The 60088-nt window shown below is 38.1% G+C and overlaps 1 protein-coding gene across 1 annotated transcript; it reads left to right on the top strand.

Moving 5' to 3' along the window:
* The first annotated feature begins 5992 nt into the window (after nucleotides 1–5992).
* Nucleotides 5993–12975, top strand: LOC141397041 (uncharacterized). Its single transcript, XM_073972858.1, has 4 exons — nucleotides 5993–6131; nucleotides 6200–6375; nucleotides 11809–12763; nucleotides 12837–12975. Exons 1-4 carry the CDS (start codon nucleotides 6085–6087, stop codon nucleotides 12916–12918), a joined length of 1260 nt encoding a protein of 419 aa, XP_073828959.1. The 5' UTR covers nucleotides 5993–6084; the 3' UTR covers nucleotides 12919–12975.
* Nucleotides 12976–60088: the final 47113 nt, after the last annotated feature.

Below are 60088 nucleotides of genomic sequence, written 5' to 3'. Positions count from 1 at the left end.
TCCTATGGAGGCCGTAAGTTAATTTCCGGCTTGGCTTTAATGTTTGACTTGTAAACGGCTCCCAAGCCGATGTGTTTCATTAGATCGGTCTTGGTAGCGTTGGATAAAACAGACAATACACTACTTTTTAGGCAAAAAACATAGGAGGAGGAAATTGGTAAGTCAGAAGAGTCCATAAAACAGAAAAAAACATCAAAGCAATGGACAAGAATTTGAACTGCCATCACTACCTAAATAAGGAACCAAAAAACCATCCGCGAAACGGAATTTCAGTTGATAAGAACGCACCTCAGGTTTTGTGAATAAGTTTGGAAGGAACTATCTCCTAACAAAGCTAACAGGAAACTTCCTATCAGCGAAGAGTTGGACGGTATTGAGACCTCTAGAGACTCCACTCACTACAAAAGATAAATCCTCGTCCAAGTAAAAGTCCTCCAGGAATATCGAACTCTGTTAATCCGAAACCAAAACCAGAGGTTAAGGTCGTCTGAGGAGCAGCAGCATGCTGTGAAGAAGTCGACGAATTTTAGTGAGAAGATTACTACTGAAGGGACCAAAACTCTTTCAAATCCCACGGGGATCAAGACACAGAATTGACCTGAAACCATCCTCATATTTTTGTTGAGGGCGACATATTCTCCCCTGGATTTTAAACAAACCCCCTGACACAAAAATGAATGAGTAACAATAGGTCTGAGGAGAGATAGTTTTCAATTGGGCGCCACTTCCGATAATTTGTTACAGTTTTGTAAACATGGCGAGATAGTTTCTAAAAACTTTGGAGTTAAGATTCTGAATTCTTTGGCTGGTACCACATGTGTCAGAGATAAAGAGTTATCCTCACAACTTACAAAACTGTTAAATATCTCCATTTTGATTAAATCCCCCACCATCTGTAGCACCTAGATGGAACATCTCTTCATAACCATCTTCAGAGTTAAAAAATCCCATGTTGTATAAGGGGGTAGGTTGACACAAACATGAATGAGTAGCAATAGGTCTCAGGATGGATTGTTTTCAATTGGGCGCCACTTCCGAAAATTTGTTAGAGTTTTGTAAACATGGCGAGATGTTTCTTAAAACTTTGGAGTTAAGATTATGATTCCTCTGGATGGTACCACGTGCGGCAAAGATAAAGAGTTACCTTCAAATATCTCAATTTTCCTTAAAACCCCATCATCTGTAGCATCTAGATGGCACATCTCTTCCTAATCATCTTAAGAGTTAAAAAATCCCATGTTGTAGAAGGGCGTAGGTTGGGCGCCACTTTTGTTAACTTGTTCTTGTTTTGTAAAAGTAACGAAATAGCAATAGTGAACATTGATAATGGAAATAGAGTTTTGTAACATCTATCTGACAGCAACTGGGGTAAGATATCTTCAAAACATATAGGACCATTGAACTCTCTCTCTTTATATTTTATGCTGTCACAATATGTTGTGATTTCAATTCCCGTCGTTCTTAGATTAAATAAGCAAACCATTACACTTACGATTTTCCTTACGTCACGATTAGATTGGCCACTATTTGTCGCTTCATGCTCTTCATATGAAATAAATATTTGTTCCTCATCTTTGGGATTTAGATGCTCTGAAAATTGTGCATATTCATCTTTATAAAATTGACTTCGCACTTTGATTATTCTGCTACTGCGTAGCGCTAACATTTGCATGCCTCTCTGGCGCATTTATATATTACCGCAGACCGGCCTATCGTTTTGTAAGAGATCAACAAGTTGTTTTTGTCAGCACTCCAAGTTGTTGTTGCTGTGGCAGCATAAAAACTCACGTAGAAGCGTAGGTTTGATACTACTTGAGGACATTGTTTCTACTTCTGATCTTGTCGCAAATAGCTATGGCTTGCGCGGACGACTATAGAGCGTTACACCCAACATCTTGTAGGTAGTTAGTGGTCGGAACTGGACACCATCGACCAATATGTTCAGGGGCAGCCCTCCCCTCGATATCGACCCCTCCGCTCGATATCGACCCCTCCCCTCGATATCGACCCTAGCTACGACCAATGAACCTCTAGAACCTCATGAATCCCTGGGTGGGGACGTGACCCCGACGACCTTGACGATGGACCAAGTCATTCAAGACATTTTAAACCAAAGCAGGGAATTGCTTGATCTCCTAGAGCAGAGAGACTTGCAGACCGAGTCAGGAGCATTTGCCTCGTCGGTGACTCCCCCCACATCTGCCGGGGTAAATAGAAGCAGCGACCTCTTGGGAACCTCGACGATGCAGAGGCCTGGTAAACAGGCAACTGAGGCGTCGAGTGATCCCAAGAAGCCCTGCTCCTTAAGAGATGGAGGAGTGAGGAGCGCCGGTGACGCGAAAGGTCGGATGGCTGGGGTGATAGATGGTCCCTCAACCTCTAGGCAGGCCAGTGGTAGACCAAAGACCTCTCCGCAGCAGTCATGAGTAAAGCGGGTCAGGTCTTCGGAGGATCCACAGCCAACAGCCAAGAGGATGTTGGACCGACATCAGAGCATCCATCCTCCCACATTCGCTAAGGTGGCCGCTCAGCAGACGGCTACTGGGGTTGAACAGGAGAAGACCTGCAAAGGTAGCTCCAGTTCGGCGCCCCAGCAGTCATCTGCCGGGGGGGACATCGAAACTAGCGAGGATCCCGAAAAAGCTGGCCTCAGTGGATCTTCAAGTAGCAATCATTGATAGGGCCGATCCTGAAGGTAGGATCAGTGAGGATCAATGGTTGCTGGTTGAACGTCTACTGAGGAAGGCCATAATCTCTGACGAGGCAGACGCCAGTATGACTGGCTTTAGCAAGGCAACTTTTATCAGAGGAGTTAAAACCATCAGCTGTCAAGATGAGAAATCGAAAGATTATCTCATCCGAACGGTTGATGGCTCGGGCGCACTCTGGGAAGGTTGCAAGCTAGCCGCGGTGCCTACTAGCGAAATACCACGCAGAGCCAGCCACAGCTTGGGTGCCACCTCCGGATCAAGAGGTGGCGGATGTGCTGAAGATGATCCAGAGGCAGAACAGAGGTCTCTCTACTGCCAGCTGGAGACTTATTAACTCCGTGAAAGAAGGAGGAGGTGCGGTGATGAAATTCACCATGGATAATGAAAGTGAGTGAGGTTGCCAAGGAAAAACTTCTCATTGAACTTTTTTCTTTGCTTACCTTTATACTTCGTGCTGACGATTGATGTTTGGGTATAACAAGTTTTTTGTTGAAGAAGTTATTGAAAAATAACTTCGGTGGAGAATATCCACAAACAAACTGAACTGATGAGATTCTGTGGCGAGAAATCTGAAGAAAATCCTTGGGAAATTCGGATAGGAAATTTCTTTCCGACATTCGTTGCGACGAAATCGGTACAAAATCTGAACTATTTCCTATCCGAAAAATCGTTTAGAAATCGGAACGAAATCTGAACGACTTTGCTTCCGAAATTGTTCAGACGTGTCGGACATCAGACATTTGGCTTGCTGGGAATATAAGTCTTAAGCGCCCCATACACTATCAAATTTTGATGTCAACATTTGTAGTAGCCCCCCATACCAAGTGCGGATATTATTCGAATGTCCGGCACAACTTTCGAAAACGATATCACTGACGAAGGATTGGCAAATGTTTTTCGGGTGTACACAAGCACGTTGTTCTTTTGTTCGTCAAAAGTTTAAAAACGATATCATTTTCGAACATTTTGCGAATGTTTTTTCTTCACAAGAAAAATTGTTTCGAGAAACATTTTTTACTTCGGAAATTTCTTACGTTTTAAAAAATAATTTTATGTAGTTCGTGAAAAATTCCCATTTGCTTTTTTCAAATATTTTCGATATAAATGCTACTTATAATATTAACAAGAAGTGATGATAAACACAACATAAAGATTGGATACAAATACAAGACAACAATGTTTATAAACTGTTACACGCATTGAATCGCAAACATTACAAAGAAGAAAAGGTACATAACAGAAAAATCAAGAGACGTCAGATAAAGTTAAACATGTCATAAAATCGAAACTCCGCCAAAAATGCTTTTTCGGCACTTTCGTAAAAACTATCATCTTTCATTCGCTAATAATATTATTAACGACATTCGAATTCGAAGGTTTTCCTGCCACAAACTGAGTGACGAATGAATCGTTTTTAATTCGTTCTCGAGTGTCGTTTTCGAACAAAATATCCGCAAAACTATCGAAAAACATTCGAAAACGGATCGTTTGCGATAGCAATGGTATGGGGGGAGTATGTGTACATTATTCAAAATATGAAAATGTGTGTGTATTTTATGGATTGAGGAAAATCAAAATAGTTTTGATTTTCAAAATGAAACCCAATCAATCCAATGAATAGGGTTTATTTTCAAAATTGTCAAAAATAAATTTAGAAAAAAAGAAAACATTGTGTTTGGAAAGGAATAAAAAAAATTAAGTCCATTCATTTTTTAGAGGACAATTTGAAGATTTCGGTTGCAGATTGAAGGCTGATTGAATGCTTTGCTACACACTTATCAAACAAACACGTACAGAAGGAGTTCATCGGATGGACAAGCCAATTTGATAGTCTATGGCCCGCTTTATGCCAGACTATGAAAATTTTCATTGAAAACTCTTTGTCATTTTCTTCTAAAATTTCATTGACATTCACACACGTATATGAAATCAAATGAAAATTTTGATATTTCCATTGCTTTAAGGCCCCCACTCATTTATCAGTCTGTGCCGTCAGTCCGATGAACCCTTTCTGTATGTGTGACTGACAAGTGTGTAGTACCAACCATCAGTCAAGTCTAAAAATCTTGAATTTCTCCTCCACAAATGAATGATTTCTACGTTTTTTGTGTTCCTACACGAACATTATTTTCTGTTTTTCAAAATTGTTTATTGACAATTTGAAAATAAACAAAATTCACCCAGACTGATGGGGGTTCATTTTGAAATCAAAACTATTTTGATTTTCATCAGTCTTGGAAAACTCACACATATGCTATGTTCCAGAACCTGCAAGAAGCTGCTATTTTTTACTACGATAACATTTTTTCCTTTATGTTATCGGAAAAAATAGTAAAATTTAGTAGATTCTTGCAGTACTGGAACAGACCATTTCATTCTCAAAATTTCAAAAATTTACACATACTACCATAAATGCTGGCAGTCAGACTGACTACCCCCCATACCATTGCTATCGCAAACGATTCGTTTTCGAATGTTTTTCGATAGTTTTGCGGATATTTTGTTCGAAAACGACACACGAGAACGAATTAAAAACGATTCATTCGTCGCTCAGTTTGTGGCAGGAAAACCTTCGAATTCGAATATCGTTAATAATATTATTAGCGAATGAAAGATGATAGTTTTTACGACAGTGGCGAAAAACATTTTTGTTGAAGTTTCTTGATGTTTCTGTTATGTACCTCTTCCGTTTTTATTTCTTTATGTTTGCGACTCGATATGTAACTGTTGTTGTTTATAAACATTGTTGTCTTGTGTTTGGCAACCTACCCATATGTTGTCTTTATCAACACTTATTGCCTATATTATACGTAGCATTTATATCGAAATTATTTGAAAAAAGCAAATGAGAATTTTTTACAAACAATATAATTTTTTTTTGAAACAAAAAAAATTTCAAAGTAAAAAATGTTTCTCGAAACAATTTTTCTTGTGAAGAAAAAACATTCGCCAAATGTTCGAAAACGATATCGTTTTTAAACTTTTGACGAACAAAAGAACAACGTGCTTGTGTGCACCCGAAAAACATTTGCCAATTCTTCGAATGTGATATCGTTTTCGAAAGTTGTGCGGAACATTCGAATAATATCCGCACTTGGTATGGGGGGTAATGAGTGGGGGCCTTTACATTGGTTTGAGAGTTACGAATTTAAACACAAAGAATAATTTCCGATTACAGAACCTTGTGTACAGAGTTTCACCCCCTTCACACTCATTTTCACGCACATAAAAAATTTCATAGTCTGGCATAAGACTTATGTACTCGGCTGAATTTGAAACAATTTGACAAATTTCTTTTTTCGTATTTTAAGGAAATGTTCTTTAAAAACTTTGGTCTTACAAATTTTTAATAAAGGAGAACGCGTTTTTTGAAATGGTAGTTCGCTGTAACGGTGGTACTACTACAACTACCTCATCAAGGTATGATTATTTAAAATGGGCGCAGGTTCACAAGCATACTAAAAATCCTTTTTTTTTTCATGATTTAGCTCTACAAATTGTCGAAGATATTTGAATCAAAAGTGTCAAAGGTGTTCGGTTTTGAAACGAATCTGTAAAAATATAGTCAAAGATTATTGTCGGAAACTGTGCCGCGAGAAGTACTCGGTATTTGAAGGTGGCAATAGCATTAATATAAGAATTCATAGATCAACGAAGAGGGAAGGTAAGATATAAGGAAGGGCAGAGTATTTGGATGACAAATAATTTCATAAACCACTTACTAGAAATGACGCAAGCAAAGCGAACAAAGCAAATGACGATCTGATTGAGTTTTGCCCTTCAGTTATGCACCAGTAAAATCTTTGTCTCCTCATGAAGATGTTTCACTGTTGTAGTCCTCAGGGCGGCATTCTGGCAAGTTTGAATATTCTTCCAGTGCGTAGCGCTAACAATTGCATACCACACTGGCGCTGCATAGCTTATCACAGACCGGTTTATTGCTTTATAAGATGTAAAAGATGTTTCTTTGTCTGCACCCCAAGTGCTGCCGTCCAGCCGTCTTGAGGACCTTGTTTTTAACTCTGATCTTGTCGCAAATAGCTGTGGTTTGCACGGTCGACTTCATGCTATCGAACGTTACAGCTAATATTATGGGGTAGTTAGTAATCGGAATCAGGATGCCATCGACCAATATGTTGTGGGAAAGCCTCATTTCAGCCGACCAGGTGGCACAGTGCGGCAGTGTATTTAGTGGCGGATATTTTCATATTCCTCAGATGAAAGAACTGCACTAAGTCAGCTTTGCAGATATTTAACCTTTGGTTGATTTCGCGTTTCGGCTAACATCTGCAATATCGTTCATTGTAAATTGTGGTGGTATATTCTCGGCTGAGGGGGTTCTTATACAGCGTAACACACTTCTCTTCGTCCTATTACTCACGGGGTGTTCTATAAATTGCCGCTTAAAATTGCACGCGCACCCCTTCGGATCTGTCACTATTGCGCCGTTGAAAGCCTTATTTCCCAGATTTGACATTGATTTAATCATTACCCACAATTTACTTAATCCTGTACTAATGTTGCATGGCTTCAGGTAGTCTAGCCACTTTTTCCGCATATGCTCGTCTACTAGCCTTATGACTTTGGAAGATGGTCTGAGTCAAGAGAAATGACGGGTTGCATTTCATTTATCAGACGTGTGCCACAATGGTGATGTCTGGTTAGCTGTGGTAATCTCCCCTTATTCTCCTAGGAGTGTCTTCGTTCCCCGTTAAAAATGTCGAGCTAACAAATTTGCTCGGCCAGCGCTCTACTTCTCTGGTTATTGCCCAGGACGGAATGCCAAAACTCATGATGGGCATTCAAGTCTCCATAGCACCAGATGGTTAAGACCTCAGCACATAAGAAGCCTCGCTGTCTGCCTTTCTTGCTCCGCTTCAAGCCAAGAAAGAAATGCAGTTGGCTAGTCTTCTTATGTTCCAAGGCCTATACACACTCTAACTCGGTAGTCCCACACTTTACTGCTACCCCCATATATTCCATGTATGGGTCACTAGACACCTATGGGTACTGCACAGTGTAGTATATAGATTCTATGGATGGGTCACTAGATACCTATGGGTACTGCACAGTCTGGTATATAAGGAAGGCAAGTCCTCCTACTACACTTCTTGTTCGAGCTGACTTTGATGCGGAGACCATTGCAATTGAATTTCAGGAACGATGCATTTTTCGAGGTGTTGAACTACTGTTATTGTTATTGGAGAGACTACGGAGGTGTCTCGTATTCCGACGACGATGAATCCGACGAAGAAGTTATAGTTGGGAGATGCTCCGACGCATCAAGCAGCAAAATAACTCCTATCACAGCAGTCAGGGAGGCGGCTGAGACCAGTGCAGCCTCGGAAATGCACATAAACCTAACATCCACTACATCTCACCGATTTTGACATGTGGTGGATGCGGATCTGACAAACAGAACTGATCCATGGCCCGGCGTTATTCTCTATACCGGCACGGACCAAAGATGCTCGGAGCGGAAATTGTGGAATATATTGCCGCTGCGATGTCGAAAAATATACGAACACAAACTCATAATTGTTGGGGTGGCGGTCACCTGGTCGAAGATTTCTCCGAGTCAATCCGACGCATAGAACTGGGCGCCGTGGGATCGGGAGTCGGTGATGATTTCGGCACCCTCTTGGGTATTGCTCGGTGGTTTAACTACCAGGCTTATTTCTAGGACATCATCCTCCTCTCCGATCCTTACCCATCCAATTTTGAAGCTGACTGCTTTGGAGATGTAGTACGTCATGCTCTTTGTTTTTGTGAGACTGGCCAGTGAGAGATCATCAAGTCACACCGCAAGGAGAGTGCCGTCATCCTTTTCTTTCCTGTGAAAGACTTCCCAATTCAGTTCAGTCAGTTGAGAAATTTCGTCCTTCCTCTCCAGCTTCAATTTGCCACATTTCTAGGGAGTTGCTACGATGCTGACTACCACCCCGAGAGCTGCGGTGTTCTCGTGTGGGTCCAATTGCTACACTTGTAGGTCCCCTTTGAGCTCGCTGCTGGATATTTTTTATTGGTTCACGCCCTTGAAGTATGTGGTCGAATAATTTGTGGTTCACCATATTTTCGATGGCTTCCTGGTGATTTCGGGTAGTCTACCAGACCTTATACTACCGTCGATTACCCCATAACATGGCTCGTGCTTGTAATGCTGTTCGAGGTCTTTTGGCATAAGAAGATGTCGGCTCCGTTACTGTCTCCACGACCATCCTTCTCTCCTGGAAAGTCCGGGATTTCTTTCCGGAGTCTCCAGTAGTTTCAGAAGATTCTGTTGTCGAGCTCTTTCCCTTCATGTCCGAGTTTACTTTAGCGCCCTCTGTCAAAGTATCTCCTTTGCCTGGAAAATTGTTCCAGGGGCAAGTCCATACTTCTTGAGAAAACAGCCCGAAAGTTGTAAAATAGCCCTAAGGCACCATATGTAATGGCTGGAGAGTACGATGTCAATTAAATGGTATGCACGATATCTCTTGAACGGGGCAACCAATTTAGTCCAATATTGTGTCCAAATTTAGTTTAACTTCTAAAATGGCCCATATTGGTCACCTCTTTAGGGTGCCTCTCCACAAAGGTTCAATATTCTTGTCTAAGTGCAGTTTAGGGTCTGTTCGAAGATCCTTTGGAAATACTGGTCCAAAAAATATACGATGACTCACTGAAATGATCTGTGAAAGACCTCCCATTTCTTCGCTACCAAAGGCTGGTGATTTCGTGTAGCATACCAGACCCTATACTGCCGTCGATTACCCCACAACACGGCTCGTTCTTGTAATGCTTTTCGGGGTCTTTTGGCATAAGAAGATGGCGGCTCCGTTAATGTCGCCACGGCTATCCTTCTCTTCTGGAAAGTCCGAAATTTTTTTCCGGAGTCTCCAGTAGTTTCAGAAGATTTTGTGGTCGAGCTCTCCCCCTTCATGTCCGAGCTTAATTTGGCGCCCTATGTCAAAGTATCCTTTGCCTGGGACATCTTTGTGGGGTTTGCTAAGGACATTTGAAGGTAGGAAGCTATTTTTCTTCTTAAAAGTTCTTCAGCAGATCTTATCCTAACTTTGTCGGTTTCTCTCAAATGATACTACAAACAGTAGGTCCAAAATTTGGCTTTCGTAATATTTTGTCCAAACTTAGTTTATGTTCGAAGATGGGGCCATATCCGCCCACTACTTCCGGAACATCCCCACAAAAGTTCAAAAATGTTGGGAACATTTTTGCACACGATAACACTTGAAGGGAGTAAGCGAATTGGTCGATACTTTGCACATCGTGAACTTTCAACCAGCCTTAGATGAGGTTCCAATATCGACTCAATCGGTCGACTCTTTCGGATACCTCCTACACAAAATTTCGGAAAAGTTCAGCTAAGCACCTGCTCTCGCAACGCTTTGATTTTTGTTGTAACAACTTGTATTTACTGCCCCCCACGGTGCACGTTTCATCAGGGGCAAGTCCATACTTCCTGAGAAAATAGCCTGAAAGGTGCAAAAAAGACCCCTATGATACCGTGTGTAGTGGTTAGAGCGCAAGGTAACTCTAGAACGGATCTGCCGATTCGGTCCAAAATTTCCCCTTCGTAATATTTTGTTCAAACTTAGTTGAAGTTCGAAGATATGTGGGAAGGTACCTGAAGGAGTGGACTTCAGGTACCTTCCCACAAAAGTTCGAAAATTTTCGGAAAAATTGAGCGCACGATAACTCTTGAAAGGACTGAACGATTTGGTCCATACTTTACACATCCTACCAGGTATAGATCAGGTTCGAATATGGACTATATTTGTCCACTCCTTTGGGTACCTCCCACACAAAATTTCGTATATGTTCACTTAAAGACCTGCGAATTACTTGGATTTTTGTAGAAGTAACTTGCATTCGCTGCCTCAATTACGACGATAAATGTTGTTCCAAGGGCAAGTCCGTACTTCTTGCGAAAACGGCCCGAAAGTTGTAAAAAAGCCCTAAGGCACCATATGTAATGGCTGGAGAGTACGATAGCTCTCGAACTGACCAACACATTTGGTCCAAAGTTTTGCCTTCGTCATAGTTTGCCCAAACATAGTTTCAGTTCGAAGATGGGCAATACCGGTCCACAACTTTCGGCATTAAAATATGTCAATTGAATGGTATGCAAGATATCTCTTGAACCGGGCAACCAATTTGGTCTAATATTGGGTCCAAATTTAGTTTAACTTCTAAAATGGCCCATATTGGTCACCTCTTTAGGGTGCCTCCCCCACAAAGGTTCAATATTTTTGTCTAAGTGCCGTTTAGGGTCTGTTCGAAGATCCTTTGGAAATACTGGTCTAAAAGTTATACGATGACCCACTGAAATAGCTTGTGAGCGCGATATCTATCGGAAAGATATGACTCCCAAAATAAGATCAACGTCCATAATGGACAATGTAGGTCCATTCCTTCCAGTACCTCCTCCGCAACACTTTAGAACTTTAACCCTAATCCACATTTTTGTCGACAAGTTCAAATGGCCAAAAAGGACCACAAAATTCTGAAAAGGCCCTAAATACATTCGATCTGTCCGTAGATGAAAGTTTCAATTCACATAGGCTGAAGGTATATCTCTGTCGGCAAATCCGACTGATCCTTTATTGCTTGTTTCTTAAAAGTTTTACCCTTGACAGTCTCCTTTGCGTGGGACTTCTTTGTGGTGGGAAGCACTTTTAGTTCTTTAAAGTTTTAGCAGTGCTCTGTTCTTCTGGATATCTTGTCGTCACTTTGTCGGCTTCTCCCAAATGAGGAAATGCTTCAGGTGATTTTATCCTCTTCACTGCTTCTGAAGAAGTAGATGGAGTATTATTGATCACGCTGTTCTTTATTTAGTAGCGCCTGGTTGGTTCTTCTTCCGTCGCTGAGCCCCTGACCACTGCACAATTTTCGTTGTTAGTATTGCGATACCCTCGCTACCATCTTGTGGACATCCTCTTTATTGGGGGTTTCCACAACGATAGTGCCACCAGTCTCTGATGGTTGTATAAAGTTTAATCTCTCCCTAAGATAAAACCATTATTACGATAATAGGCCCGAGTCTAAACGCACTGTTATGTCCAGAAATATTACCTATTCTCTAATCTGTAATTTTCAGATTCTCAAGAAGTTCCGGATAAAAATCCATGTGCTATAGTTTTAGATCCCTGTAAAAATAGATGCTGTGTTAGTGGCCAAAGAATAGTAAAGAATAACGGGACCAATATGGTTAGTGATAATATTTGTCAACCAACAAGGAAATCGGCTGCAACAGAGCCAAGAAGCAACAAATGTTCAAATTCTGATCAGAATTCTAATTCTCAAGTCACAAAGCCAAGTAAAGTTACCAAAAAAGATAAAGGAAATCAAACTCAACTGGGGTCCAATGATTTTAGAGGCAGAAATTTGGACGATAGTGCAGATGTGAAGAACAAGAAACAAAAAAGGAAAAGTAAAGAATCAGCATCTACAGATCATAACATAACGGCAAAGGAAAAGTCAGATGTAATGCAACAAGAAGGGGAAAGTTCAAAGGATAAGAAAAAGAAAAACAAGAAAGACAAAGTTGTCAATGATATTGTGGATGATCTTCAGGACTTGGAGAACAAGAACGAGAGATCATCATTATCAAAGAAATCGAAGAAAAAGTCCAAGGAAAATGACGATGATTTATCAAAGAAAGATCTAACGAACAAAGAAAATGGATCTAAAACTAAAAATATCAAATCCAAAGATAAGAAGAGTAATCAACAAGAAGATCCACCGAATCTCCATAGTAAAATGGCGGCAAATAAGTCCCCAAAAGGGAGAACCGACGCCAAACCTCCTTCTGAAAATAAGAAAAAGTTACAAAAACTACCCAAGAAAATCATGGTTAGCAATCTTATCAAAGATTTACGTTGGAAGGTTCGCAATGGCTTTGACATTAGAGCCCAGCGAGGATCCGAACCTTATATGAAACAAAAATCTCATAAGAAAAGAAAATCATTCCAAGCTGAAAAGGATAAGGGTTCACGTTTCGATGAGAAACCTTGGGATATTTTAAGGGCTGCCATGGAACAACGCGAACAAATGTAAGTTGGTTCTCTTTTTTTTCAGGAGAACAAGTTTTGTTTTGTCTAATTTGTAGATGTTTTTGTATTCCAGAGATTCAATATCTAAATTTTCAACAATATGTTCGTGTCCTTGTAGTTCTTTGGATTGTCAGCAATATGGATTTGTCCAATAGGAAATTGAAATTGATGAAAATGAATATTTTTTCGCAATAAATTATTTTTGGAAGTTATGCCAGGTTTTTATGGGCTTCTATAAAAGATAAATTGGATGACGTTGGGGATGAAAGATACCAATCAACGGTCCTGACTGGCTTTAACATGGCAAAGCCCAGGACAGATCTTGGTCCATCCTTTATCTCAAGTGTGCAATGACCAACTGACCTCAAATGTCAAACTACGGGTAGTTCCCTCAAACAATGTACCGTTATATAGGGGCTGTAGCAAAGAACTGACCTATGTTGACAGTTTTCTGTTGAGAACTCTCGTAGCCACTGAGAAGATGAAAGGCCAAATTACAGCTAGTTCGATTAAAAATTGTAGATAACATCCTTAAAATACCGAAAATTGGGAAGTATCGTTATATGGCGGCTATATCAAAACATGGAGCTATGTTGACGATTTTAGGTGGAGAACTTTTGTGACCACTGAGAACATCAAATGTCAAATTACAGGTAGTTCGGTTAAAATTTGTTGCTAAAATTTTCAAAATACCGAAAATCGGGAGTTACCGTTATATAGGGGGTTATACCAAAACATGGACCTATGTTTATATATATTTTTATATTTTATTTTTAGTAGAGACGTTTCATGACCACTGAGAACCTCAAATGTCAAATTACAGCTAGTTCGGTTAAAAGTTGTAGCTTAAATCCTCAAAATACCGAAAATCGGGAAGTACTGTTATATGGGAGTTATGCCAAAACATGGACCTGTATTGACGATATTTGGTGGAGAAGTTTCATGACCACTGAGAACATCAAATGTAAAATTACAGCTAGTAAGGTTAAAAAATTGTAGATAAAATCCTCAAAATACCGAAAATAGGGAGGTACCGTTCTGTGGGGGCTATACCTAAACATGGGCCTACGTTGAAAGTTTTTGGTGGAGAATTTTCGTGACCACGGAGTACATCAAATGTCAAATTACAGCTAGTATGGTTAAAAATTGTAGATAAAATCCTCAAAACACCGAAAATCGGAGGTACCGCCGTATGGGGGCCAACGAAAACATGGACCTGTGTGGACGATTTTTGGTGGAGAACTTTCGTGACCATTGAATACCTCAAGTGTCAAATTACAGCTAATAAGGTTAAAAACTGTAGCTAAAATCCTCAAAATACCGAAAATCGGGAGGTACCGTTATGTGAGGGCTATACCTAAACATGGACCTATGTTGACAGTTTTTGGTGGAGAACATTCGTGACCACGGAGAACATCAAATGTCAAAGTAAGGTTAAAAACTTTAGCTAAAACCCCCAAAATACCGAAAATCAGGAGAATTCGATATGTGGCTGCTATAGCTAGTGTTGTGTCCCCTAAGAAGCTTAAATGTCGATTTGCAGCTGTATTGGTTAAAAATTATAGCTAAAGTCCTCAAAATACAGAAAATCGGAGGGTACCATTATATGGGGACTATACCTAAACATGGATCTATGTTAACAGTTTCTGGTTGGGAGTGTTGTTACCCACTAAGAACCTCAAATGTCAAATTACAGCTAGTTTGGTTAAACATTGCAGCTAAAACCATCAAAATTCCGAAAATCGAGAGGAACCGTTATATGGGGGGCTATACCTTAACATGGACAGTTTTCTGTGGAGAACTTTCGTGACCACTGAATTAAAAATTGTAGCAAAAACCCCCAAAATACCGAAAATGGGGAGGTATCGTTATATGAGGGCTATAGCTAAACATGGTACTTTGTTGAAAGTTTTTGGTGGAGTAGTGTTGTGAACTTTAAGAACCTGAAATGTCAAATTACAGCTAGTTCGGATAAAAATTGTAGCTAAACCCTCAAAATGCCGAAAATCGGCAGGTATGGTTATAAGGGGGCTATACCAAAATAGGAGCCGTTATAGTCCAACTTGACCTGTCTATGGAAAAAGATACTCGGGTGCAAGAAATCTAGCACTGAAGCTCAATTTTTGCCGACGCTAGAGTGATTACAACAGATGGACAGGACTAGATCGACTCAGAATTTTGATCTTTTTTGATTTTTGATTTATACAAACGGAAAAACAAACTAAATATACCCTTCATACTATGGTAGAGGACATAAAAAGCCTCTAAAGTTGACGAACCCGCAAACGTTATAAGAACCATGATCTGCGAATCTGCACCTGGAATGCTGACACTCTTTATAGAGAAGTGGCAGTTTACAGGAAATATGTTGGATTGGGAAAGGAGTCACAACAACACCTAAAGGTGATGTACTGTATTATAGCTGCCATGACACAAATCATGAGTTTGGTTGCGGATTTGCAGTTCGTAGGAGGTTAAAACGTCTGGTCTTTAGTTTCACCACGGTTACTGCAAGACTCTCTGCAGTTCGTATAAAAGCTAAAATGTTCATAATCAGTCTTATTTGCGTCCATGGCCCCACTGAAGATAAGGACGAATAGACCAAAGATATATTTTACGAACGCTTAGAAGAAACATCCTGGCCATGGCACTAAAATTCTATTCTAGGCGATTTTAATGCCAAAAGTGGAAAGGAGAATACACAATTGCCTCCGTTTGCTCAGAAATTTATTTGATTCAGTGACTTGAGTAAAGGAAAACGCACTATGTTTGGGGATCTGTTTCTGTTTATTGGTTTAAGAACGATCGTAAATATAAACGACAGAGTTATCTTATTCTGTGGGAAATCCGGCGCAAACGGTAGGAGACCTTGCACGGAACTCCTTTGTCCCGACGACGGAAGCGGCGTAGACAACACGCTTCAAGTCGTGTCTAGGCTGCTCCACGGGTGCTGTCTGGGCTCTGTTCAGGCGTCCTAACCGGCCCGATCTGCTCTCGTCCTTCGGCCGACGATGAGCGGCGTAAGATATACGCTAGTAGGGATGTAGATTCGAACGACGTCCTTGGTGGCGTGCGAGGAATATCTGTCCAGGCTGTTGTCACAGGTAAGCGGCGTACCAAAACACGCTGAGAACGGAGGTACCCACAAGGAATGGTGCTAGGGGAGTTCGAAACGCGCCTATCAGACTTGAGATTACCGGGTCTACTCGCTTATCTGGGTCAAAACCCTGTGAACTGAGATAACGGCCTACGAAACGCGTTTATCCGGGGTGAAAACGCGAAGGCTACGATAAGCGGCAAACGAAACACGCTTATCCGGGGTGAAGACGCAAAGACTGCGATAAGCGGTAAACGAAACACGCTTATCCTGGGTGAAAACACGAAGGCTACGATAAGCGGCGAACGAAACACGCTTATCAGGGGTGAAAACGCAAGGACTGCGATAAGCGGCTAACGAAACACGCTTATCCTGGGCGAAAGCACGAAGACTGGGATAAGCGGCAAACGAAACACGCTTATCCGGGGCGACAACGCGAAGGCTGCGATAAGCGGCGAACGAAACACGCTTATCAGGGGTGAAAACGCAAGGACTGCGATAAGCGGCTAACGAAACACGCTTATCCTGGGCAAAAGCACGAAGACTGGGATAAGCGGCAAACAAAACACGCTTATCCGGGGCGAAAACGCGAAGGCTGCGATAAGCGGCGAACGAAACACGCTTATCAGGGGTGAAAACGCAAGGACTGCGATAAGCGGCTAACGAAACACGCTTATCCTGGGCGAGAGCACGAAGACTGGGATAAGCGGCAAACGAAACACGCTTATCCGGGGCGAAAACGCGAAGGCTGCGATAAGCGGCGAACGAAACACGCTTATCAGGGGTGAGGACGCAAGGACTGCGATAAGCGGCTAACGAAACACGCTTAACCTGGGCGAAAGCACGAAGACTGGGATAAGCGGCAAGCGAAACACGCTTATCCGGGGCGAAAACGCGAAGGCTGCGATAAGCGGCAAACGAAACACGCTTATCCGGGGTGAAAACGCAAGGACTGCGATAAGCGGCTAACGAAACACGCTTATCCTGGGTGACAGCACGAAAACTATGAGAAGCGGCAAACGAAACACGCTTATATGCACTTAGTCGCGAGGTCGTCCCTTTAGCACAATCGGATGGTCAGCGGCACTCGCGGATTCACCACTTTTATTCTCGATAGTCACTAATTCACTCTACTCACCAACTGCTTCAAGTTGTCCAGGGGTAAATTCACAATATATGCGTCCGGGTCGTGCTTTCCACTTTCACTGACTGTCCCCTTTCAGCGTCATCAACTCCCTTTTATAGTGTCGTTAATAACATCACTCTTCTATAACTAGCAACAACACCATTATGTTGCCCGTTCTTAGGTATTCTCATTCTATGCATTAGATTCCCTAACGCATGGTCGTTGTTGCTAGTTGTTTACCTACTAGTTGCCCATCAATGCCCTTACGCATGTATGTTGTTGCTTGTTGTTTTCGTCCATCACCAGCATCGATGCCTTCACCCATGCGCGTTGTTGCTACTTGTTTTCGTCCATCACCAGCATCGATCCCTTTATGTTGTTGCTACTTGTTTTGATGGTTTTGGCGATCGCACTGTGGCCTAACGGCATGTTGTTTTGATGCATTTTTGGAGTAAACAACAATGAGGGCCACTCGGTCAGGCAGGGAATATCGTGACGAGGGTGGTTTACTCAGAACGGGAAACAGGTTATGAATAAAAAAAAGATGTTATGTTCGTAATTCATTTTTATAGTTGAAATTCATAAAAAATATATGTAACAAAAAAAAAAGAATAATAATGGTAAGGGAAAACAATATTAATAATAAAAAGAAATATAATAAAAGAGAAACCACTGGTTAGTGTGGTGGAAACGAGCCGGCGACTTCCACCTTCACAATGCTCGCCTGCATCAATGTGAATGATATGCAAGCCTGCCTGATAGGCTCGCTAGTCTAGAACTTCTCATTTATACCTTTGGACCTCTGTCTGTGTAGATCATGAAAATCTCTCCTGACGTAGCCTGTCCATTATATCGTGACAGGGATGCTTGCTCACTACTATATTGATGCACTGGTAAAGCATTCATCTCCTCTCATGAAGGAGGTCCACTGGTGTCAAGAGGAGGCACCCTGTAGTAGGCAGGCAGGTTTTATGAATATTCTTCCACTGCGTAGCTCTAACATTTACATACAACGCTAGCACCGCATAGCTTATCACAGTCCGGCCTATTGCTTTGTAACAAGGTTTCATTGTCAGCACTCCAAGTGTTGCCGGCCAGCGACATGAGGGTCTTGGTTCTATTTCTGATCCTATCACAAATAGCTATGGCTTGCGCGGATGACTTAAACATGCAATCGGACTTTACCCTCAATATTTTAGAAGCATTGTGGCGTTTTTTTATTGGGATAGCGTTTGCAATTTTGTTTTTTCAAAATAGTCTGGCTTAATCCCATTGTTGTTGTTTTAATATTTTAAAACAACTATTTTATTAGTGGAAAAGATTTGGCATTGCTCGCCAAGGGGTAAGGCAGGGAATACTATAGTTTCGATCCACGCCACTGGATCTCATCAGTTCCCTTGTTTCTTGTTTGTGGATATTCTCCACCGAAGTTATTTTTCAATAACTTCTTCAACAAGAAGCTTTTTATACCCAAACATCAATCGTCAGCTCGAAGTATAAAGGTAAGCAAAGAAAAAAGTTCAATGAGAAGTTTTTCCTTGGCAACCTCATACAACTCCGACGAAAGTGTCTGCGAAAACAATTCAATTTTAGGGTATTTAGTGGTCGGAATCAGTACACCATAGACCAATATGTTCAGTGGGAGACTCATTTCAGTCGTCCAAGTGGTGACAGTCGTTCCAACACGGCGGATATTTTCGTATTGCTCAGATAGATGAACTGCACCAAGGCAGCTATATAGACATTCTACCTATCACATTTGGCATCGACAACAGGAGGTCAAGTCAAGATCGTACAATCATCTGTTTACATTACGATATCTATGCCGGATTTCTTTGTCTGGAGGGAATATCTGGAATTTCAAAGCGTAGAGGTTAAACAGTTCCGGAGATATCGGTCAGCGGATTTTGGTCTTTTTATACCCTCAGCCTTTAGGCTAAAGAGGGTATTTACACTTTGATACGACCAAAAATGTGCCTCATCGAAATAATGGTATGTATGTTTGTACGATATCCGTTTCAGACATTTTTGAGTAGATCTAGCAATGTCCGTCCGTCTGTCTGTCTGTCTGTCTGTCCGTCTGTCTGTCTGTCTGGTTGGCTGGTGCGCACGATAACTCTCGAACGGATCAATCGATTCGGTTCAAATTTTGGGTATCGAAATATTTTGTCCAGATTCGATTTAAGTTCGAAGATGGGCCATATAGGTCCACTCCTTCAGGTACCTCCCCCACAAATTTTCAAAAATTGTCGCAAAATTTGTGCGCACGATAACTCTTGTAGGGAATAACCGATTTGGTCCTTACTTTGCGCATCGTTTAATTTTTACCAAACTTAGATGAGGTTCCAATATGGACTCAATTGGTCCACTCCTTCGGGTACCTCCCACACAAAATTTCGGAAAAGTTTAGTTTAGGACCTGGTCTCGAATCGCTTTGATTTTTGTTTACACAAGTTGTATCCGCTGTCCTCTATACGACGCTGTAAGTTTCATTAGGGGCAAGTCCATACTTCCTGAGAAAATATCCTGAAAGTTACAAAAAACCCTATGACACCGTGTGTAGTGGTTGGAGCGCAAGATAACTCTCGAACGGATCTGCCGATTCGGTCCAAAATTTGGCTTTTGTAATATTTTGTCCAAACTTAATTCAAGTTCAAAGATGGATTATATCGGTCCACTCCTTCCGGTACCTCCCCCACAAAAGGTGGAAAATGTTCGGAAAATTTGTGCGTACGATAACTCTTGAAGGGAGTAACCGATTTGGTCCATACTTTGCACATTATGAAATTTCTACCAGACTTAGATGAGGCTCCAATATGGACTCAATCGGCAAACTCCTTCGAGTACCTCCCACACAAAATTTCGGAAAAGTTCAGTTTAGGACTTGCTCTCGAATCGCCTTGGTTTTTGTTGTAACATCTTGTATTCACTGTCCCCTATACGAAGGTACAAGTTTCCTCAGGGGCAAGTCCATACTTCCTGAAAAAATAGCCTGAAAGTTGGAAACAAACCCTATGACACCATGTTTATGGGTGGAAGCGCAAGATAATTCTCGAACGGAAATGCCGATTCCGGCCAAAATTTGGCATTCGTAATATTGTTTCCAAACTTAGTTAAAGTTCGTAGATAAGCCAAATCGGTCCACTCCTTCAGGTACCTACCCCACAAAAGTTCAAAAATATTCGGAAAAATTGTGCGCACGATAACTCTTGATGGGAGTGACCGCTTTGGTCCATACTTTACACATTCTCATAATATCTACCAGATATAGATCAGGTTCGAATATGGACTATATTTGTCCACTCCATCCCGTACCTCCCACACAAAATTTTGGATAAGTTCACTTTAAGACCTGCTATTGAATCACTTTGATTTTTGTTGAAGCAACTTACATTCGTTGCCGCAATTACGACGGTAAAATTTGTTTCAGGGGCAAATTCATACTTCTTGAGAAAACAGCCCGAAGGGTGTAAAAACCCCCTATGGCACCCCCATGGTCTATGTCGGTCCATTCCTTTAAGTACCTTTTCCGCAAAATTTTTGAACTTTAATCCTAATCAACATTTTTGTCGGTTCCTACGACCAAAATTTTGAAACCCCCTAAATACATAAGTTTTTGTGAAAAAAAAATTTTTCAATTTACACAGGCTGAGGGTATATCTCTGTCGGCAAAGCCGACTGATACTTTTTTACTTGTTGTTTCTGAATTCCACAAACGACTGGCGTCCCCACATATAGTTGATAATCCTCGAACAGCTTGGCATGGTAGACGTTATCGAAGGCCTTCGATAGGTCAAGAGCCACCATGCATTCGGTCGCACGGCCTGCTCTGGTTCAGTCCTCTACTGATATGTGTGGATATAGCGTGTAATGCTGCTGTAGTTCTATTAATTTTTCGGAATCCATGTTGATGTTGGGTAACTGGAAAACAGCTTCTCAGCTTCTCGTAGGAAGGGGTAGTGCCTCTAGAATCTTTGCTACTGGCGACAGGAGGGAAATCGACCTGTACGATTCACCCCTGCTAGCATTCGTGTCAGACTTCGATAGCGGGACCACCCTGCCAACATTCCAACCTTCTGGTACAAAATGGTTGGCTCAACTCCGGGTTCATCCAGTTGCTTAAGCGTTACCATCGATATTCGGTGTGGGCCCAACGCTTTGGATGATTTCGCGTTTCGGATAACGTCGGCAACATGGCTCATCGTAAATTGTGGTGATCCCTCCTCAGCAAGATAACTATCACAGTATCCTTGGGTGCGACTAAGTCCAGAGTACCCTCGAAACTGCACCCATGCCCTACATCTCACCGGTGTTGACATGTGGTGGATGCAGATCTTGTAAACGGAACAGATCCATACTCTCCCGGGGTCCATCTCCATTCCAGCAAGGACCAAAAGAGCTCAGAGCAGGCAATCTAGGGTAAATTGCCGCTCCCAAGGTAAAATATTACACGAACTCAGACAAATAATTGTTGATTTAACGGTCCCTGGTCGAAGATTCCTCCGAGTCAGTCCGGTGCATAGAACCGGCCGCCGTGCGATTGGGAAGACATTCATCGAGCATGTTGGCTTTACGATCGTTCCGAGGAGCAAACATAAACTCGGACCATCACCGTGTTGCAGCAAAGGTTCGTCGTACCCGATTAAACGATGCAAATAGAGTACGAATAGGCACAACACGGAAGTTGGACATCGGTAGGCTGCAATCACAACAGATAGCCACAAAAGCCATACTTGGATACCAGAGACCTCCACCAGGGAACCCATATTATGACCATGAGTGCCGAAGAGAAAAATGTGGCATGCAGGGCTACTCTACAATTGTAGCCCAGAATGGCGCACGAAAGAGGTATCTGGTCAAAAGGAGAGAGGAAAAACGTCTTTTCCACAGGGAGAAAATAGAAATGGAAACGCAGGAGTGTGAAAAATCAATCATTAGCAACGCGAGAAGTATGGAATGCTCCCAGATAAAAATTTTCAAAAAATCGCAAGGCCAGGAGATCTGTTATGAGAAGTAAATTTTCTTAAGGCCTGCCTTGCTTTCCTACTTCATTTCTGACATAACATAAAATAAAAGAAAAAAGAAGCCCAAGCCAATTTCGAGAAAGGTTTCCCTTTTCTTCTTTATTGTTTTATTTTTTATGTCAGAAATGAAGCAGGAAAGCAAGGCAACCAGGCGAGGCAGCTTATGTACCCAGGCCTTTATAAATTAAAAGTTTGTCTCAATAGCCGGTCTGACAGGGAATTAAAGACTTGCACGGTTAAGTGAATGAAGGAGACAGGAGCCAGAATGAAGTCACTCCAAAGAATGAAACTGATGGCTATGGTAGAGGCACATTCTCCGATAGAGACCAGCAAGACAAATTTGCAGCTGATACAGATAGCGTTCTAAGGATATGGAAAGAGCGTTGTTCTAAACTGTTGGTATCCAATAGTACCGAAGACGTCGAAGATAACACAGATCCAATACCAGAATATAGTATTGAATGTATACCGCCCGGCCCAGAAGAGGAGGTAAATACAGCTAAAGAATAACAAGTAAAAAGTCGTTAAGTTCGGCCGGGCCGAACTTTTTATACCCTCCACCATAAAAAAAGTCTTAATTAAAATGGAATTATTAGGGTCCTTTTACAATTTAAGGTGTTACAACTTTTCGACAATGGTGAGTATATTAAAAACCCCGAAGGACAGATGCGCCGTGAGTCGAACTTCCGCGTTATGGCGTGATGAAGTTTTTGCAAGAGACCCTGTAAGCCATCAACAGTGAACAAAGATATAACGCTAATTCCTGATGGCCCACAGGGTCTCTAACAAAAATTTCATCACGCCATAACGCGGAAGTTCGACTCACGGTGGATCTGTCCTTCGGGGTTCATAATATACTCACCAAGGCCTTTCTTCCACAAGCGGAATTTTCGGTGCCCCAGACTTTCACCTCCATTTTGTTGCACAGTGTTATCTAATCTAATTTAAAAAATGTGTTCAGCTAGGTGAAAGACACCACCTACGGGGCTATATCAAAGAGTCAACCTATCTTTAAATTTTTTGGCGGAAAAGTTTTATAGCTGCAGGGAACTTCAAGAGTCAAATTGAGGGTAGTTTCATCAAAACAATGTAGACCCTCAAAAATGGGCCCATGTTGACGAACTTTAGTGAAGAAATTTCGTGACCACTGAAAATTCCCGAAAATCGGGAGGTAAAGTTATATGGGGGGGATATACCAAAACATGGACCTATATTGACGATTATTTTTAAATAGACAAAATTGTAGCTAAAGTTCTCAAAATATCGATCATTACAGCTAGTTCGGCTAAAAATTGCAGCTAAAATTCTCAAAATACCGAAAATCGGGAGGTACCGTTACATGGGAACTATACCAAAACATGGACCTATGTTGACGATGTTTGGTGGAGATATTTCATGACCACTGAGAACCTCAAATGGCAAATTACAGCTGGTTCGGTTAAAAATTGTGGCTAAAATTCTCAAAATACCGAAAATCGGGAGGTACCGTTATATGGGGACTATACCAAAACGTGGACCTATGCCCATATCCTTTGGGATATAAGTTTGTTGATCACTAGGAACCCTAAGTGTCATATTATAGCTAATGCGGTCTGCAAATGTGGCGAAGAACGTCAAAATACCTCAAATCCGGAGGTACCGTTATATGGGGGCTATACCAAAGAGTGGACCGATATAGCCCATCTTCGAACTTGACCTGCCTATTGAAAAAAGACCCTCGGGTGCAAAATTTCAGCACTCTATCTCAATGATTCCGGACGCTAGAGTGATTACAACAGACGGACAGACGGACGGACAGACGGACATGGCTAGATCGTCTTAGAATTTTATCCTGATCAAGAATATATATATACTAGCAAAGTGCCCGCTACTTCGTATGCGTTAAATATACAAAACAAATAAATAATATATAATATAGAATGGTGAACATGGAAACATTTTGTGTACTAATACGTACCACTTTAGTTAGATTTTAGTCACGCCTACACATCAAGATAAATCCACATTTTTTGAGATATTTTAATTGAGGTTCTCAGCGCAAATATGGCCTAACCCAACAACCGCCATCCTCATTTCCAGCTCTATCTGTTCCCCCAAAACCAATTATAGAACTATTTAGTACTTTCATGTAAATACATAAATACGAACCTCCTTCTATTATTTCAAAATTCCCTTTACACAATAACAAATTGTACCAAATCCTGTGCCATTTAGAACTTTTCGTATATTTATGGCTCATATTTCTTAAATCTCACGTTATAAGCAAATGATAACAGTAATCTTAATTCCAAATCTCACGAATCCAGATCTATCCGTTCATCCAATACAAAATTGTACCATACATGGAACCATTTCGTACCTCTTCTTCTTCTTTATTTGCTAATTCGTTACAAATATTGTTTTTTTCTTATTAATTTAGTACCGTTTAGTACTTTTCGTACATATAAGTACGAATTTCCAAAACTTCCTCAATCCTACACCCCAACAGTAATCTTAATTCCAAACTTCAAGATTCCAGCTCTAGCCGTTCGCTCAAATCCAAATTGTACCAAATTTAGTACTTTTCGTACTCATAAGTACGAATTTCCAAAACTACTTCCATATCTCAATCCTACACTCCTACAGTAATCTTAATTCCAAATTTCTTGATTCCAACTCTATCCATTCGCTCAAATCCAATTTAGTACTTTTCCTACCCATAACTAAAAATTTCCAAAATTTTATCAATCCTACAATTCAACAGGTATTTTAATTCCAAACTTGAGGATGGCAGCTACATCAGATCACCGAAATCCAAATTGTACCAAATTTAGTACCATTAAGTACTTTTCGTACCCATAAGTACAAATTTTCAAAACTACCACAGTGCTATGTTCAAACAATAAGCTTAATTCCGAATTTCAGGATTCCAGATATATCCGATAACTCAAATCCAAATTTGGTACCATTTAGTACTATTCGTATCCATAGTACGAATTTCTAAACCTACCTCTATCAACACTCCAACATCAATTTTAATTCCGAATTTCACGATTCCAAATGTATCCTATCACTGAAATCCAAATTGTACCAAATTTAGTACTATTTAGTACTTTTCCTACCCATAGCTAAATTCCAAACAAATTTCCAAAACTTTATCAATCCTACACTCCAACAGTACTCCTTATTCCAAATCTCGGGTTTCCAGCTATATCCGTTCACCAAAATGCAAACTGTACCAAATTTGGTACTATTTAGTACTTTCGTACCCATGAGTACGAATTTCCACAACTACCTCAATCCTACACGCCAACAGTAATCTTAATTCCAAATTTCGGGATTACAGCTGCATCCGATCACAGTAGTCCAAATTGTACCAAATTTGATACCATTTAGTACTTTTCGTATCCAAAGTACGAATTTCTAAACCTATCTCTATCAACACTCCAACATCAATTTTAATTCCGAATTTCACGATTCCAAATGTGTCCTATTATTGATATCCAAATTGTATCAAATTTAGTACTTTTCCTACCCATAACTACAAATTTCCAAAACTTTATCAATCCTACACTCCAACAGTACTCCTTATTCCAAATCTCGGGATTCCAGCTCCCCAAATGCAAACTTTACCAAATTTGGTACCATTTAGTACTTTCGTACCCATAAGTACGAATTTCTACAACTACCTCAATCTTACACGCCAACAGTAATCTTAATTCCAAATTTCTGGTTTTCAGCTGCATCCGATCACCGTAATCCAAATTGTACCAAATTTGATACCATTTAGTACTTTTCGTATCCAAAGTACGAATTTCCAAACCTACCTCTTTCAACACTCCTACAGTAATCGTAATTCCGAATTTCAGGATTCCAAATGTATCCGATCACATAAATTAAAATTTGGTACCATTTAGTACTTTTCGTATCCATAACTAAAAATATCAAAAACTTCATCAATCCTACACACCAACAGTAATCCTTATTTCGAATCTCGGGATTCCAGCTATATCCGTTCACCCAAATCCAAATAGTACCAGATTTGGTACCATTTAGTACTTTTCGTACACATAAGTACAAATTTTCAAAACTACCTCAGTGCTATGTTCAAACAATAAGCTTAATTCCGAATTTCAGGATTCCAGATACATCCGATAACTCAAATCCAAATTTGGTACCATTTAGTACTTTTCGTATCCAAAGTACGAATTTCCAAACCTACCTCTATAAACACACCAACAGCAATTTTAATTCTGAATTTCACGATTCCAAATGTATCCTATCATTGAAATCTAAACTGTACCAAATTTAGTACTTTTCCTACCCATAACTAAAAATTTCCAAAACTTTATCAATCCTACACTCCAATAGTACTCCTTATTCCAAATCTCGGAATTTCAGCTATATCCGTTCACCCAAATCCAAATTGTACCAAATTTGGTACTATTTAGTACTATTCGTACCCACGAGTACGAATATTCACAACTACCTCAATCTTACACGCCAACAGTAATCTTAATTCCAAATTTCAGAATTACAGCTGCATCCGGTCACCGTAATCCAAATTGTACCAAATTTAGTACCATTTAGTACCTTTTGTTCCCATAGGTCCGAATTTCCAAACCTACCTCTATCCAACTCTCCAAAAGTAATCTTAATTTCGAATTTCAGGATTCCAAATGTATCCGATCACCCAAATCCAAATTGTACCAAATGTGGTACCATTTAGTACTTTTCGTTGCCATAAGTACGAATTTCCAAAAGTATCCCAATCCCACACTCCAATAGTAATCATAATTCCAAATTTCACTATTCCAGCTCTATCCGATCACTTAAATTCATATTGTACCAAATTTGGTACCATTTAGTACTTTTCGTACCCAAAAGTACGAATTTCCAAAAGACCTCTATCCTACACTCCGACAGTAATCCTAATTCTAAATTTAAGGATTACAGTTCCATCCGTTCCCCCAAATCCAAATTGTACCTTATTTGGTACTATTTCGTACCTTTCGTACCCATATGTACTAATTTCGAAAACTACCTTTATATCTCAAACCAACGCTCCAACAGTAATAGTAATTCTAAATTTCAGAATTCCAACTTTATCGGTTCGCCCAAATTCAAATTGTACCAAATTTAGTACCATTTAGTACTATTCGTACAAATGAGTACACATTTTCAAAACCACCTCTTATTTCAACTCATCTTCTTAACCTTGATTTTCATTCCAAATTTCAAGATTTTAGCTCTATCCGTTCACGTAATACCAAATAGTACTAAATTTAGTAACTTTTAGTACTTTTCGTACACTTATAGTTCGAATTTCCAAAAACCCTTTGGTACACCTTTCTAACTCTCCATCAGTGACCTTCATTCCAAATTTCAAAGTTCTAGCTCTACCGGTTCGCCATACACAAACGGTACCATATTTAGTACCTTTTAGTACTTTTAGTACCCTTCCAGTTCGAATTTCCAAAAACCCAGCCTTATCTGACCCCTTCGGACCAAGGGTGATCCACACCCAAAATTTCAGGATTCTAGCTTCAGCCGTTTCGTCTGGGCGTTGATGAATCAATCAGTCAATCAGTCAGTCAGTCAGTCAGTGAATCAGTCACTCTACTCTTTTATTAATATAGATACTTTATAGGGTTGCAAATGATTAGTTCGATGTGTTACAAACAGAATGACAAACATAATATACCCTCCATACTATGGTGGAGGGTATAAAAAAGCAGCAGTAGCCGATGGCTTACCGTGCTGTTGAAAACGCTGTAAAGGCCAGAACAGAATCAATCGTCGCTTGCTTTGCTTGCTTCCCCAAATTATAGAGGAATGCCAGAGCCTCTTTGCAAATCCGCCTGCGTTCTCCTTTAGGAGGCTCTGGCATTCATTTATAATTTGATATTTGGGTAGCAAGCAAAGCAAGCGACGATTGAATCTGTTCTGGTCTTTAAGGTGTAACGGTTAAAGTATAACATGTACCCGACGACTGGAACCTGAGCATTTTGTGTCTCGGACAACACACTTCGCATTTTTCTTTATTCTTTTATACAAAATGACGGAAAACTTTACTCAAACGTTGATTGTGTTTTCGGCTTAACAAAGAATCTCTTTGGAGGACTGGTTTAGCTATTTTTCCGTTTTAGTCTAACTACACATTCGTTAAACGAGAAGAGGATTTCTGCAGCCGTGCGTCACTACCACTGATGCGAGAATGTTTCAAACAGCCAGTGGGCAGTTTTTCTGTGTTATACTTACCTGCACTTATTAAAAACCTTTGGGGATAGTCCGTCCATATTACAACACATCAACAGCAAGCAACATCCGCCACTTGCCAACACAACAATTAAGGTAGAAGGGCAGCAGATAATAGGAGCAATGCGAGGAAGTGTAGTTCAAAGGTAGCCTTCTCGTTTTTGTACCAAAGGGAAAAATTAGTTTGTTCTAGGATTTGAAAATGCGAGAGATTCAAATGCACATTCGTTTACTGGTGTAATGAGGACAAAGCTTCAGGATAAAAAAACTTTTTTTTAAACTATAAGCCGCTACTATTAGTTGGCAAAAGGTATTTAAATGGCTGTCATAATTCCATAACTACGGATGAAGCGGTTGTTTACAACTCACTTCTCAGTTTACAACTGAGGATGATGGGAAAAAGTGTTGATGACTTATGAAAGGGATTGTGAGAAAACAAAATGGTCAGTGTGTTAAAATGAATGAAGCAGCTGGGGAAGATATGTTGATATTGATTGCATGGAAGATTATCTGCAAACTATTAGAGATAGTAGAGCATATTTGTAAATAGTACAAATACGAGATTTAAAACAAATTGCAAGAGAAGAGTAAGGGCGGAGATATATAAGCGGTTGAAATTCTTGCTTAATTCATTTCTGGTAAAAGAATAGAGGACTGGCAAGTCAAATTCCAACAGGATGTGTCCTTTGACTTTTATTCTTTTACCAAGGTTTTTGTTGTCATAGGGATTTACTAAATTTACTAAATTCAGCATAATGTAAACATATACTACTTCATTACCGTGTGAACAAAAAACATAAATCTATGGATTACAGGAAAGGTAGGGGTTAAGCAGTTCCGTAGATATCACCCCACCTTGGGGAACTATGTGTTTCACTCTATGGGACATCGGCGACTTGTTCCTGAATTCCACTACGACTGGCGTTATTTATCCAACACTTTTAATCAGTGTGGAGTTATTGACAATATCAAAGGCTTTTTATAAGGCGGGCGCCACTAACACTATCCCTTCGCACGGCTTGTTCTGGTTGAGTCTAATATGTGTGTAGCTGGTGTGCCATACAGAAAGGGTCTATAGAAGCACACTTTCTTTCAGAAAGGGTATATAGAAGGGTCTATAGAAGCACCCTTTCTTCTAGAAAGGGTCTATAGAAGCAACCTTTCTTCCAGAACGGGTCTATAGAAGCACCCTTTCTTCCAGAAAGGGTCTATAGAAGCACCCTTTCTTTCAGAATGGGTCTATAGAAGATCCTTTTCTTCCAGAAAGGGTCTATAGAAGCACCTTTTCTTTCGGAAAGGTTCTATAGAAGCACAATTTCTTATCATGAGTTGTGACATTAGGTCCTAGGTTCCCGTCGGTTCTGACCTTCCAAAAGCTAATGTTGGGCCTATAACCTGAAGTACAGCCTTTTTTTGGCGGCATATATATGTTAAGCAACCCTTCCTCGGCAGTTCTTCACTTAATTGCTACCCCCATAGATTCCATGTACAGGTTTTTACAGACAGACTCAAGCGAGATAGTCTGTACTAGTACTGCGCGGTAGTTTCATGTGCTAATGATGACGACTCACATAGACACGTCCAGAACTCCACCATAGCGCCGGATTTACTGGTATTCAGGATCTTCTTATAGAAGGCCACAATATCTTCGATAAATCCTCTAATAAGAGCCACAAAGAAGGCACAAGGTTTTTATTAAAGGTAACAAGGCCTTCTTAAGATACCTTGCTTAATTTCAGTAGCGGTACCACCTTGCCCATTTTTCTGACTTCGGACATGATGTGGCGTTCGTTGGTAATGGCATTAGTTAAGATCGGCTGGACCGATTTGAAAAATTCTTTTTTTGAAATGTTGGTTTTTATAGAAATTGTAGAAAATTTGACCAAGCCCACTTTTACGCCCACTTTTTCAATTTTCAATTTTAATCTTTTCTACAAAAACTACTGAACTGATTTTCTTGAAATTGTCATGGAATGGATGGAGAAGGCAAATAGGTCTTCTTTTAGATGGTAACAAGGGCTTCTTATAGAAGGCCGCAAACTCTTCTGACAGACGGCAACTAAGTCTTCTTATAGGAAGCAACAGGGTATTCTTATAGAAATCCACAAGTTCTATTTACACAAGGTCACAAGGCTTTTATATAGAAGGCCAGAGGTCATTTAACGACCAATAAACGTTCTTATAGAGGACGACTAGAATACTTTACTATTTATTTAATTGCATTACATGTTTAGAATTCCTGTACAGCTGTTACTTCAATTGAATCCAAGTCACTGGAGCGTATAACTGATAGTAACACGTATACGCTCTATTGGTGGTTTTAAATTTTTCTATTCTTTGCAATTAAAGGTCAATGGCAAACACAAAGAAACAAATGAATAAAATCTGTTCGAACAAAATATTTATCATTAAAATAAAAAGGTTTAGAATGGTGGTGCCCTTTGATACTACTCATGCCGTTCATAAGGACTTGGACATTTTTAATAATACAAAAATTTGAACAAAATACAATTAAATTTAAATATATTTTCTAAAAAAAGTTAATTTTGTATATGAACGCCATTTGAATTTTTCTGTTATTTTTACAATTTATTGGCCATTTATTATTGTTTTTGGTGGTGTTAGAATATCAAAAATTTTTTTATTGGAAATATATTTTCCGTTCGGTGTGCTGTCGACGACTAAACAAATATGCATTACAAGGTGTCGGCAATAAATCAAAAAATTTAACGCAGCAATTAGTAAGTCTTGCAGGATATGAATTTATTTTGAACTTTGAATCAATTTTCTTTCACAAACTGTGAAGAGAATTTCATTTGCAAATCAGATGAAAACAAGTTCGAAGCTATGGAATTTAAAATAAAAAAATTAGGGTGATTGTATTTTATAACCTGAAGAAAAATTTCCACGGATAAAACAAATTTTCCAATGTAAGTAGGCATGGTAGAACAAATAAGGTAAAGTAAATACTACAACAAATACAACTCCGAAACAACCACATAGAAATTTATTTTTGTTTGTACCCACAATACCATTGATATCGAAAACAATATCGTTTTCGAATGTTTCTCGATAGTTTTGCGGATATTTTGTTCGAGAACGAAACACGAGAATGAATTGAAAACGATTCATTCGTCGCTCAGTTTGTGGCAGGAAAACCTTCGATTTCGAATATCGGCAATAAATTAGGGAATTAATGTCGATAGTTTCTACGATAGTGACGAAAAACATGTTTTGTGGAGTTTCTTGATGTTTTCGTTATGTATCTTTTCCGTTTTTATTTCTTTATTATGTATGCGACCATATGTAACTGTTGATAAACATTGTTGTCTTGTGTTTGGCAACCTACCCAAATGTTGTCTTTATCAATTTTCAAAGTAAAAAATGTTTCTCGAAAAAATTTTTCTTGTGAAGAAAAAACATTTACCAAATGTTCGAAAATTATATCGTTTTCGAACTGTTGACGAACAAAAGAACAACGTGCTTGTGTACACACGAAAACATTTGCCAAACATTCGACAGTGATAGTCGTTTTCGAAAGTTGTGGCGAAAATTCGATTAAATCAGTAACTGGTATAGGGAAACTTCCCTAATGCAACATAACAATTATTCTTATCTATTCTAATAATCAATAGAGAACATTGGAACGCTACTTGTCCCATCGTTCAAGTGGTATTTTCTACCCTCTGAGTGCAACGAGATATGTCAGGGTGTGTGTGTGGTCATGACCTTTATTGTGATACAAAGTCGTATACGCAAGATCACTGAATAGTTCAATACATTCTTGCCTGCTGGATAGTTGATAATTTCTAGACTTGGGTAATCTAGTTCCTTGTACTAGTTCCAAAACGTATGAGTAACATCATAAAATATAACGTGAAATGTTAAGTATACGCAGTTTGTTCATACAAAAAATGTACTTACTTACTGACTTACATAGCTGGCCCATTACAGAACATTTGTTCTATAGGCCGAACTAAGAAGAGATCTCAATGCCTCTCTATTTGTTGCTTCGCACTTTGGAATACCGCGCCTTGTCATCTCATCATCCACTTGTTTGCGCCATCTATTCCTTGGCCTGCCTATTCTGCGTGCACCGCCAAGCGGCTCATATTTATACGCCTTTTTAGCTGGTTCATCATCGCTCATTCTTATGATATGGCCTAGCCAACGCAATCGCTGCATCTCGATACGTTTAACAATATTGATGTCGTTGTATAGCAGATACAGCTCGTGGTTCATGCGACGTCGATATTCACCGTCAACGCAGATTGGTCCGTAGATCTTTCGAAGAATTTTTCTCTCAAACACACCAAGCACTGCCTGCACATTCTTCAGCCGATTTATTGCTGTCTTTACCTCATCTTGGCTGGGCGGTATACATTCAATACCATCTTCTGGGATTGGGACTGTGGTATCTTCGTCGTCTTCGCTGCTATTAGATACCAACAGATTTGAAAAATGTTCTTTCCATATCCTGAGTACGCTATCTGTATCAGTTACCAAATTACCTTGCTGGTCTCTACAGGAGGATGTGCCTGTACCAAAGCCATCAGTTTGATGCTTGATTCTTTGGTAGAATTTTCGGACTTCATTCTGGCTCCTGTACATCCCGATTTTTTCACACTCCGCTTCTCCTCTCTCCTTTTCTCCCTGTATCTCTCTCGTGCGCTACGCGTTGCTACGGATTGTAAAATAGCCTTATATGCCGCATTTTTTCTCTTCGGTGGCAGCACGACACTCCTGATCATACCATGGATTCCTTGGTGGAGGTCTCTGGTATCCAAGTATGGATTTTGCGGCTGTTTGCATGGAAAGGGCTATGCTTTGCCATTGCGCTGATATGTTATCGGGATGAGGAGTGCTTTGATTAAGCAATTGGGCTAGTTGAGTGGAATATGCTGTGGCTATTTGTTGTGATTGCAGCTTACCGATGTCTAACTTTCGTGTTGTGTCTGTTCGTACTTTGTTTGCTACGTTTAAGCGGGTGCGTACGTTTGCTGCAACAAGGTTGTGGTCCGAATCAATGTTTGCGCCTCGGAGCGATCGTACATCCAACACGCTCGATGAATGTCTTCCATCTATCACAACATGATCAATTTGGTTTTTTGTTTTCTGATCTGGAGACAGCCAGGTGCCCTTATGAATATCGAGATGATTAAATCTGGTACTGCTAACTACCATGCTTTTTGCAGCTGCAAAGTCTATCAGCCTCATACCATTGTCAGATGTTTCACTGTGGAGACTGAATTTCCCGACTGTTGGGCCAAAGATATTCTCCTTTCCAATTTTGGCATTAAAATCGCCTAGAATGATTTTAATGTCATGGGCAACGGTCATATGTTTCTTCTAAGCGCTCGTAAAATATATCTTTGTTCTGTTCGTCAGCGGGAGCATGAGCGCAAATAAAGCTGATGTTGAAGAATTTAGCTTTTATTCGAATTGCAGCAAGTCTTTCATTCACTGGGGTGAAACTGGATACCAGATGTTTTAGTCTCCGACTAACTACGAATCCACAACCAAACTCATGCTTTACGTCATGGCAGCTATAATACGCCTTTCCCAATCCATCGTATTTCCTGTATGGCAGTAATATCGGTCTTGTACTTTTCAAGTACGTCTGCCAATGCGACGACTGCACCTTCTCTATAAAGAGTGCGAACATTCCAGGTGCAGATTTGCACCCCCGTTTGCGGGGTTCGTCGACTTTAGAGGGGTTTGTTTTTCTTTTCTTTCGTTTTTTCATAGTAGGCTGTTTTTTCTAGGGGAGGGTTACTAAACCGACGCCCAAACCCAAGTTTTTAACGTTCTTATGGGTGAACGCGCGGCACATGTTAGCTCACTACCTTTAACGGGTGTTTAAGGCAGTTCCGCAGGTGACACCACGGGGAGGTCAGTGTCCACTTGGGATGAAAGAGGGACCAAGATAAATCCTGGGCTTTGCCATGTTAAAACCGGTCAGGACCGTTGCTTGGTATCTTCCATCCCCTACGTCACCCACCCATACAAAAAATGTAGGCCATTGAAACTGCGAAGTGAACTAGATAGTTCCATATAGTTCCTTTGGCACAACTCTAATAATTCCCAAATCTATTTTTAATAAGTGGATTTTCCAGCGACCAAATCTCACTCAAAAGTATGTACAACATTTGTTTGCACAAAATAGTTACAAGTTCTGCTTGCTAGTGGATGAAGTTGTTACGAATTTTTAATCAGACAAAATAAAAAGTCTTAAAAAATCCAAAAGGACAGATCGATTCCGAAACTTTTGAAGAAACAAGAAGAAAGAGTCTATTAGCAAGTTTTGCTCCCAAAGCCACTGAAGTAAGAATAGTAATTGTTAACAAAGACATAGAACTGTAAAGACTGGAAAAGATGCATAATGCTCAAATGTTTATGAAACAAAGTATATAAACATTTTACCAACAACAGGGGTATGTTACTGATAAAAATCCCATTAAAGCGCACTTCAGCTTATGCAAATAGTAGGAAAGCAAAAAGTTGGACTCAGGATTGTATTCCATAGCAGTTTCCAGTTCATTGAATATGAACTTGGCGGTTAAAAACGCCTGAAATGATTAACTACTTAACAGAATGTTGTTATGATTCGTAACAACAGAGCTTAACTCCATATCTATTGACAAATGTTACCAATTGAGTTTTCCAATCTTTATGTATTTAAATCTTTGTCTTATTGCTTTATTGAAGTATACGTTATGTCAACAGTCATACGTACCAAGGTACTAAGAGCAAAGACATAAATACAACAAAATAAGATAATTGTGGCTATCATTCTTAAGTGAATGAATTTTGAATTTAACATAATGTAATTTTACAATATGGTTAAATAACATTATTTCCTTTTATATTTTTTGTACGTATTTAACAGAATTTAACGATCCAATTGACATGGAATTCGTTTGGAATAGATCCTTGAATTCATAAATTTCGTTGCTGATACTATTACTTGAAATGTTCCTCCTAGATTGCGATTTTAAATTACCTGCAACCTGCATTGTTTCTGGTAAGGATAATGTTTTTATACTTTGTTTCATAAACACTTTTTTTGGTTGCATGCATTTTGTCTAGTCTTATTTCTTCTATGTCTTTGCTAAGAGATAAACTATGAAAATGTTGGATATTTGTGCCATCGTTCAGGAGAGTGACTACGATGAATCTTTGATCACAGTATTGGTGTACTTAAACATGATGATAATAAGGCGAGAAAGATTATATTTGATCAGAAAGATAAAGACAACAGTGGGGAAATTTGAGATAGACAGCTTAATTCCAAAACTCGTAATGAAATAAGAAGAACATAGCCCTTCAAGCATTCGCCAATGATGCCTAAAATTCTTTGTACCATAAACCCGTGCAACAATTGGAGTACTCAATCTGATCCGGATCATGATGGATGAGGTGGAAAGTGAGGCGTGGAATTGTTCAAAAAAGGAAATATTCCAATTATTAAATAATTTTATTGAAACGAATATTTAATTTTTAAACACCATTGGCGTATACATTATGTCAACGCTTATACGTACCAGAGTTCTTGGTACGAAAATGTAAGGTATCAGTAATATTTTAAATGGAAATGGTTAATGCTATATTTCGTGTAAGTGTTACATCCCAATATTGACATAGTTAAAGATGGAAAAACTCTAATAATTACGCTGGCAAGGTGTTGGGTGCAAGTGGATGAACGTGTTAAGAATTATTAGTGAATTGGGTATGCCGAAAAGGTTCTGAAAATTTGAATATGACTAGAATATCACTGTGCAACATTTTCAATGTAATTTTGTGCAAACAACTTCTAATGCGGTTTTTATGAAAGTACAGACCCAGCAGACAAAAACCCTGTTCGGGGTTTGTTTTGTTAGATCGGGTATGGATTTTATAGCCCTATCAATTCAAAAATATGACAACTATGCATTGAAATCTCAAATATGAGAACAATAGCCTGTGTGAACGTTGTTTGAAATATGTTTTGTAAAAAATATGATATGAAATACCGCCTAAACAACATGAAATAAGTATTCTACAGTTTCACAATGTTCTGAAGAATTGCTGAGCCCATTATTTGGAAATTTTTTGCGAAAGGTTACTTGGCCCAACTATCATTAGTTTTGCTGTTACTGACCATAATTCCAGAAATAATTATATAAACTTTCCTAAATTTTATCAATGTTGATGCGTTATGTGCGATTTTTTCCTAGTTTATCTATTTGGCACTTAAGTTCTACTACTTTAGGCCTACAATATTGCTGAAGACCGCAAAGTAAAATTCTTATTAGTTTCTCAGATAAAGCCCGGATCAATGGAAAAAAGGGTTATTTTAGCCCCATACAGATGAGGCCATAAAATCCGTACCCGATCTAGAAACACGAAACACAACTAGGGGTTTTGCAGTCTCAATATGTACTTTCAGAAAATGCCCACTAGAAGTTGTTTGCATTTTCAGTGTTGCACAGTGTATTTGAGCCCGTAACTTTTGAAGAATCAAGAAGGATAATACACTTAGAAAGTTTACCTACTTAAGTCAACAAGTATACCAATTCATTTTTAGATCAGTTGCATATACGTTATACACTATATAAAACTATATAAAAGAGCTTAGTCCATCTTTATGTTAGGCAATTTTCCTTGCGGCAATTGTCAGCTTGAGGGAGAGAGAGGTGAGTCATACGGTAACCCTTTGCCTCTCAACAGCCTCTCTCACCGACAAACTGACAATTGCCGCAAGGAAAATTGCCTAATATAAATATGGATTTTGTGATGACTGAGTGAGTAACATGTAGAGACAGACGAGATAAAGCTGGGTTTTTGGTTATTTGAACTACTCGTAGAGGGGTACGAAAAGTACTAAATATGGTAACCTTTGTATTAGGGAAACGGGAAGAGCTAGAATTCTGAAATGGTTTTGGAAATTCGTACTTGTGTGTGCAAAAAGTTCTAAATGATACTAATTTTGGTACAATTATATGTACGAAAAGTACTACAGTGTACTAAATTTGGTACTATTTTGATAAATGGATAGAGGCGGAATCCTGAAATTTGCAATAACGATTACTGTTGGAGTATACAATTGAGGTAGTTTTGGAAATTCATACTTATGTGTACGAAATGTACTAAACGGTACTAAATTTGGTAAAATTTGGATTTGGGTGAACGGATAGAGCTGCAAATCTAAAATTTGGAATTAGGATTACTGTTGAAGTGTAGGATTGAGTTATGGAGACAGCTTTGGAAATTTATACTTACGTGTACGAAAAGTATTAAATGGTACTAAATTTGGTACAATTTGGATTTGAGTGAACGGATAGAGCTGGGAACCTAGAATTTGTAATAATGATTACTGTTGGAGTATAGGAAGTGTTGGATTGAGTTATGGATACAGCTTTGGAAATTCGTACTTATGTCTGCGAAAAGTACCAAACGGTACTACATGTGGTACAATTTGGGTGAACGGATAGAGCTGTAGACCTGAAATTTAAAATAATGATTACTGTTAAAGTATAGGATTGAGATATATATAGGTATTTTTGAAAATTCGTACTTAAAATGTACTAAATTTGGCACTATTTGGATGTGATTGAATGGATAGGGATGGAAATCTAAAATTTGGAAATAACATTACCGTTGGGGTACAGGATTGAGGTAGTGTTGGAAATTCGTAATAATTGGTACTAATTTAGTTTTGGGTCAATTGATAGAGCTGGGATCCTGAATTTTAGAATTACGATTACTTATGGAGTGTAGGATTGAGATAGTTTTTTGAATTCCGTACTTATGTGTACGAAAAGTACTAAATGGTACAATTTGGATTTGGGTGAACAGATTTGGAATTAAGATTACTGTTGGAGTGTAGGATTAAGATATGAAGATGTGCTTGGAAATTCGCACTTAAAAGGTACTTAATATGGTACCATTTGGATTTGATTGAAGGGATAGAGAATGAATTCTGAAATTTGGAAATAAGATTACTGTTGGAGTATAGAATTGAGGTGGTGTTGGAAATTCGTACTAATTGCGTACGAAAAGTACTAAATGGTAATAAATTTGGTACAATTTGGTTTTGGGTGAATGGATAGAGCTGCGATCCTGAAATTAAGAATTTATAATACTATTAAAGTTTAGGATTGAGCTATGAAGACAGCTTTGGAAAATCGGATAAACAGTATCGGACAAAACATTTGCAACTGACGCATATGATTTAATTTTAGAGCTATAGTTTTTGTAAACCCATCTTTTTGTTCAGTTGTTCAGCATTAAAATGTTCTTCATACTCCAAACAAAACACCCACAATTGGTTTTTGTACCTTATAACGGTGTTCCACTTTTAATAGCGTACTTAAAACAAATATCCCATATTTTAGCAAGACAAAACAATTGCAACTCACTCCGTCGCTTATAAATGAGGCACAAAATTATGACTTTTTACATTATTTTTGTGTCAGAAATCGTAAAAAGGGAGAATATAATCTAGGATCATCCTTAAGAATAACTAATAGTTGCATACGAAGCCCATACAACAAAAATTTAATATATTTTTTTAAGTTTTTAAGTGATTTTGTTTGCTGAAGTCCATAAAACGAGAGTCTGCTGTGAATAACGGTCTCATACCGAGCCCATTTATGGAGGTTCATTAAGACGGCAAAAGTGAAAAAGTATTAAATGGCATGGTTTAATTAAAAAGGTTAGCTAAACAATCTGTCAATTTAATTTTTTTCTTTCGAGTGTTCCTAAAACTTCAAAATTATATACACACTCTGCGTATGTGTGTGTGTGTGCTGTTTGAAAAATACATACATATGTCAAACAATTTTTAAATCAATCGAATTCAATGATTTTTAAAATTGTTTGTAGAACATTTGCATGGAAGAAATTCTTCAGCTTTGCATTGAAACAATCATTTCATCATCTCCACAATTCGATTATGTGGAGAAACTTTAACACTTCATTCATTTTTCGCGTTTTTTTAAAAATGTTCAAAAAATGTATTTTAAACAAACCCAGTTGTTGCTTTTGTGTTTAGTAATTTTGATGTTTTATGAATTCAGGAAAAACCAGGGTTCTATAATTTGTTTTCATCTAGATCTACCTCTTTACTTATACCATGTTAAATGGTATAAATTTTTTTATATGAATAAAGGTGAAATTCTGAAATTTAGTATTATAGTCGCTGTTGGTGTTGTGTAGGGTGGTTGTGGATACGCGTACGTTAAGTGAACTAAATACCACAAAATTTGGTTCAAATTTTTCAGATAAAGCTGTAAATTAGTATCGCGGTTGGGATACGGTTTTGGATATAGCGGTGTAATTTTTGAAGCGTATACCTATTACACTGCTCAACAAAATTGAAAAAGTTGAATGTTTCAACCGAAGTTGTTTTTACAAGGTCCGTCGTATGTTTTCTATATTTTTTGATATATACTCACTATAATAAATTCAAAAACTGTTTTTATCGAACGCACAACATCTCCTTAATATATTAGTGTCGAAAACCCCACAAAAAATATTTGTTTGTATCCGGAAACAACGAAATTCTGGATAAAACTCGTAAAAACCGATTTTGAGTTATATCTCAAGAACAAGAGCTGATGGAGAAAAACCGAGACCGGATTTGAAAATAACTCGCCGATTTCATTTAGAAACAACAACAACTTCGGTTGAAACAAAAGTCGTGTTGACCAGTGTTATTACTTACTTACTTAGTTGGTCCATTACAGAACATTTGTTCCATAGACCGAACTAAGAAAAGATCTCCATTCCTCTCTGTTTTTCGCTTGACTTTTTGGAATACCGCGCCTTTTCATTTCTTCATCCACTTGTATGCTCCATCGAAGCTTAGGCCTCCCGATTCTGCATGCACCGCCATGTGGCATGTATTCATACGCCTTTTTAGCGGGTTCATCATCACTCATTCTCATGATATGGCCTAGCCAACGCAATCGTTGCATCTCGATACGTTTAACTATATTCATGTCTTTGTATAGCTTATATAGCTCGTGGTTCATACGACGTCGATATTCACCGTCAACGCAAATCGGCCCGTAGATCTTTCGAAGAATTTTCCTCTCAAACACACCAAGCACTGCCTTATCTGCTTGCGCAAGTACCCATGCTTCGGAGCCATACATTAGCACGGGTAGTATCAGCGTTTTGTATAGTGTTATTTTTGTTTGACGAGATGTGGCTTTGTTTTTAAATTGCTTACTTAGACCCTAGTAGCATCTGTTGGCCAATACAATTCTTCTTCTTATTTCACAACTGATGTTGTTTGTTGTGTTTATGGCAGTGCCGAGGTAGACGAAGTCTTTAACTACCTCAAAATTGTAGGTACCAACTTCCACGGTTGGTCCGAGCTCTATGGACGCTTTGCGCGTCGACACCATCAATTTGGTCTTTTCGCCGTTTACCGCCAGACCCACTTTCGCAGATTCTGCTTCGACCTTCATAAAGGTATCAGTTACTTCCTTTACTGATCTATGCGACAAGAAGGTTTTTATCACCTGAGAACAAAAAGGCCTAAATTAAAATGTGTAAAAAAACTGTTATATAAGGATCATGTCAAAGTGTACGCATTAGGTAAAATTTTTTGAATAAAGGTTTTCTACATTTTGATGCCGAAATTAGTCCCAATTTACATTGGGCGAGTTTACTTGCGGCAATTGTCATTTTGTAGGAGAGAGAGGTGAGGCATATGGTAACCCTTTGTCTCTCAGCACCCTCTCTCACCTACAAACTGACAATTGCCGCAAGTAAACTCGCCTAATGTAAATTGGGACTTACAGATACTTTGGAAAATGTTGATAAAATCTTCAAAATACCTGTACCGTTCTAATAAAACGTGGACTGAAATTTAAAATATGGGTCGCCGTTGATGTAGGGGTGTGATAATGTGTTTTTGTTGAAATTCGAACTAAAATTATATGAACAGTACTTAAATGAAATAATACACATACGAAGTAGCGGGCATTTTGCTAGTATATCATATTTTTAAATACAGTAAAATATCTATATTTCAAACTATTACTGAAAAATTAAACAAATGAAATCTGGAAGTATCAGTACTTGCATTTTCCAGGTAGGATTTACATACTGAAAAAGCTCGGCCGAGAGCCAGAGATAGTTTACCAGAAAAAAACACAAACAACGGGCCAGTAACGCGCTCCCGTGTCAGCTAGTATAAATAATAGGACATATTTTTGATGGGGCCGATCTAAGGTTAAGAAAACTAAAAATATTAAGTCTTATTTATAAATGCATTAAAATAGACAATATATTTATTTTAGCATCAATAAGTATGTTCTTCTTCATGATGGGATCTCTCAAATAAAAGACTTGCCGTTTATTGCAATTTAATTTTGTCGCCATTTTTCATTTAATTTAGAAGAATATACTTATTGAGGCTAAGAGAAAAATTATTTTCCAGATTTTAGTGCTGTTATAAATAAAACACAGTAACTTAATTTTTGTACGAGTTAATTCTTTTTTATACCCTCCACCATAGGATGAGGGGAATATTAAGTTTGTCATTCCGTTTGTAACTACTCTAAATAATCATTGTAGACCCCACAAACTATATATATTCTTGATTAGCGTGCAATTCGTCTGCCCGTCTCTGGAAATCACTGTAGCTTCCGAACGGATTGAAGTAGGTGGATGAAATTTTGGTAAAATCTATTATATGTACGTAGGAGTTTTGGTATTGAAAGCGGGCTATGTAGGTCCACGTTTTGGTATAGCGCCTATACAAAGTGACGCGTCGTCGTTTAAAGGTAATTTTAGGATATTTGTCCCATTTGACCACCGAATTGGTTGTAATTTGGTATTTTGTGTCTCCAGAGGCTAAAAAATATTTCTACCAAATTTTGTTTATATAGGTCTACGTTTTGGTATAGCCCCATATATAGTACCCGTCATTTTAAGATATTTTGAATGTATTAGTCTCATTTGACCACAGAATCGGTTGTAACTTTGCATTTTGCGGTTCAAGAGGCTAAGAAACATATCTACCACAAAATGTTTACATAGGTCCACGTTTTCGTATAGCCCCCATATAACGCCCCATATATAGTACGCGTCATTTTAAGATATTTTGAATATATTAGTCCCATTTGAGCACCGAATTGGTGGTAATTTGGTATTTTGTGACTCCAGAGGCTAAAAACATTTCTACCAAAGTTTGTTTATATAGGTCCACGAATTGGTAGAGCCCCCGTATAATGTTCCATATATAGTACGCGTCACTTTAAGATATTTTGAATGTATTAGTCCCATTTGACCACCGAATCGGTTGTAAGTTTGTATTTTGTGTTTCGACAGGCTAAGAAATATTTCTACCATACAATGTTTATATAGGTCAAGGTTTTGATATAGACCCCATAGGACGATATCCCGATTTTCGCTATTTTGAAGGTTATAGCCTCATTATCGCAGCGAAATGGCTGAAATTTGGTATTTAGTCTTCGTTGGATGTATAAAACTTTCCCCCGGAAATTTGCAAGTATAGGTCCACGCCTTCATATAGCCCGCATAGGACGGTACCTCCCGATTTTCGGTATTTTGCTTAATATTCCACCGAAATGGCTGAAATTTGGTGGTTAGTCTACACTTGGGGTATAAAACATTCCATATGAAATGTGTAGGTATAGGTCACACGCCCTTATATAGTCCCCATAGGACGATATTTAGCTATACTATACTACCAAAATGCCTGAAATTTGATATTTCGTCCTCTTTTGGGATGCAAAACTTTCTCCCAGAAATTTATCTGTATCGCTTTAATGTACACCCCATGGAACGGTATATCCCAATTTTCGGTGTTTCGTTGTGGGTATAAAACTTTCCACCTGAAATTAGTCGGTATAGGTCAACGTCTTTATATAGCTCCCATAGAGCGGCACCCGCCGATTTTCGGTATTTTGAAGGTTTTAGCCTCATTATTCCACTGAAGTGACTGAAATTTGGTATTTAGTTTTTTTCCGGGCTACAAAAATTTTCCTCAGAAATTTGTCGGTATACGTGCATGTTTTGGGGGGTACCCCCATAGAACGGTATATCCCAATTTTCGGTATATTGAAGGTTTTAGCCTCACTATTCCACCGAAGTTGCTGAAATTTGGTATTTAGTCTTTTTCCGGGCTACAAAAATTTCCCTCAGAAATTTGTCGGTATACGTGCATGTTTTGGGGGTACCCCCATAGAACGGTATATCCCAATTTTCGGTATATTGAAGGTTTTAGCCTTATTATAACACGGAAATGGCTGCAAGATGGTACTTAGTGTTTGTTGACATTTGTCGGTATAGGTCCATGTCTTCATATAGCCCCCATAGAACGGTACCTCCAGATTTTCTACACATAACTCGTTCTCCACCAAAACAGCTGATATTTGGTATTACGTTTTTTATAGAAGTATGAAACAGTCCAGCCGAAATGTGCCGGTATAGGTCGACGTCCTCAAGTACCCCCATAGGACCGTACCTTCCGATTTACGGTATTTTGAAAGTTGTGGCCTCAATATACCACCGCACAGTGGTCGAAATCACTGATCTAGCGGCGCGAAATTAATAACTTGGAAACGAATGGAGATATCTTTTTGAAATTTTGCACAAACTCAGTCTGTGTCCGTGGGTAATAATGGACTAAATATGAACAACATCGGCTAATATTTTGGTATAGCCCCCATATAACGGTACCTCGTGATATTCGGTATTTTGATGATTTAAGCCACCCCTTCCTTCCAAATTAGTTGTAATTTTGTACAGGGGGTTTCTAGTGATCACTAAACCTTTCCACTAAAAATTGTGGAAATAGGTCCACGTTTGGGTATGGGCCCTTTTTAAGGTACCTCCCGATTTTCAGTATTTTGGGATTTTAAATCTAAATTTTCCGGCCAAATTAGGTCAAAAATTGTGGACATAGGTCTACGTTTTGATATTGTCCCCATATAACTGTACCGACAGATTTTGGGTATTTTGAGGATTATTGCACTAAAAACATAAAAAACAAGTAAAAAAGTATCAGTCGGCTTTGCCGACAGAGATATACCCTCAGCCTGTGTATATTGAAACAATTTTTTCCCAAAAAACGCATGTATTTAGGGAGTTTTAAAAATTTTGGGCGTTTGAACTGACAAAAATGTTGATTAGGATTAGAGATCAAAAGTTTTGCGGAGGAGATACTAAAAAGAATGGATCTCCAGCCACTACATATGGTACCATAGGGGTTTTTTACAACTTCAGGGATGTTTGCTCAAGAAGTATGGACTTGCCCCTGAAACAACTTTTACCATCGCAATTGAGGCAGCGAATGCAAGTTGCTTCAACAAAAATCAAAGCGATTCGAAAGCAGGTCTTAAAGTGAACATGTATCCGAAATTTTGTGTGGGAGGTACCGGATGGAGTGGACAAATATAGTCCATATTTGAACCTGATTTATATCTGGTAGATATATTAGTATGTGTAAAGTATGGTCCAATTCGGCCACTCTCTTCAAGAGTTATCGTACGCACAATTTTTCCGAACATTTTTGAACTTTTGTGGGGGAGGTACCTGAAGGAGTGGACCGATATGGCTTATCTTCGAATTAAACTATGTTTGGACAAAATATTACTAAGGCCAAACTTTGGACCGAATCGGCAGACCTGTTCGAGAGTTATTTTGCCCTCCAACCTCCTCACACGGTGTCATAGGGTTTTTTTGCAACTTTCAGGCTATTTTCTCAGGAAGTATGGACTTGCCCCTGATAAAACTTATACCGTCGTATGGAGGGCAGTGAATACAAATTGCTAAAGCAAAATTCAAAGCAATTCGAGAGATGGTCCTAAACTGAACTTTCCAAATTTTTGTGTGGGAGGTACCCGACGGAGTGGACCGATTGAGTCCATATTAAAACCTGATCTAAGTCTGGTACACGCTCCACTTCAAGAGTTATCGTGCGCACAAATTTTCCGAACATTTTCGAACTTTTGTGGGGGAGGTACCGGAAGGAGTGGACCGATATAGCTCATCTTCGAACTTAAACTAAATTTGGGCAAAATATTACGAAAGCCAAAATTTGAACCGGATCGGTTCATCCGTTCGAGAGTTATCGTGCGCTCCAGCCAGCCAGACAGACAGACAGACAGACGGACGGACATTGCTCAATCGACTCCAAATTGTCTGAAACACATTTCGTCCAAACATACTTGGGGTCTAAAACCATTATTTCGATGAGGCACATTTTGCCCGTATGAAAGTTAGCATAAATGCTGAGGGTATAATTATAATTTTTGAAAATTTATTGCTATATAACTATGTAACTTCAGGCCCAAATATTTTTTTTTTTAATTTAACTTACACCCTCCCCTATCAATAAAAAATAAACTTTGTTTAGTTTTATTACGAATTTATTTATCAATTATACAAATATGAAATCAGGTTTTTAGCAGCAATTTTGTAAAATCGGATGCATCAAAATTTCTTGCACTTGACAGTGAATAACTGAGTGAATATTTACAACAACAAAAAAGTAAAAACAAAATTTAAGTCGGCAGGGTATCTGTAATTGATACAATGGAAAACATTTCGCAATTTTATACTTTGATTTTTTGACTTTCGCCCCGCTAGATCAATGGTTTCGACCAGTGTGCACCGATGTGACTGAAATTTAGTATTTAAATCGACATGGGTGTATAAAATATTGCAGAAGAGAATCATCATCAGTATAAGGCCTTTTCTTCAAATAACCCCATAGAAGCGTACTTTCCGATTTTCGGTATTAAAAGTTTGTGTCATCAATATCCTATCGAAACAGATTAAATTTAATATTTAATCTCCGTTTGTGGTATAAAACTTCCCACCTGAAAATTTCCGGTATTGTTCCATGTTTTTATATACCGCCATAGAAAGATCCCTCCCATTTTTCGGTATTTTGAAAGTTTTAGCCACAATATTCAATGGGAATAACTGAAATTTGATATTTAGTCTTCGCTGGAGTTACGAAACTTTCCTCCAGAAATTTATCGGTACAGGTTAACGTTTAATACAGCCTCCATAGAACGGCGCTCCCGATGTTGTTAACAATCCAAATCCAGAATATCCAGGTTTAGGTCTAGTCATTTTTGCCCAATTTTGTGTATTTCGCTCAATTCGGAAAATTGTAAATATTGGTCCATGTTTTGGAAAGAACAAACATGTCGCCCCATAACTGTTTTGAAGGGAGTATTATCAGTTGAGATATATGTACTACTCCTGCAATAAAAGAAAGAGTTTAGTTCTTTCATAAACGAAATAAAACTAATTGTTCCTATTCACTTCAATACAGTTCGTGGTGGAGGGTATAAAAAGTTCGGCCCGGCCGGACGCTTTTCTTACTTGTTATTTTTAATTTTTTAGTAAATAAATATTTTTTAAATTATTTTCCATAGTTGTTGGCGTTTTTTTATTGTTGGACTGCAGAATTTTACATCTTTGTGTTTATTTCAGCTCGAGTCCATAATTTGTTGCAATTCAATTGTTTGAATAACAAAAAAATATTTCAAAGTGGATATGATTGATTGGAGGCGTCGATATGTACTTGCAACGGCGAAAATATAATCTGTCAAAATTTTGTTAACAAGGCAAAAAATAGATTCGAGAAATTAAACGTATTTAAGCAACAATTATTTTATATATATATATATATATATATATATATATATATTTTTTTTTTTATATCTGACTTACAGTTTTCATTGTTAGAACCTCTTTTGGCTTTTTTCAAAAATTTCAAAGAGTGTTCCGAAAACTTAAGCTCGGAAAAATACCCTACTATGCATATTTTTACCCTTTGGTCTGAAAAGCTATTGAAAGTTTGCTCAATTGATACCATTGACTCTCAATTCATGAAAGATTTGAAAGCTAAAACTAAACAATCATTGCTTAAACGCTTTGTGCCAACAATGGCACATATTATAGGGACGTTTTTATTTCCGCCGTTTAAGGAGATGAATTTCTTATTAGAAGATAAAAGACATGACGTAATAGCTAATGTAAAAGCAATGTTACTTGATATACAAGGTGAGAACATAGATTGTTCTAATGATGAGGAGTAAATTACAATGCCACATTTATACGAATTTTCAGAGTTTTTGGATCAAAATTTGGCCAAAAGACGAAAAATTGAGAAGTCTCCAATTGATACATATTTAGCGAGTGCCGTATCTAGCCAGACTGATGTTTTAAACTTTTGGAAACAGTCGAACCTAAAATATTTAAAGCAATTAGCCAGGAAAATTTTGGCTATAACCGTCAGCTCAGCAACGAGCGAGAGATTTTTTCCACATCTGGAAATATTCTCAACGGAAGACGAACTAGACTTTTGAGCTCTAACTTGGACAAAATAATGTTTTTAAATAAGAATATGTAAATGTTTTTTATAAGTAATTTTGCAATATGTATATTTTAGAACATATGAATTTTTTGAACATATAAATGTACAACTTTACCGATATATCTTTTCTTTAATTTCGTGCGTGAGTGTGCGTGTTCGTGCCTTCTCGAAAAACGCCGTGTTTGTGCGTGCATAAAGTGCATAAAAATTTTGGTCCGTGTTCGTGCATGTTCGTGCCTAATTTTTTAGGCACGCGCCCATCTCTAATCCAGTGTGTCCTTGCCAAAAAGCTATCCTTTTACTAGTCCTTCATACCACTGTCCTAACAATTTATTATGGATAGTCACTGATAATCTTACAAAGCTACTTAAAGGAAACAATCACCACACATGCAGACAATGAAATCCCACACCTACTCTCTCTACCACAAAATACACAACGGACAGACAAACCAACCATTCGAAAGAGAGCAATGGACGATGATAAGATTCAGCATGGAGATGTCGGGACAAATGCAAACTAAACACAAGTTACAGACTCGATAACAAAATGGTACACAAGTGGAGGCAGGCAGACAGACAGATGGTTAAAGAAAAATAAACAAAAAGTATCTGCTCAAATATCATAACAACAAAAGACAAAAAAGAAGGAGGCATGGTTGGATGTGGCAAAATCATAACCATACTTGAAAACATATGCATAAGTTGTTAACAAGACAAGTATAATTGGAGGCTCTTGCCTGGGGTCAAGAAAAAACACATAGCACACATTGCGATACATACAACTGGCATGTAACTACATAGAAGAATGTAGTGTGTTTCTTGAATGGTGGTCTAAAGGAATTCCTAGACTTGCTCTGGCAACATTGTTGATTCTACGTATGTAAACATGATCCTACGATCGAGAGCAACGTATTTATTTAAAAACATATACTCGGAGAGTTTTTGGATAAGCAAAACAAACCATTACTTCAGGATATGACACTTGTGCTGATTAAATGCGTGCAGAACATAGGACATATCGACGCCTCCAAACAATAGTATGCTAAGTCGACTTAGCATGTTTTCAAGTTCTTTACCTTTTTATATTTAACGTCCTTTAACTTATATTCTGTCAAATTTTGGTAATAATCGGACAATCCGAACAGAAGTTATAAACAAATGTTTACTCAGAATAGTAGTGAAGGTCAAAGAAATTTCCAAACTTTTGGAGATTGTCCTGCAAAACTCACTGTTCAGAATTAGCAAACTATTATTTGGAGGTATCGAACGTCCTTTAACTTAAATTCTGTCAAATTTTGGTAATGATCGGTCAATCCGAACAGAAGTTATAAACAAATATTGACTTAGCATAGTACTGAAGTTCAAAAAAATTTCCACACTTTAAGAGATTCTCCTGCAAAACTCACTTTTTAGACTTAGCATACTATTATTTGGAGGTGTCGATATTGTTTTCCAAAGTTAACATAAAGTTTGTTGATAATAAATTTCCATTATAATCAAAACGGAGCGCAAAACTACCATTTGTATCGTGCTAAGGGCATTTATTAATATACATACATATATCGATATCGAAAACAATATCGTTTTCGAATGTTTCTCGATAGTTTTGCGGATATTTTGTTCGAGAACGACACACGAGAATGAGTTGAAAACGATTCATTCGTCGCTCAGTTTGTGGCAGAAAAACCTTCGATTTCGAATATTGGCAACAATATTATTAGCGAATGAATGACGATAGGTTCTGCGATAGTGGCGAAAAACATTTTTTGTGGAGTTTCTTGATGTTTCTGTTATGTACCTTTTCCGTTTTTATTTCCTTGATATATTTGCGACTCGATATGTAAATGCTGATAAACATTGTTGCCTTGTGTTTGGCAACCTTCCCATAGAAACATAGAACTGTAAATACTGGAAAAGATGTTGGTATAAATATTTTACCAACAACAGGGGTATGTTACTGATAAAAACCCCATTAAAGCACAATTCGGCTTATACAAATTGTAGGTAACCAAAGATTTGGGCTCAGGATTGTATTCCGTAGCAGTTTCCAGTTCATTGAGTATGCATTTAGCGGTTAAGATCGCCTGAAATGGTTAACTACTTAACAGAATGTTATGATATCGTAACAACAGAGCTTAACTCCATCTATTGACAAATGTTAACAATTGACTTTTCCAATCTTAATGAATTTACATCTTTGCCCTAAGTTGTCTTTATCAATACTTTTTGTTTATATTAAACGTAGCATTTATATCGAAATTATTTGAAAAAAGCAAATGGGAATTTTTTACAAACAAGATAAAACTATTTTTTGAAACAAAAAAATTTTCAAAGTAAAATATGTTTCTCGAAACAATTTTTCTTGTAAAGAAAAAACATTCACCAAATATTCGAAAATGATATCGTTTTCGAGCTTTTGACGAACAAAAGTGCTTGTGTAGACACGAAAAACATTTGCCAAAAATTCGACAGTGATAGTCGTTTTCGAAAGTTGTGCCGAACATTCAAATAATATCAGCAACTGGTATGGGGGGTAATGTTAGTGTCACCTGTGTATGAAAACAAAATAAGGAATTGTCTATAAATTATTGGAATTTAATTGATTTAATATTTTGGAAAGCATGAATGAAAACCCGTTATGTATTTAATTTGAATGTTTCCCTATCGTTCCACCAAATGCATAATTTCTCGCAGAAAGTAGAAGTATATATTTGAGGTCGCTGGAAATTCATTGAAAAAGGAGAAGCTGTTTTTACGTTTTGTTTTTGAAATCAAAAAAGCACTAGTTTGTTTCATGACTCCGAGAGTGAATTCCTATACCACTAAGAATAAATAAAATATGCACAAATTTTTAACTTTTTCCTATATTTTGGCCTATATAAGCTAATGTGTTAGTTTTTCCTTAGTGTTCGTTTTTTGCCGAATCTTACTTTGAAAAATAGCAAGGTTAGAAAGTTTTTGTCAATTTTCCTTTTTTGCACGAGTATATTCTGGACGGAATTCTTCCGCGTGAGAAAATCTTTAAGCTTTCCAAATATGTGAAAATGAAGGGGCAATACAAATCATAAGGACTACATGCAATAAAAATTATAGGCAATTCATGACCAAACTGGATGTATGCCAACATTTTAGTGTGCTTAGCCATTTTCCATGATTTTTTTTGCAGATTTTTTTCTTCATCTGAAAGAGAAAAATATTACGAAGTTTTGAGGCCGTCTACGAAACCCTGTTTTTATTAAAGCACTTTGCGGGGCCAACTCTAGCTCGAAAATTAATAAAGCAATTGTCACCTTATTTGGTGGCCGATTTCGAGAAAAACGCAGTTTATATGCTGCATTCAAAATAAAATAAATTGCTCCCATCCAACGCTCATACTAAGGCAATATTGTTCCGATTGACTTAAAAATTTGACCACATATTCTATGCTATTTATACTTTCTACTTTTTTCTGCAATTTATAGAAGTAGAGATCATCCCTTAAACTAAAATTCAGCACTCACATTTTGAACTTCGGTGTGGAGTGTATAATTTTATGAATATATTTGAGATATATTGTGTACACCACCCATCACGTAGGCAGATGGATGTTTTCTGAACTGAAAAATTAGCACACGATGAGATTTCGTGCATGAAAATATTCTACAAAAATGTTGCTAGTGAAATTTTATGTAGGGTCTGTCCACTAGGACAAGATATCAATATTGTCATGTCTTCATTGTCCTTTATCACTTTTACCCGATCCTTTCTCATGAAAACTCAATGATTATGTATTTCAGTGAATTTCGTATATGATATTGATTGTGTAGAAAGGTTAGGTTAGGTTATAGGATGCGCAGCTGCTGTATGGGCAGCCACTCCACTCGGAGACCTTGAGGTCCATTGTGTTCATCCTGGATATTGAAAAACTGGTTGAAGATATTCTGGTGTGATGTGGATACGTATGTGTGACTGTGGTTGTGTATAGATGAAGATTGTAGGTGATGTGGTTGTGGATGTAGGTTCTGGGGGTTCTGAGCTGGTATGTGTATGACTGTTCGGCATCTTAGTTAGTGGTGGTGATTGTTGATGGATTGATGGTTATGGATGTGATTTAAATGAGACCATAGGTGTGGTGATGTGGTGTGAAGGTGTTGCCTGTGGATGAGAAGCAATTAGCGGTACGTCTGTAATGGTAAGAAGAGGTTGCTGAGACTATAGTTGTGGTGATGTTGTTGACTAGATACGGAAATATGTGGTGAATATTGTTAGTATTGAGGTGGTGAAATTGGGTGAAATGTAGCTGGGATGCGTTAGACAATGCTACTGTGTAGAGGTGGTGTTTGTCGTAATCCCAGTACGTTGGAGCCATTTCAGGCCTTTAGCAAGATGAAGTAGATCGGACGGCTCTGCTTGGCTAAATGCTGTTAGTGATTGGATGGTATGTACCCCCATGGTACACAGTCTTCTGGAAATGAGCATAGGACAGCGGCATAAAAGATGCTCAATCGTCTCTATTTCTTCCTCATCCTCGCAAAGCCTACAGTAGTCGGCCAAGTCTTCTTCCCATTTACTCGTCATGGATCTCGTTCTGCAATGACCCGTGATGATCCCCACAGCTAGTTTCAGGTCTGGTTTCCTCATTGAGAGCAGTGAGGCGGTTCTTGTCTTCGACGCACTGTGGTCGAACTTGTATGGGAGGAGCGGCCAAAAATACTTCCTGAGCAGATAACAATACGAAAATTTCAGTAAAGGCTAGTTTAGCAACACAAACAAAAATAAGCAAGAAAAATTCAATATAGGTCCAAGGTTAGGTATAGCCCCCATAGAACGGTACCCCCTGATTTCAGGCATTTTGAGGTCTTGACCACATCTTTCAGTGAAATTGGCTAAAATTTGGCTATCGGTATTCCCTAGTGTTAGAAAACCTTCAAGTAAATTTTTTTTTGAACTGGGTCCACGTTTTGATAGGGTCCCCATGCAATTTTACCGCCCGATTTTCGGAATTTTGAGGGTTTCATATAAGTTATTAAATCGAAATGGCCGATATGCCAATTAATCTTTCGTGGATGTAGGCTACTCCCAGAAAATTGTCGTCTAATGTAGGTCCACCCTTTGATTTTGTCCCCATAAATAGGTACCGCCCAATATTCGGTATTTTTAGGATTCTAGCCCTAATAATCAATCAAAATGGCTGAATTTTTAAAATTTTACATTGAGGACCACATTTTAACGTATACTTCATATAACTGAACCTCACAATGCCTCTTCTATATATTTAAAAAACTGAAATGTATCACCTGCACATTTAAAAAAATGAAAAAAAAAAAAAACACCCTGAAATGTACCCTTAGTATTTTGGGAACCAGTTCCAAAGATGCGGAAAGATGCAGCTGAAAGTTCGAAAAATATAATCCTAAGACTACTACTGATCTTTTAAAAAAAATTTCGTTCCGGGGAAAAAGGGGGAACATAATTAAAACTTTACATGAAATTGAATTATATTGAAGAAATGACATTACAAAAGTCCTTTAGTCAACACACGTATTCAATAATGAATCCCAAAAATTAACAAACACAAAACTGCATAAAAATTAAGTTAATACATTGTTTTTCAATATTCGAATTAAGTTGGTCAATATAGAGTTCATTTAGTTTGAAATTGATATTTTACTTTCACCTAACTTTTGCACTGAATTCACCTAGAAATCCAACCTGTTAAATTTTCTCTTTTTTGGTGCCATTCTCAAAGAGTACAGTAAGAAGTAATCCATAACAAATTTATTTTAGAGAAATTTAACATATTAGTTGAAGATATGAACACATTTGGTACCAAAAATCAGACTTTCATTTTTTTAATTTTGGCCAATGGCAGCGACCACTGTGCGACGGGACTGGCCAGATTGCCCTTGATGTGCTGCAGCTGGGCAAGTTTTACCAGTGTTGGCAGAATTTTTCTCGACCTTTTTGTATTATCTCTCTCTTGAAGTGGCACAATGGTGGCTTGATGGAGTTGTCGATTTCAATATTTTGTGATTCCGATCCTCAGCATGCCAGTTCGTCGGCTGCCTCGTTTCCCTCGATGCTGCAATGCCCTGGGACCCAACACAAGGTGACGATTGATTTTAGTGGTTCCAAAGCGTGTTTGCAATCCAGAACTGCCGCGGACTTGATATAAAGGGACCTGAGAGATTTTAGGGCAGCTTGACTATCAACAAAGATAGTCACCGGTCCAGATATATCCCCTCTCATGTTGTTAATCAGTTCCGCGGCCTTCCTGATCGCAAAGATTTCAGCTTGGAAGACACTGCAATATTCGTTCAGCTTGTATGAGATACGTAGATCCAGGGAATTGCTATAGACACCTGCTCCTGTGCCTGTTTCCATCTTAGAGCCGTCGGTATAAATCTCTATACAGTCTAGAGGTGGGCTACTAAGTGTACAATTATCCCTATGGGGTATATGCACCTTCGTTGCCTCGAACGACATTTGTGGTGACATATAGTCACTAATGTTCCCCAAGGCCGTTGGTAGTCCGAATCGACGTAGGATTGCAGTTCGTCCGTGTTCGGAACTGCGCCATGAACCTAGCTCCTTCAGCCGAAGGGCACTCATTGCTGCCAGTTCCTGCACTACTAGGTCCAGTGGGTGTAGATCTAGTAGCACATTTAAGGCAGCTTGTGGAGTGCTCCTCATGGCACCAGTTTTTAGAAGTGATGCCGCTCTTTGGACGCTGTTCAGTTTGTCTAGATATGTCGTTTTGTTCAGAGCATTCCACCACACCAGAAAACCATAAGTAAGAATTGGGCGGACAATGGTCGTATAGATCCAATGAACGACCTTTGGTCTCAGACCCCAACTCTTACCAATGAAGTTCTAGCAGGAATATAGAGCTATTAGACCTCTCTTGATGCCCTCCTCGACGTTCCTTTTCCACGTGAGTTGGTGGTCAAGAATGATGCCGAGGTATTTGGCTTCCGAAGAGAGTTCAAGACTAACTCCATCCAGCATTGGTAGGGTGAATGGTCTGACCTTCCTTTTATTTGTGAACAATACTAGCTCTGTTTTCGATGGGTTCACTCCGAGTCCGTTGTTAAGTGCCCATCTAGATAATTTAATTGTGTAGAAAACTCGGATACACGTGGACCATACCATATTCGACAAAAAGGTTCCTCATTCTATTTAACTAAAAATATTTCATTTAAAAATGTTGAAACAATATCTCCAAACAGAGATATAATGCTATTCTCAATGAATAATGGGGGTTAATCAAAAAATTGATCATGTCATAACACAGAAATTTCAGCTATGGGATCCTTTGGGGTTCTCAATTGGGGCTTTCATTCCGAAAAAGAGTTTTTCCAATTTTTCCCAGATCTTGACTTGCACTTTGTGTCACAGGGTATTCAGTAAGATTTCCCATAGAGACCACAATGTCTTTAATATAAGACAAGGATGACTTCTCATAAAAAACAAGATGAGAATACCAATAGACCTTTGTGAGAAGACCAGTAAGACTTCTGACGAAAGAGGTTAAAGATCCAATCTTAATTTGATTGTCATATAACTTTACTTTTGTTTGCAAAAATGTAAAGAATCAATTGGATCAACATAATAGGGATGAATAGACTACACTTCAGAGGATAGTAAATATCCTGTGAATTGTCTTTTTTTTAACTTAGTATAATATACCGTTTGCATATATGTTTTCTTATACATTCTTTTAAAATAAATAATGCTTTTTAAAAAATGTTCTTGTTCCAAATTTAATTAAAGAAGGCGACGAGGTCTTCTTAGGATGGTCACAAGGTGTTCTTAAAAAATGTCACATGGTCACTTTAAAGAAGGACCTTGTGGAGGTATTTTTAAAATTTTTAAAATACACCACATGGTTTTTATAGAAAGTCACACGTTCTTCTTATTGAAAGTCACAAAGTTTTCTTATAGAAGACCGAAAAGCATTGTTATAGAACTCTTATTAAAGGTCTTGTAGAAGGTTATAGACTTTTCTTGTGGATGGCTATAACGTCTTCTTATAGAAGGCCATAAAGTTTTCCTGTAGAAGACCAAGGCTACGAGTTTTAACTTAAAAAATTAACCTAATTGCTTTCCATTTTTTACCATTTCATACTAGAGTTGTGCCAAAGGAACTATATGGAACTATCTCGTTCACTTCGCAGTTCCAATGGCCCACATTTTTTGTTGAACAAACTGCGTATACTTACTATCACACGTTATATTTCATGATGTTACTCATACGTTTTGGAACTAGTACAAAGAACTAGGAACTAGATTACCCAACTCTACTTCATACGCGATATTGTAAGTTTTAATTGTTTGCAATTAAAGGTCAATGGCAAAACCTGGGAAGAAAGAAATGTATGAAATGTGATCGAAAAATATTTATCGTTGAAATAAAAATTTCAAAGAACGGTTAAGAAGTAGGTGATGTCCTTTGAAACTACTTATACCTATCATAATAACACAAAAATTTGAACAAAATGAGTTGTGGTTTGTGATGACAATTTCTCAGACATTCTTTTTTATTTGCTAAAACCTTCTGATCATTTAGCTCGTCTCTAAGGAGAAAACAACAAAATGTCTTTAGTTTAAACATTTTTTCTTAAAAATGTTTATTTCGTATATGGAAGCCATTTGAATTTTCCTGTTATTTTTAGCACTTATTGGCGCTTTGTTATTGTGTTGGTGGTGTTATAAAGAAAATATTTTTTTATTGGAGAAATGTAATTTCCTTTCGGTGTTCTGCCGATGCCTAAACAAATATCCGTTACAAGGTGTCGGTAACAAAATCAAGGGGATAATAAAGAATTTAACACAGCAATTGGTAAGGATATGAAATCCAACAGTTCCTTAAGTAAGTTTATTTTGAACTTTGCATAAATTTTCTTTTATAACAGAGAATGTAATTTAAAAAATAATGGCAGATGATGGCAATGGAAACAAATTCCAAACTAAGGAAATTAAAAGAAAGAAATTAGGTTGATTTTTTTTTTTTGAAATTTTGCCTGTAAGGGCGAATATAATTTTTAATGATTTTTTTATTAATTTTCTCGTTTAGAGTTAAGCTTGATGATCGGAAATTATTTGCAAGTGAAAAAGGAAAGCCAAGGACTCGAACCCACATAGTCACCAAATTACGTTACCTGGTTTCATTGGTGGTAAAGCAAATCTTCGGACGTATCGCCTATGTAATGGCTTCTCTGTCCTAGGACTTATCGTTTCTCAAATGCAAATGTGTTTTGATTTTATTTTATCACCTGAAGAAATTTTCCGCGGATTAACACAAATGTTTCAATGTAAGTAGGGTACGGGAGCGTATTACTGCGGTCAACACTTATACGATCTGTGGTAACTACTGTAAATTTTATTTTATTTTCTTAATGTTGTAGCTTGTTTTTAAGTTATATGTCTATACAAGGGAAAAGTTTAGTAGAATTGAACGTCATGACAATAATACTTTAAGTCCTAACGGATATTATTACAGCATTTACGATTAGCAACGAAGGCCACAAGGTCTTCTTATTGAAGATTACAATGTCTTCTTATTGAAGATTACAAGGCCTTCTTACAGAAGACCAGAAGGTTTTCTTATGGTAGACCACAAGGTCTTCATATAGAATACTTGAACGTCCTTTTAAAGGGAAATCACAAGGTCTTCTTATAGAAGGCCACAATCTCTTCTTATAGAAGGCAAAAGGATTTTCTTATAAGAGGCCGAACGGTATTTTCAAAGAAGGCCACGAGATCTTTTCAGAGAAGGCAACATTGTGGAAGGTATTTTAATAAGAAGCCACAAGGTTTTTATAGAAAGCCACAAGTTCTTCTTATAGAAAGTCAGAAGGTTTTCTTATAGGAGACCAAAAGGCATTCTTATGGTCTTTTATAAAAATGCCTTTTGGCCTCCTATAAGAAAACCTTCTGTCTTTCCATAGTCGTCTTATAAAAGGTCACACGGTCTTCTAGACTCTTCTTGTATATGACTATAACGTCTTCTTATAGAAGGCCACAGGGTATTTTTATAGACGGCCATAAGGTTTTCCTATAGAAGACCAGAAGTTCCAATAAGCCTTCTTTTTAACTTAAAAAAGTCACTTAATTACATTCCACTTTATCATTTAGCTGAAGCATCGGTTTTTTTTAAATAAATCGTATTTAAATTGGGAGTGTTGCTCGTTTGCACTATGGTTTCACGGATTACAATAACTATGGGTGCGTATAACTCATGACAACACTCATTCGTTCTGCTATAGCTAACACTTAATTTTTTCGCGAAAATTTCTCAATATGTACGCCCAATTCTAGCCGAGCCAAGCTTAGACCAGGTTGCTCATTGCCTATTATTCCATTACGAGAAATTTCTTAAGCAAATTTGGCTCGGCCGATTTTTATTCTTTTACAAGAAATTAAATTAAACAAGAAAGCCGGCTGCGTTTAAATAAACTCCTAATTGTCTATAGCTATTCTCTTATGTTTAAATGTCCATAGTTGTTTCGATTATAATTGGAAGTTAATCAGTTTTTTCTTGTGTACGCCTTTTATATGTACTATATATTCATTAAGTCTAGTTTGACACAAAAATTAATTTCTCTTTTTGCTATGGTCCAAATAACTTTAATCAAATACAGAATTCATTGGACTCACAACGTGTTATTCGATGAATAGTAATTACAGTGGAAACTGCTTGCATAAATGAAAATCTTTGAAAATTGTGCAACAACCGAAAATTGACTGTTTGCGAGATTTTATTTTGACAAGTGAATTATAAAAGTATTATTTTAAAATGCCCGCATACTAAATAAAAAGTCGTTTTCTTGAAGCATTCCGTTGGCAAAGGTTCCGCTGTACCTGCGTTGCAAAATTTTCTTTTGTATAACAGCCAGACAATGTTTTTTGCTTGTAATTATGTACATATTATGAAATGAATAAACTGTAATTAGAAGCTTGTACAGACACTTGTATAATTGCAAAAAATACAGAATTGCCACAAAGGTTGCTTGACCTTTAGATATTTCTGTGTTCTTCCATAAATAAATTAATTTCAGAAGCAATGTTTGTGTTTTTGTGTTGCCTTTAAAGAATATAAACAATAAAATTATTTTGCTATTCAATTTGTAATTTAATTATTTTTGCCAAAATTGTTTTGAAAAGTATAATAAATAAATATTGGTCATTGCTACGTATGAGTGTTGTCAGCAGTTATACGCTCAAGTGGCCTTAAAGCAGTTTAAACTGTAGTTTGCAGTTTAGGAGTTTTTGGGGTAGTTATTATAAAGAGTGGCACTGGCAGACAAAATAAAAATAGTCTACACAAAAACACAATCCTTCTTTTATTCAAAGAATACCACTTGGGCGGAGTTTTTGCAAATTTCGAGTATGGAGAATAAAATTATAGTGGTTTAAAAAATACCACGAAGACTACTAAAATCTTTATGGCGAGAGGTGTATGCATTATTGACCCTAAATATTGATACATTTCGGGGCCCGCATCAGGAAGTATTGGTTTCCCGTAGCACAAAATATAATGCGGTGGCCATGACCACAAGCGCTATAAAAATTTCAACACGACCTAAGAAGTGGTCAGAAGCCACTTTAGTTTGTCGCATTTGGGTTTTTTGAGAATTTGGGACATTATGTCAGTAAGAATGGACTTACCCACGAACTTCTTTATTTTGTTTGGAATTTGATATATGATTAGAAGAAATTTTACGATCACAAATTTTCCGCCAAATTGGATACTCAATGCGTAAGTAATGATGTTCATTAGTAATTTGAGTTTGTGCCGGTAAGTGTGGACTTACTCCGGAAAAATTGTACCTTTGTAATAGGACCGTAAAAACAACCTCTACAAAAAAATTCAAATATATCCGAGAGAAGTCCTCAAGCTGCACTTTTTCCAAATTTTGTGTGCGAGGTACCCTAATGACGGGACTGATTTATTCCATATTCTAACTTGATACATGAATGAATGAAGTAATACGATGTGCATAGATTGGACCAATCAGAAACATCTTGCGAGATTTATCTTGCGGATTTTTCATTTTAGTTGGTGCCTTCCGGGTTACTTGAACTTTCGGCCATTATCTCAGGAAGTATGGATTTGCGCCCACAAACAATTGCACCATTGTAAAGGGGGCTGCAAGGACAGCCTACTGAAAAATCAAAACGATCCGAGAGGTCCTCTTAAACTCCACTTTTTCCAAAAGGAACGATTTAATCCATAGTCGAATCCGATCTATATCTGGTAGTCAGAAAGCTAAAATGTTCTGTAGAAATTTAGAGTGTAGAGCCGTAGAGCTTTTGTTACAAAATTCATGGACCCACGTGTATCAAAAGGAAACAGAAAACATTCAGAGCAGAGTTGTCAAATAGTGTCGAAAATCTAGGTAATAGAATTGTGCAGCTGAGTACTGAAATTGAAACTCAAGTTCTTTGGCAAAGTCGCTCCAACTGTTTAGAACATTTAGAACACAGCAACATCAATTCCA

The sequence above is a fragment of the Musca autumnalis genome, unplaced genomic scaffold (genome assembly GCF_047663935.1).
Source record: "Musca autumnalis isolate F117 unplaced genomic scaffold, ASM4766393v1 scaffold_3, whole genome shotgun sequence".
NCBI lineage: Eukaryota > Metazoa > Arthropoda > Insecta > Diptera > Muscidae > Musca > Musca autumnalis.
The sequence above is the reverse complement of the archived record's forward strand: the minus strand, read 5'-3'. Positions and strand labels throughout refer to the sequence as shown.

Coding starts and splice junctions, on each gene's coding strand:
- LOC141397041 (XM_073972858.1), top strand. CDS start 6,085: ATGGTAGTTCGCTGTAACGGTGGTACTACTACAACTACCTCATCAAG. Junction 6,132..6,199: donor ACTACAACTACCTCATCAAG/GTATGATTATTT, acceptor TTCATGATTTAG/CTCTACAAATTGTCGAAGAT. Junction 12,764..12,836: donor ATGGAACAACGCGAACAAAT/GTAAGTTGGTTC, acceptor TTTGTATTCCAG/AGATTCAATATCTAAATTTT.